The 60,948-nt window shown below is 59.2% G+C and overlaps 5 protein-coding genes across 7 annotated transcripts; 1 reads left to right on the top strand and 4 right to left on the bottom strand.

Moving 5' to 3' along the window:
* Positions 1-4,005: 4,005 nt before the first annotated feature.
* RNF26 (ring finger protein 26) lies at positions 4,006-7,564 on the top strand. The gene has a single exon (XM_062508678.1). The coding sequence runs from the start codon at positions 4,006-4,008 to the stop codon at positions 5,368-5,370; it is 1,365 nt and encodes a 454-aa protein (XP_062364662.1). The 3' UTR covers positions 5,371-7,564.
* A 4,335-nt stretch (positions 7,565-11,899) lies between these two features.
* On the bottom strand, positions 11,900-13,163 carry C1QTNF5 (C1q and TNF related 5). The gene is made up of 2 exons (XM_062508774.1): positions 12,944-13,163; positions 11,900-12,417 (listed from the first exon to the last, which is right to left on the bottom strand). Exons 1-2 carry the CDS (start codon positions 13,155-13,157, stop codon positions 11,900-11,902), a joined length of 732 nt encoding a protein of 243 aa, XP_062364758.1. The 5' UTR covers positions 13,158-13,163.
* A 2,718-nt stretch (positions 13,164-15,881) lies between these two features.
* MFRP (membrane frizzled-related protein) lies at positions 15,882-19,534 on the bottom strand. The gene is made up of 13 exons (XM_062508784.1): positions 19,481-19,534; positions 19,299-19,404; positions 18,977-19,105; positions 18,488-18,652; positions 18,167-18,410; positions 17,954-18,084; positions 17,700-17,825; positions 17,503-17,579; positions 17,219-17,367; positions 16,918-17,048; positions 16,431-16,565; positions 16,188-16,315; positions 15,882-16,106 (listed from the first exon to the last, which is right to left on the bottom strand). Exons 1-13 carry the CDS (start codon positions 19,532-19,534, stop codon positions 15,882-15,884), a joined length of 1,800 nt encoding a protein of 599 aa, XP_062364768.1.
* Positions 19,535-21,552: 2,018 nt separating this feature from the next.
* Positions 21,553-31,581, bottom strand: USP2 (ubiquitin specific peptidase 2). 2 transcript variants are annotated; one of them, XM_062508701.1, is made up of 12 exons: positions 30,883-31,581; positions 24,088-24,138; positions 23,698-23,821; positions 23,347-23,458; positions 23,157-23,267; positions 22,941-23,005; positions 22,746-22,849; positions 22,586-22,666; positions 22,393-22,471; positions 22,180-22,287; positions 21,853-21,973; positions 21,553-21,760 (listed from the first exon to the last, which is right to left on the bottom strand). In XM_062508701.1, the coding sequence occupies exons 1-12, from the start codon at positions 31,579-31,581 to the stop codon at positions 21,673-21,675; spliced, it is 1,743 nt and encodes a 580-aa protein (XP_062364685.1). In that variant the 3' UTR covers positions 21,553-21,672. The 2 variants fall into 2 exon arrangements, with proteins under 2 accessions (XP_062364685.1, XP_062364686.1); XM_062508702.1 differs by lacking the exon at positions 30,883-31,581 and adding an exon at positions 26,639-26,779.
* Positions 31,582-38,602: 7,021 nt separating this feature from the next.
* THY1 (Thy-1 cell surface antigen) lies at positions 38,603-39,750 on the bottom strand. 2 transcript variants are annotated; one of them, XM_062508777.1, is made up of 3 exons: positions 39,699-39,750; positions 39,259-39,594; positions 38,603-38,715 (listed from the first exon to the last, which is right to left on the bottom strand). In XM_062508777.1, exons 1-3 carry the CDS (start codon positions 39,733-39,735, stop codon positions 38,603-38,605), a joined length of 486 nt encoding a protein of 161 aa, XP_062364761.1. In that variant the 5' UTR covers positions 39,736-39,750. The 2 variants fall into 2 exon arrangements, with proteins under 2 accessions (XP_062364761.1, XP_062364760.1); XM_062508776.1 differs by having other exon boundaries at positions 39,259-39,543; positions 39,699-39,735.
* Between the last annotated feature and the right edge of the window lie 21,198 nt (positions 39,751-60,948).

Raw genomic sequence — 60,948 nt, 5'->3', positions numbered from 1 at the left:
CCGGAAAAAGGCCCCATTGTGCTGGGACAGGGCTGGGCACTCACCCACACAATGGGGCATACAATGGGGCTGGCTCTGGGGACTGGTATGGGCTGCCCAGGGGACAGCAAGGGGTCCCGGCCACGCTCAGCCAGCACTTGCCAATGCCACAGTGCCCGGAGGAGCGGGCAGGAGGAACAGCCCTGCCCTGTGCTCCCTGTCACCCGGCTTTTCCGGCTCCCTGCTGCCAAGAAAGGGAGGAGAAGCCAGGGTGGGGACACAGCATCACTCCCTGGGCTTGCCTGCAGGGATCTCTTCCTCCTGGCTTTGTCTGCAGGGCTCCCCCAGGACGGCTCATTGCAATCATCTGTGAGAAAGCCTAATGAGAGATTAGCCCTGGGCAGGCCCAGCTTTGCGGGGAGCCCCTCTTGCAGGGGATGTCTTTGGAGGTCCTTGAGGAAGGTTCCCTGTGGAGAGGGTTGGTGGCAGCCAAGGCTGACTGGGATAAGGCAGCAAGCAGGGCACAGTCCCACAGCACTGGGGACACAACAGAGCACCAGGGCCCAGGGGAACGGTGGGGCTGGGCTGGCCAGGCCAAAGAGGAATTTCTTCTTGCAGGACGTTCCCATGGAAAAGCAGTTGCCTTTCCCAGGGCTGTCTGGCCATGCTCCAGGAGGAGATAGATATCCCAGCTCCCATCGTGGGGAGACACAGAGCCCTCCAGAAACGCAGCCAGCAGCCCTCGTGCTCCTGCTCTATGCCCAGGGCTGCAGGGTGAGCAAAGGCTGGGAAGGTCATGGCTGTTGGGGACACCGGGCTGGGCTCCCTGCAGCTCCACATCCTTCCTGAGGGCTCTCCCCAGCAGCCTCGGGCTGTCCCCTGCCTGCAGGGTACGTGCTGTGGGGACTCCATCGCCTGCCCCTCCAGGACCAGAAGAAGAACGAGCCACAGCATCCTGGAGCAGAGCCCGAGAGGGGCCGGGGGATTTTCTGGAACGGATGCAGCGAAATGAGCCATTGTTCCATTGTGGGCTGCGAGCACGGGGCTGCAGGCGCCCGCCTCGGGCTGCCCCGCGCTGGGCAGGGCTGTCCTCAGGGGACCCAGGTAAGGCTGCTGGCAGTGCCCAGCAGGACCGTGCTGCTGGCCTTGGCCTGGCTGTCGGGGCTGCCACACGCCCTGGATGAGCAGGGGAGGGCACCCCGGGGATGGTCCCTGCTGCTCAGGCAGCTGGGAGCACACAGGGAGTGCTGGAGCGATGCCGGCAGCACCCACACTCCAGCAATTCCCTCGGGATGTGCCCATGGAACAAGGGAGGCAAGGCAAGATGCTGAGGCTGGGGAATCCCTCCAGGCTCGCCAGGCTCCAGAGAATCCCTCAAGCACTGGGATACGCAGCCCTGGAGTTGTTCCCTGTCTCCCTCTGCTTCCAGATCAATCCAGAAGGACTCAGCATCGGTGACGGCTGTGGCAGCCCTGGAGCTGGCATCCTCTGGCTGCTGTTTTTCTGGAATGCGGGGTGAGCTCAGCAGTGGGAAGGCAGCTCGAAGCCGTGATACAGCAGCCCCGTGGCCAGGCTCGGTGCCAGCACAGTCGGTGCTGCCCAGCCCCGGGTCTCCAGGCAGGGTGGAGCTGCCGGGCTCTGCGCTCTGAGGGTCGGCTCTGGTGGTCCCAGATAGCAGCAGAGCTCTGCCTGCCCCGTGCCCAGTGAGGCTGATGAGGGGAGGAAGCTCACAAGCAGGGCACAGCCTGTCCTGCTGCCAGCAGATGCCACGGGCACAGCTGGGAGCACAGTGGCACCATCCCAGATCTCCAGCAAGTGCATGAACAGCTGGGGGGAACTGTCCATGGGAAGAGGGGTCCCACCCACAACCTGGCTGCCAGGCACCCTGGTGGGGAGCTCTGTGTCCCCACAGAACCCTGGGAAGGGTTTCCATCCCACTCTACTCCAGCCAAATCACTATCCCAACCTGAGCTGCTACCAGGTGTTCCCAGCCCCCTGCACCCCTCCTCGCCCCTGTGCCTCTGTCCTGCAGGTCTGTACACCCTGGAGCTGGACATCCTACCGGAATGAGAGTGGGCAGAGCTCCCCTCCATCCCACGGAGCACGGAGAAGCCCTGCTATGGAGCCACGACCTCTGAATGCTGCAGCCACTGCGCCCCCGGGCTGGCAGTGGGGAGCCCACCAGGGTTCCCCAGGCATGGCAGGGCATGGGCAGGCACCAGGAGCAGGGAGGGTGAGGCAGGTGCACTCCAGAGGCAGGGAATGAGTGCAGCACGCCCAGCCCTTGGCTCGGCTCTCTTTTCCCTTCTCTTGTTTGGGAAAACGACGAGAAATCCAAACATTACCATAAATGCTGAAAGCATCCTGACTCCGTCACTGGCGTGTGCTCCCTGGGGATCCAGGCGCCCGCTGCCTCAGAGCCACAGGGACAGCCTGGCGGGGGCCAGACAGCAGGACAGAGCCCAGGCAGGGACAGACAGACACCAGTGTGCCCCCCCAGCCCCTGCCCTGCTCAGGGAGGCACCTGCAGGAAGATTATTGCAGCTCCCTTTGGGGCTCCTGCCTCGCTGCCCGGGGCGTGGTTGGTCCCACACTTGGTCCAGGAGCCTCCTGGGCTGCACATGGCTTTCCTCTGGGTCATTATCCACTGCACTCACACTTTCCTTCCTTAAAAAGACTTGGGCATAAGGGTTGAATTTTCCGGGACTTGTCATCACCTTGAGGGCAGGAGGGCTAGACCGTCCCCTGGGGCAAGGCAGAGCCAAGGCTTTGGCAGCCCCACCCCCTGGCTGGGATCCAGCAGGGAGGGCAGGGCCTGCTCCCGGGCTGTAACCTTGATCTGGACCAAGGCCATGGCTTTATGTTCAAACGTCCTGCAGGAAACTGCTTGGCTGGGTGACCCTGGGCTGATTCTGTCTCAAATAGGCCCAGGGGATCCCACTGGCAAGTGCACACCTTCCCTGTGCCAGGGCTGAGGCTGGCACAAACTCATCTCGTGCATGGACGCTGCAGGTGATGGGTGCCCCCTGTGCTGTTTGAAACCAGGGTAGGGGGCTGATATCAAGCCCTGTCCATCCTGTGGCTGCTCTGTCCTGGCTCTTGAACCCCATCCCATCACTTTATCCCTTGTCCCAAATTCCTCCCCAACTCTCCCACAGCCCCTTTAGGCACTGGAAGGGGTTCCATGGTCTCCTCATCCTTCTCTTCTCCAAGCTGAACAGCCCCAGCTCTCCCAGCCTGGCTCCAGAGCAGAGCTGCTGCATCCCCTGAGCATCCCTGTGCCCTCCTCTGGGACTGAGGGCAGGGTTGGATGGGATAACAGGAAGAAATTCCTCTCTGTGAAGGTGCTGAGGCCCTGGAAGAGGGTTCCCAGAGAAGCTGTGGCTGCCCCTGGATCCCTGGAAGTGTCCAAGGACAGGTTGGATGGAGCGTGCATCAATCTGGGATATTGGAAGGTGTGTCTCCACCATGAGCTTTTCCTCTTACCGTAGTGGTCAGGCAGGTCCACTTCCACAAAGACATCAGGAATTAGCTCAATATTATAATATTGATCTATATGCATATTAATTTATTTGTCATTAGAATCTAACAGCATATAACTTAAATAAAAGCATATTCATTAATATAAGTAACACTAATTAATAAAATCTACATAAATACTACCATAGTGGTCATGCAGATCCACTTCCACAAAGCGATATGGAATTACCTCGATAGTCTTCATTCCGCAGTAAAAAAAACTGCAAAAACTGATGACGAGCGCGCTGAAGAGAACGGTCCGGACTAACGGGAGCTACTGGCCCTTTAAATCAACGGCAGTGGGCGTGCCCAAGCTCGCGCCCCTGCTGGAAGCCACGCCCCCGCCTCGCCCCCGTCGCGTCCTGCGAACCGACCAATGGGAGGCGAGCCCAGGCGGAGCCCCCGCCGCTGATTGGCCGCGCACCGCACGGCGGAGGCTGCCAAGATGGCTGCGCCCATAGCGGAGGGGCCCCGCGGCTGAGCTGCCGTACGGGCCCCGCGGCGAGCATGGACGTGTTGTTCGCGCTGCTCCGCGGGCTGCGCTTGCTGCTCGACCTGCTGCTGCTGGTGCTCGACCTCAACTTCTTCCTGGTCTCCTCGCTGGTGTCCGCGCTGCTGTGGCTGCTGGCCACGGCCTCCAGCCTCGCCGCGGCCGCTTCCGCCGCGGTGGTGGCGTGCTGGGATGCGCTGGTGCTGGTCCGCGGATGCTGCGGGGCCATGGAGGCCATGCGGGCGGCCGGGCACCTGGCGTCGCACCTGGCGCTGCGGGGCCGGGAGCTGGCGCAGCGCGGGCTGGGCGCCGTGCTGGGCTGCGGGCAGGCGCTGGGCCGGCAGCTGTGCGAGGCGGTGGCCATCGGCACCAGCCTGCTGATGTACCTGGTCAACAGCCTGGTGAACGTGTGTCTCATCGGCACGCAGAACTTCTTCACGCTGCTCGCCGCCCTCTGGGACTCGCTGGTCGGGCCCGTGGTTAGGGTCACTGACCTGCTGGCCGCGTTCCTGGCACACGTGTCCAGCGGTGCCATCGCAGTGTCCATCCTGCTGTGGTCGCCCTGCCAGATGGCCTTCGAGCTGCTCTGCTCCGCCACCGACCTCTTCATCAGCATCTTCTTCGTCAATGTTTACGGCCTGGGCTTGCTCGTGCTCATCGTGGTGGTCAGCGCCTTCGTGTTCAACCCCGGGCTGCTGTGGACGCTGACAGGATACCTGCTGGGCTACTTCCACACGCTGCCCTCCTTCCGCCGCCTGCAGCGGGACGTGTGGCGGCTCTACCAGGTGGCCGTGCTGACCCTGGGAGTGGCCATGACCTCGCAGCCCTGGCGCAGGCTGGTGGACTGGAGCCTGCAGGTGACCGACTGGAGCCTGCAGGTGACCGACTGGAGCCGGGGAGGCAGGATGGTGAACCAGGGCAGTGACCAGCGAAGGGCCGCGGCTGCCCCCAGAGCCCCGGCCGCCGGCAGGGCGACCCCGGGCCAGGTGCCGGCCGAGGAGGAGGAGCAGCCAGGTGCAGAGCAGGGGCCGCAACCCCGTCCTGCTCTGAGCCGTGCTGGGGCAGGACAGCGACCCCAGACATCCAGGGAGGAGCCGGGCGCGTCCTGGTGGAAAGTCCCAAGGAAGCAGCAGCTGAACGCGACAGCCGGAAGCCCTGAGGGAACCCCCGACAACGACCCCTGGGTGCTGCTGAAAGAACAAGAGGAGCGTAAGAAATGTGTCATCTGCCAGGACCAGACCAAGACAGTCCTGCTGCTGCCCTGCAGGCACCTGTGCCTGTGCCAGGAGTGCACAGAGGTGCTCCTGCAGCAGGACATCTACCAGCGCAACTGCCCCCTGTGCCGCCAGATGATCCTGCAGACCCTCAATGTCTACCTGTGAGCCCACGGGGGGCTTGGGCTGTTTTCCCAGGAGGTCAAGGGCACCCCTGTCTGCACTTCCCAGAGCTGCCAGGAGCAGCTTCCAAAGAACTGTGGATGGTGCTGGAAGGGCAGAACGCTGTGGGGTGTCTGCTAGTCACATTTGCTGCCTAACTAGGTTGTAGCTCTTGCTAGCAAGCACAATACTGATCTCTGCAGCAGGCTGGAAGAGTTACCTGTAGTTTTTTTGTTGACAACTTGCTGTTTCAGGGCCTGCTGCCTTAAGTCTGAGATCCAAAGCAGAGCGCAGAAAAATGCTGTGGTCCCTCCTAGCCAAAGCTGATTGAAAGGATAAAGGCTGTGCTCTCCCAGCAATCACAGGGGCTGGTGCAAGGCAGGGGAGGTTTTTTTTCCCAAGGTCTCACTAGAAAATTACCTGGTAGGCTGCATCCATGCCTGTTTCCTCCTCCCACCATCAAAGTGGAGGAGTTTCATGAGAAAAGGGAAGAGTGGCCTGTTTGCAAGGCCCAGGGAGAGCAAGGAGCACACTCGAGTATTTTAGTGTTTGCTGAACCTGGCTCTCTGCTGGAGAACAGGGTTTCTGGGGCTCTTCATCACCTCAGCGGCTTTGCTTTTAGAGGGATCTCACTTGCCAGGACAGCATGGAGCTGTGATGAACTCGGGCTCCCTGCAGTGTTGCTGCTGCTTCCACGCATCACCTATGCAAGACTAGCAAGCACAGGTCAGGTTACCTGCACGGGGAGGCTGGAGGGAGTCACTCCTTCTGCAGGGCTGCTGGTGCTGTTTGGGAAACCCGAGGAGTGGCCCCCCCAGCCAGTGCTCCCAGCCCTGGCAGCAACAGCAGCCCAGATTTGAGCCAAGGCTGGAGAATCCTCTCCAAAAATCATGCATTTGCAGGCTAAGAGTGCCATGGAACAGGGAGGGTCATTCCAGAGCTTGCTGGCTCCTTCCCAGGCTGGGCTGGCTAGAGGAAGAAACTCTTTGAGAGGAGAGGGAGCACCCCAAAGCTCCTGGGAGCTCACAGACATTCCAGCTCCAGGCACAGTTTCTGCACATCCATTCTGTGGATCTGCAGTTGTGTGCATGGAGCAGTACCAGGACCATGGATATCTTGGATTAGGGCAGGGCCGTACTATTCTTTTGTCTTGTTTTTTGTCACCAATGTAGCTCCTTTCATTCAGAAGTGTCCCCTGAAGTCCACCAAGTGCATCCCATCCTCCCTGAGGGAGGCCTGACATGGCTCATCCCAGCTTGGGCAACCAGCACCATTCCGAGAAATTGCTGGGCTGCAAGAGCCCCTTGCACTAAAAAGCTTTTCCTTTTCCAGCTGCTTGCCTGAGGTCAGCCACACGCCACAGCCAATTTTGGCTGGAACCAGACCGGGGAGAGTCTTGACTCTGGACTGCAAGCCAACAGCCTGAGGGCAGCTGGCATGGTTTTCCTTCTATTTTCCTTCTTGATTAGCAATTTAAGCCAAAACAGAAGGAGCAGAGAGGCCAGACTGCAGGGAGATGCCTCTGAGCTGTAAAACTGAGCTCTAGCAAGGAACTATCTTCTTGTTGAGTGGCTTTGCTCAACAGAAAGGCACTGCCAGGGCTGGTTGCTCCCACATTTCCTGGGAGCTGGAAGGATTCCCTGGGCCAAGGCAGCCTCCTGAGCACTAATGGCTGTTAGAAGGGCTCTCAGCTGCTTCCACTCCACTTTAAAGGCATGCAAAGCTCCCCATTGCTCAACCCCTTGTCTCTGTGCCTCCCCACACACCTCCCTTGGTCATGTTGGCTCTCTCCAGCCACCAGCACTTGGGAACAGCCAAACCCTCACCAGGGAAGGGAGTGTGAGCCAAGGCTCTGGCTTGTCCCAGGCACTTGCAGAGGAGTCAGGGAGCTGGGATTGTGACCTCAGGAGTGGGATTGTGGCCCTGCTTCTGGCCACAGGCAGCAGAATTCCCTTGGGACCAGCTCATGGATCAGGGGGTGCAACATTCCCTACATGAGTTACAGGCTGGGGGGGGGAAGGACACCTCCCCAAAACTGCAGTTCGTTCCCTTAACCCGTTGTTTTGGGGTTTTTTTTTATATTATTATAGCAGTCATGCTTGTTTGTTTAGGGCCTGTTTGCTGTTTATAAGAGAAGGCTTTGCCTTAAGTAACTCTTTGCACTATGTACTAGATACTGAGCAGATTAAAATCTCCTTTACCAAAAGCTGGGCCCTGCCTCATTCTTGGGAAGGTATTTTTGGGGAAATATATATCTCCTTTCTCCACCCCTGGACCCCAGGGAAAGCCCATCACTCCCCACAAAGGGTCGACATCACCTGTAGGCCCAGGGGTGTTTGCCCCCAGAAAAGCAGTGCTGTGGGATACCCCAGAATCAGGCTGCTGCACAGGGAAAATCCAGCACCCAGGAGATGAATTTACACCCAAACCCACTTTGGGTGGACTTGGCAGAGCTGTCAGCCCCCAACTCCTGCTCTGCCAACCCATGACAAGAGGAGAAGGTTGTGGATTTACCCCACCAGGGGACAGGGAGAAGGGGCTGGGGTTTCCCAGCATGGTCCAGGCTGGCAGGAACATGCTGACACATGTTCATTCCTGTTCCTGCATGTATCTGATCCCTCAACATCCTGTGCCAGACTGTTCCTGGGATGGAGGCAGCACAGGGATGGGTCTTGCCTTGCAGAAAGGCTGGGGCAGGCTCAGGGTTACCATGAGCAGATGCATTTGCTGCACAAGGAGCTATTCCCTGGCTGGGATCTGAGCTCCTGGCAGGTTGCTTAATGCTTTTAAGCACTCTCTGCTTCCCCAGCATCCTTATAAATTGTTTGGAAAAATGGCTCAGGACCCTGATGGGTAGAGACTCCAGGAGTCCTGGCTTGCCCTGCCCTGGCAGGACCATGCCAGTTAAGTGGCTCATTTTAATCAGGATGGAAAGCAAGAGAGGGGAGATGGGAGCTGCTGGGAGGCCAGAAAGAGGCAAATATCTGCTCAGGCACAGGGAGGAGGGCAGTGCTGGCAGATGGGCGATAACTGGGCGAACTGAGGCACTTCTCTTGCTCCCAGGGTGTGGCCCAAGGCTGGATGGGCACCTGGGGAGGCTGCAGAGGGGGCAGGAGGTTGGGATCAGCAGGGAAATATCTGCCATGCCCTGCACAGGCAGGATGCTCCCAGCCCAGCACCCCAAGCAGGGGATGGGAAGGGTGTTCAGCCACCTCAGGCCACTGAGGCCGAGCTTTCCCAGAGAGGACAGGATGTGCAGGACACAGCCCTCCCCCGGGAGCCATCCTGCACACCCTTGGCTCGATCTCTGCTCAAGCAGCCAGCAATTGCAGGATGAAAATGCAACCACCTCCCTGCTAATGGACAAGGTCCGGGAGCCCTGCCTGCCCTGGCACTTCGGTTTTTGGTGCAAGGCTGCACAGCCTGGGCAGCAGCAACGCTCACAGACCACTGCAGGCCAGAAGATTTGGACTCCTCGGGGTAGTCCCTGCTCCAGAACGTGCTCGGGAGGCTCCCACATGAGCCAAGCGGGCTGTTCTCAGCTCATCAAAGAGCCAAGAGCATTCCCCAAGGAGGGAGGAGCGTGATGCTGCCGGGTGACCCCAGTTTAGGAGCACTGGGGTGGTCGGCTCCGGCAGCCCGCTGAAAGCAGGAGCCCCCAGGCGCTGGGGGGAAAAAAAAAAAAATCCCATTGTCAGCCCAGCTGCAACTCCCCCGCCCTAATGAGCGGTTCATCAGAGCCTGGGGACAAGAGGCACGGTCTGCCTCCCTGCAGGGAGCGGGCGGGACAGCCGGGAGCGCAGATGTGGCACAGCAGGAGCGGAGAGCGATACCCGGCCGGGAGGGAGGGAGGGAGGGAGCAGGTGAGATCAGCAGCAGAACCACGGGGGGGCCTTTGGGATGCTGCCGGCACCAGCTTGGTCTCTCATTAGTGACCCAGCACAGGGAACCTCATCAGCGATCCCGGTGCCTCGCAGCCTCAGGGACACGGAGGGGCTGAGGCTGGCGGGGACATCGAGGTCACCCAGCCTAGAGCAGCTTGCACGGTGCTGGGGACGGAGGGGTTCCCAAAATCTCGGCGGGGCTCCCCTGCTCTACTCTACTGCCCCTCCGAGCAGCCATGCCAGGGTTTGATCAGCACAGAGACGCTGCCATCTCATCCTTGCTCGTTGGGATGGACCTGAGTTTGGAGGAGCTCATCCGTTATCCTCTTGGACACTTCTCCAGCATGTGGGATTCTCCCAAGGACATCCCTGAAGGAGCCAGTGTCTGCTCTCCTAAAATTCAGGCTTGTGGCCCTTTTTTTGCCCACCCCACCCCCCCCATGTGAGCAAGGACTGTCCCCTCCCCTGCCATTCCCAGGTTAAAGGTCTCCTTACCAGGTCAGTGGTCCTGAAGATGTCTGGGAGTGTTCCCTGCACCTCAACAGTGATGAGGCCTCTGAACCTGGGCGGCAAGCAAACTTTTGGGTGGAGCAGGAGCCCTCCTGCTGCTGCCAGGAGACACCAGGCCACCTTTCACCACCGGGGCCATTTCCACGCTCTGACACCATAAGCACTGGGCAGCTGTAGGGTCTCAGAGATGATCCATCTGATCCCTTAATCTCTGGTGCCTGCTGACCTCCTCGGGGGACCCTGGAGTGCCAAGGACATGAGTGCTGCTCTGAAAAGAGGTGCTGACATTTATTTTTGTTTCTAAAAGCCCACAGTGCAACCACAAAAACCTCAAAAGAAACAACAAAGCAACCCAACTGCTGCCTCTGTCAGCTGTATTGCAGCACCTGTGGGCTCAGCCTGGCTGTTTTATAGGCTTCTCTCTTGCCCTGGCTGCTGGCCCCTCCCTAACGTGGGCTCAGCTGGAACAGGGTCTCCAAGTTCTCCTAACTCGGGGGGAAGCTCGCAGAGCGCATCAAAAGCAGCATCAAAAGAGCTGGAGTGGCTCTCCTTCTCTTTTCCTTTTCCTTTCCTTGCCCTCTTCCTCATCGTCCCTAGGCAGCAGCAGACACCCTCACATTCTCACAGGGGGTGCCCCTGATCCCAGACAGTGTCCACACAACCAAGAGCATTCCAAAGGAAGCAGAGCCCAGGAACTGCTGTGCCAAGCACTGTGGCTGCCTGTGCTGACCGTGTTCCCCCACATTGGGACGGGGGAATGCTCCCAGGCCCCACACAGCTCGTCCAGAAAATTCCCTTTCCTCCTCCCAGAATAGCCATCGATCTGCTCTGCGGCATTGTTTGCCCCTTGAGCAGCTCTGCTTACAGAAAAAGCCATTTCCAACCCAAACAGAGGCTTCTGCTGTAACCCGACCCCGGCGCTGGCTGAGGAGCCTTTGGGGGTGGCTCCAGCAGAGCCCCTCTGCCCCTCAAAGGTGTCACCCCTGCTCCCAGCACCTTTACAGGTCCCCACGGGTTGGGAGCGGCCCAGGTAGGTTGCAGTGATGTGCAACCCGGAGTGGGGGTTCCCTTTGGGGGTGGCACGGGCACACGGGTGTCCCCACGGCCGCTGCCAGCCTGCCACAGCTCCCAGGTGAGCAGGGACACGGTGGGCGCAGCTGAAGTCCTGGGGATCCATCCGGCACAGATGGGGGGTAGTGGGGGACCCTGGCCGGGGAGGGGTGGCTGTGTACGGGGTTCCTGGGCTGGGGAGCGCTGTAAGGTCTCGCTGGCACGGCCAGGAGAGGAGCCGGTCCCAGCTGGCACCCTGCAGCCAGGCAGGGCAGCGTCCCAAGCCCATTAAGAGGTTCGGCCGCTGGCCAAGAGCCCCCTCCCCGGCTGGTCCCCTCAGGGACCTATTTTGGGAAAGGAATGAGGAAGCTCTTCATTCCCCCGCTAAAAATAGCGACCTTTCCCAGCGGCGGGTCACCGCTCTCACACTGGGGCGGGGGGCGGGCACGGGGGGGCTCCGCAAGCCCCGTTCGGCGACCGACGGACCCGAACCCCCCGGACCCCCGGCTCTGCTCCCCCCGGGCACTCCGCTCCCTCCGGGGGGACTCTGACAGCATCGGGACCCTCCCATCCGGCGAGACTCGGTGCTCGGGGGGACCCCGGGGGTGCTCCCGCCCCGCTCCCGAACCCTGGGGAGGTGCCGGGGGCTGTCGCAGCGCTGCGCTCACGGCTCAAGGATGCCGATGCCACCATCTAGTGGCTCTCGCTGGCCCTGCGGGGACATCCCGACACCGTGGCCCCCCAGGCGGGGCTGCGCAGCCCCCCCCGCCGTCGGGGGTCCCACGGCACGGGCAGGGGCGCACAGGCAGGGGGCACACGCGTAGCTGAGCAGCCCTTTATTGAGGGGAGGGATGGGACAGGACCCCCGGGACGGGGTCCTGGCCCCTCGGTCCGGCTTGCCCTGCCCCGGGACCGCGCACCGTGGGCTCTGACAGAGCGCTGCTCCGGGGGAGCTCCCCGGCACCCCTCGATGGCAGAGGGATCGTGTCCGTGCCCCGAGCAGCGCAGGGGTCCCGCTGCCCCGGCTCCCACCCCACCGCTGGCTGGGAAGGGGGCACCATTCCCGGCCCCACCCGCAGCCCAGGGGGGGCTCAGGCGAACACGGCGGAGTTTTGCCAGTAGGAGTAGACGAGGAAGCCGGTGAAGGTGCTGTCCGTCTTGACGCTGGCGTAGAAGCCGATGTAGTCCCCCACGCCCACCTGCACCCACACCTCATCCTCGGGCTCCAAGCGGACCAGGGTGCCCCCCGAGAGCGAGGTGGGCTTGGGCCAGTTGCCGTAGTACTGGAAGAAGGAGGCGATCGAGTGGCCGTTCTTCATGATGTCGAACTGCAGGCTGGTGCGGTACACGGTGGCGTGCACGGCGAAGTAATAGAGGCCGGGCACCTCGCAGGTGAACTTGCCCGTGGCCGGGTCGTAGTGGCCCTGCTCGTTGATGAGCACCACGTCGAAGAGGATGGGCTGGTCGGCCAGGGGAGGGCTGCGGGACTCGGAGCGCTTGGCACTGAAGGCGGAGCGGGGAGCCACTGCGCACTCGCCCTGAGCCCCTTTCTCACCGTGCAGCCCGTCCACGCCGGGGCTGCCCACCTCCCCGCGGGGACCGGGCACTCCTGGGGCAGGCAGGAGGGGACAGGGTCACCTCTAGGTCATCATCACAGCTCTTCCACCCCTCCTGCCCACTCCCAGTTCCAGCAGGGATTCCCTGCCACAGCCAGGGCACTGCGTGGGGAAGCAGCACAAGTGGATAGGGCTGGGTGTGTAATTTAGCACAACATCAACAAATCGTTGGACAAACCCTCACAGGCTGGGAAAAAGGCCAGCCCAGGAGCCAGGGCAGGGATGATGCAATTCTTGGTGGTCCCTCCTAAAGCCGGGCTGGAAGAGAGGGGTGGCATCATGGATAGGGGACAAACGGAGCTTTACCAATGCCAGGGAGCTGCTGCCTTTTGCAGGAACACAGGGGCACTACAGGCAGGGCCAAAGTGGGGGTGGTGGCATGGCAGAGGCGCTTCTGCAGCATTCATTTAGCTTGGCAATTTGTGCCAGTGCGCAGGGCTCACCCCCTGGCATGAGAGCGCTCCCCACAGGCAGGGAGTGACGAATCCCCCTCCCCAGCCGGGATCTCTCCTTCCTTACCAGGAGGGCCCATCTCGCCCTTCTCCCCTGGCATCCCCATGGCTCCATCCCGGCCATCTCGTCCGTCTCTGCCTGGCAAACCCTGGCCCCCGTGCAGGCCCGGGGTCCCAGGGATACCCGGCTGCCCTGAGCACAGCCCAGGGATCTTGTTGTCTTCGATCTGCGAGGACCTGCTGATGAGCCCGAGGAGGAAGAGCAGGAAGAGCTGCTTCATCTTGTCCTGGAGGGACTGGAAGGGGGCAGAGAAGGATCACAGCTCTAAGGAGCATGCTGAAGAGGGTTGTGAGTGCTTGGCAGGGAGTACAGGGGCTCAGCAGGGGACATCCTCCACCCCCCACCCCCCCATTTTCCCTTTATCTTTTGTGCTGTTCCCCTCGAGGGAGCGAGGCCCCAGTGCTGCCTGCACCTGCCACAGCATCCCCATGGCCCGTGTGCCATCACATCATCCTGCAGCCCGGGGGCAGCTGAGGACGTCTGTGGGGTGTGGATGTAGTGCCAGGGGCTGTGGCAGTGGCTTTGTGTGTGTGGCTGGGGGCTCTTTGGGGTGGGCACTGCCCCATCATACCCAGCTATGGGGGAACGGGCAGGGGGATTTAGGGCTGCCAGCTGGTGAGCGTGCCTGGGGTGGGGTTGTTGCCTCTGGTGGGGGTTGCGTGGTGGGGCAGCAGCTCGGAGAACGCGGGGCCGTGTCGTGGCCCTGCCCTTGGCAGCATCCCGGCTGCCGGCGGCTCCGCTCCACCCCCGGCCGGCTCCCCGGGGCACGGCTGGCGGCGGCTGCAGCATCCCCGGCCGTGCCGGACCACCCCGCTGCCGGGACCACCCCTCTGCCCGGGCTGCCCCCAGCCCTTCCCAACGACGGCTGAGCCCCAGGACCAGCGCTGGCCCCTTCCCTGTGGGCCTGACCCAGAAAAGCTGCTCTCTTCCCCACTTCGCGACGACAACAAAGAGGAAAAGGAGGAGAAAAAGTGTCTCTCCTCCGCCCAGGCGCTGGAGCCTTGAAGCCAGGGAGTCCCAGCTCCCCCCGGCTGGGTGTCCCCACTCACTGCGATCCCACGGCTCCCGTCCCGGGACCTCGCTGCTCGCCGCTGTGGCAGGGCTGAGGCTCTTCCTGGCCACTTGGCTCTGACGAAGGCCCTAAGAGAGGCAGCCTCTCCACCCCCCCCTCCTCCCCACGTCTCTCCTCCCAAACTCCAAAGGAAATCAACGGCCTTGGGAGCCAAAAGCTACAAGACAAGGGGAAAAAGAAAAATAATCCCATGATGTCGGAAGTGCTGTAAGCAGGGGGAAGGGAGAGCACTGCAAAGAGCCCGGCCGAGGGGGAGGAGGGTTGAATCACCTCAGCTGGACATGGCTGGGCACCGGGGCAGCAGGATGGAGGGGAAGAAAACGGGAAACAGGCACCAGAGGGCAAGGAAACAAGATAAAGGCTGAGAAAGGGAAATACAGCAAGGCAGAGAGAGATGGTGCAGCAGAAAGAAGAGGGAGCTCTCAGGGTGTGCGGGTGCCCTGACCGGCAGCAGAGTTGAGGCAAAGGGGATGGCAGAACACACCGTGCCTGGCAGTGCCAGCCCTGGGAGCATCCAGGGGAAGCCTCAGGATCCATCTGGGCGGTCCCAGCGCGTTGGGCTGAGCGTGCAGGGCAGGTGGAAGCGCAGGCAGAGCAGAGCTGTGCCCGTGCCAGGAGGCAGAGCTGGCCCCGGGCACCGGGAGCACGTGGCAGAGCTTTCGAGGCGCTCCCAGCTTGGCTTTAACTCATTCCAGCGCCGAGTGCGTCCAAGGGACACGGCCACACGGTCACACGCTGGCCAGCGGGGCGGGCCTGTGGCTGGAGGGTGTCCCTGTGCCTGGTAGCAGCTGGGACATGCAGGGAGTGAAGGAGCTGGGTGGGCTCAAACCCCCTGAGCTGGGTGAGAGCAGCAGTGCCGTGCTGGGTGCGGGGGCAGAGCGGTGCTGGCACGAGTGGGTCCTGATCCCAGGGACCCCAGCCAGGCTGGGATTTCCCTACACGCTCAGGGCAGTGGGAAACACGGTGGCACTGCTGGCTCGCTCCTGCCCATGCCAGAGCCTGCAGTGAAGCCAGTGACATTGCCAAATGTTCCTTCCAGACCTGGATACCCATGGCCAGCCTGGGTGGTGGCAGGGAGGCGCCTGTCTCCTCTCTCCCAAGGTGTGAAGGGACTGTTGTTTTTGGCCAGCTGGACACTGGTTTGTGGCCACGGGTGTTGTCAGGCCTGTGGCTACCAGGGTGGCCTTCAGCCAGCACAGCCAGCTCAGCCAGCAGGGCCACTGCTCTTGGTGGGCAGGATCCCTTCCCTGCACCATGGGGCCACCAACTGGACCCCCCCGACCGCCATCCATCTCCCTGGGACGCTGCAAGCCCCCAGGCCAGTGAGGGCACAGCCAGCTGCCCACTCTCCCTTGCAGTCTCCCCCCTGTGCCCCTCCATCCCTGCTCAGATCCCCCACCCCATCTCTGGCTTCCCTCCCTCCACCCATTCCTCTTTTCCCCTAGGATCTGGCAGCACCCGCACACAGACCCCAAAGGAGTCACCTGCTCCATTGTGTTTGTCAGCTGCTCTCACTGTTTATTCTGCTGGCTGTGGGACGCAGGCAGCCCTGGGCTCTTGTGCCTGCAGCCTTCTCACCTCTGCCCTGCCTTGCTCTGTTTGGGGAACATCAGGCCCTTCCCTCGTGCCCCGGCGCAGCCTCTCCAGCACAAGCCTTTCCCTGTGGGATATGTCACCTGCTCTCTAGGGAAATGGAGCTGTGGGCAAGCCTGTGGCATCCAGGCACCAAAGCCAAGCACTGAGCAGAGGGGCTGACCCCAGGGCAGGCAAGGAGCCACCCCAACAGCTGGGTCTTTACAATAGGAAGAGCACAGGAGGGACATTTCAGGTGGGGAGGGTGGCTTCAGCCTCTGCTGCTCTCCTCTTGCCGGCTCAGGGTTGGAAGCACTCTACGGGGTCATTGGAGTCAGGTAGGATGTTGCAGTTGATGGGCCAGAGGATACCGAGGAGGCCGAGGGACTGCTGGCAGCGCAGCTCTGCTGCCAGGCACACGGCCCGGCAGGGCTGCAGCACCCCCCCGTCCGGGGTGCACTTGGGCACGAAGAGGCTGCAGATGAGCAGGCGGAGGTGCTGGTAACACGCCAGCTCCATCAGCGTCTGCGGGACAGCAGGGACAGTGGCGTGAGCCCGGCAGGGTAGGCTGAGGGCAGCCCCCCGGGCAGCCCCCGGCCAGCTCACCTGGTAGTCCTGCAGCACCTCAGCGGCTCCCTCCTGGTCCGGGATGGCCAGCCAGATGTTGGGGAAGGAGGTGGCGTTGTAGCCCAGCCCCAGGCACATCTCCACTTCCACGGGCTCGCAGAGAGACCCTGCCAAAGGGAGAGGGGATTCACTTGTGCCAGCGGCAGTGCTGCCCACCGGCTGTGCCAGCGTGTGCCCCGGGGCCAGCTGGGCTCAGGGGGGGCACCCAGGGGTAGCACTGACCAAAGGCCGGGTAGGACACCCCGGTGCAGTTCAGCTCGTCAGTGCCATCGGGGCAGTCGTGCCAGCCGTCACACACAGACTCCAGCGCCCGGCACTCGCCATTGCCACAGGAAAACTCTGCGGGACTGCAGGTCTCTGGAACGGGAGGGGGCAGGGGATGGTCCCAGGCTGACCACCCCTGTCTGCTCTCCTTGGTCACTGGCCAGGGGATCTGGCAGATCCAGCTTACGGAGATCCCAAATTCCCTAGGCTCTCTTGGGGCAGCCCTCAGGTCATGGATCATGCCTCTGTGCAGGTGAGACCTTCCAGGTCACATCCTTATGGCTATAAGGTTATGGTAAATCAGGCGTGCAGGGAGCCTGGGAGCCTCTTGCTCCAAGAAGGGTCAGCTGTGGAACAAGAACTGTTTTCCCGGGTTTTTATCCTGGGATGGAGGTGGCACAACCCACCCTGGGCAGTCTGTGCCCTCTCTCTCTTGGCTACCTACTCTCCGTGGCATTGCGGGCTTGGTAGGTGGCAAAGAACCCATCATCTGCAACTCCCTCGTCCGCCACGAAGAGGACGGTCATGACGTGCCGTGAGGAGGTCAGGGTGGGTGGCAGCTGGTGGCCACAGAACCTGCCAGGTCATGGGACAAGGGAAGGGGTCAGGAGGGTGACCAGCATCTCCCCAAACCCTGCCTTCTGGTGGCTCCTCCCCACCGGCCAGCGCCGTGCCTCAGTTTCCCCAGGTGAGCCATGGCCCCCGTGTCACCAGGGTGGCGCAGCAGGCCTGGGGGTGCCGGGTACCTGCCCATGAGGCTGGCGGTCCCCGTGCCCGCGCTGTCGTGCACCTCCACGAAGTCGAAGCTGCAGTCCTCGTGCGACTCCAGGCTGAAGTTGTGGAAGTGCAGGTCGATGACGTGGCCCAGGGGCACCGAGATCTGCCAGAGGCACAGCTGCGGGGCGGGGGGGCAGCCGGCGACAGCCGTGAAGCTGGGCAGGGGCACCCCTAGCTCCCCCCGGGGTGGGGGTTGCCTTCCTCCCTGCCCACCCTCACCCTCACCGTGCTCCCACAGGACCCCTTCTCTCACCTGCTGGTGCGGGTATGGCTGCGGGTGGTTCGGGGTGGACAAGTGCCCCTCCAAGGCGGTCAGCGGCCCCCCACACTCTGCAGGGACACACAGACACACGCACATTTACCCCGTCCCTCTCCTTTTCCTCCGTCTCCACACTTCCCGCCCATCCCCGGGTGCCGTGGGGGCTGCACGTGGGGGTCTGCCGCGCCCACCTTTGTGTTTCAGGCTGCAGTTGGCCTCGTCGCTCCTGTCCGTGCAGTCGTGGAAGCCGTCACACACAAACCCCAGCTGGAGGCAGAGCCCCTGGTCACACAGGTGCTCGTCCCAGGCACAGCTCTCTGCGTGCAGCCAGACACCCAAGCTGGAGGGTGGGGGTTCCAGAGGGGAACCTCCCCTCCCTGCTGGCTGTCCCCACTGCCTGCCAGCCCTGAGGGACCCTGGTAGTGCCCTGGCCCGGGGGACTCACTCTCGGCGGGGGTCACGGCGCGGTAGCGGGCGCTGAAGCCCTGGGCACCCACGCTGCTGTCGGACACGAAGGTGACCCGCAAGCGATTGGAGTCGGTGTTGAAGGTCGGGGGGGGCACGTTGCCACAAAACCTGGGGGCACAGCAAGGGCTGGCATGGCTCGCTGCCCCCTCCCCGCTGCACGGCCACGCTCCTCAGGTGTGAGGAGCCCTACCTGGTCGGGCTCCCCCGAGCTGGGGCAGGGGCTGTGCCGCCGGTGCCTGGCTCTTCGTAGAGCTCCACGCGGTCGAAGAGGCAGGAGGCCGTGCCCTCCACGCTGAACGTCTCCATCCGCAGCTGGATGGCGAGGCCGGCGCCCACCTCGATGCGCCAGATGCAGAGGGCATTTGGGGGGTAGGGGCCGGGGTAATTGGGGGAACTGAAGGAGCCCTCGGGGCCCTGCAGGGTCCCTCCGCAGGCTGAACGAGGCAACAGTGTGGGCATGAGCTGGAGCAGGGTACCCTCATCCCAAAACACTGCCCCACTCAGGACTTACCCGGTGCGGCTGTGCGGGCCGTGGGCAACCAGCCCTCGGTTGGGCTGGCAGCTGTTTTGGGGGCCGGGCGGTCCCTTCGGATGGGTGTTGTGGTGGTGGTGGTGACGGTACCGCGGGCGGGCAGGGCCGTGGCCGGGGCTCCGGATGGATGTGGGGACGTCAGCTCTGTGCCCGGGGAAGAGCAGAGACTTCTCAGCCCCAGCGGGGAGGGATGGCGGCGATGCAGGGAAAGGGATCAGGAAGCCCACCCAGCCCTGTGCCCCCACCTTACCCACAGGTGTGCAGCTCCCAGGGGATTCCCAGCTCTCCCAGGGACAGGGATACTGCCCCATCCCACGGACATGGAAATACCCCTTGCTCCCGTGCAGGGGGTCACCCTCTCCCCAGAGCGGGCAGAGCCCGGGATGTCCTCTGGGTTCCCCTCTCCCACCCTGAGCCTGGTCTGGGCCCCCCACCCCAGCCACAGCCACCTCCCAGCTCGGCACTCACGGTGGATGATGATACCGAGCAGGAGGGCGATGAGGAAGAGCAGGATGGTGCTCATCAGAGCCACGCAGAGCCAGGTGAACTTGCAGTCGGCGCGGAACCTCCAGCCCACCTGTCCCCAGAGCTGCTGGCCTGGGGGCGAGGACAGAGGGCAGAGCCGGGGTGCTGCTAAGCCGTACTCTCACAATCCCTGCACGGCTGGCTCAGCCCTCGCTGGGCACGTCCCCGCAGGGCGCCAGTGTGTCCCCAAGGTGCCCCAGAGCCCACCACCCCGCTCCTGCAGCCCCACGGACAGGGGGGTGTGTACAAACCCCCAGGCTGGTACCGAGGCCGTGCCGGCGTGGTGCGGGGCCGGTCCCATCCTTGTCCGGCTCCACGCTCGGTGCCGCCCGGGGCTCCTCGCCCTCAAAAACGGGGTTGCAGAACTCGGTCTGTGGGACAGCGAGCGAGGGTGGTACCCTAGGGACCCGTGGGGACCACCAGCAGCACCCACACCCCCTGCCCTACCTTGCTGCCGTCCAGAGCCTCGGGGCAAAGCGTGATTTCGGTGAAGTCTTTCATGGCAGCAGGCGGCTCCCGGCGCAGCCTGGCTAAAATCCTGCCCAGTGCCCTGTGCCCCCCAGCCCCACCACCCGCTCCTCCCCAGCTGCCCCCATGGGTCCCGGGGTGGCGTGGGGACCCCTGCTCGCCGCTGCGGGGCGGGGGTGGTGGCAGTGCCAGCTCTACACGGGGCAGCCCAGCACCAGAACCCACCCGAGGGCCATGCCCGCCGTGCCGGGAGTGCGGGGAGCCCCGGGAGGCAGCAGCCCCAGTCCCCTGTGCAGGCCCCTTCCCCCTCGCCCCGTTAATCCAGCTCAGCTGAGGATGCCGAGGTCAGGCTCTGGCACGGAGAACCAGCGTCTTAAAGGGGAATGAGTGCTCTTGTCCATCGTGCTGGGACCCTGCTGGGGTGTCCCCACACGGGACCTTGGGTTTCCAGCTGCCTCCGGGCTCCTCAGCGCTCAGGGCAGCACTCAAGGGGCTGTTTTGGGGACCCCGGGATGAACGTGTCCCTCCTGCCCTCGCTGGGTGCCTGGGTCCTGCCACCCGCATTCCCGCTGCCCCTTAATGCCCGTCTCCGTCCCTAAGCAGGGGAGAAAGGGACCATTGTTCAGGGCTTTTGAGGGAAGAGTGTGGGAGCTCCGTTGCGGCTGGAAAGGCTCCTTCGGCCACCTGCACCCACAGCTCCCTTGCTCCAAGTGAGCCCCGAGTGGTCCTGGTCCATGGGTGCTCCTGGGTGCCCACCGGTGGCAGCTCCCCACCCTCTGCCAGACCACCCAGAGACAAAACACAGGCACCCAACGCCCTGTTCAAGCTTAAATTTATTCCTGCACGAGTCTCCCTTGTATGAGACACTTCCCACCCGTCTTGCTTACACAGTAAACAAGCCACCTGCCAAGCAGCATCGCTGCCCCAGCCCAGCCCCTGCCGCGGGCAGCCCCCCTTTCCCACCCTGTCCCCCCTGAGCCCCGCTGGGATGCCCCAGGCTGGGCAGGATGCTGGTGCCAGCGCTCGACCCGTGCCCGCAGGGCAGCGAAGGCGAAGCCGGCCGGGTGTGGGTTGGATGGAGCTGCCTCGAGGGCTGGGATGGTGCCCGTGTCTCCTCCCGATGCACCTCAGGCAAGGCAGGACGGGGAGGAGAATAAATTAAAGGCTAAAAAGGCCACTGGCATTTGCTAGCTGGAGGACAGAGCAGCAAGGCGGGTCCCCGGGCACCCAGGGGGCCTCCTGATCACAGGGAGAAAAAAAAAAAGCCCCGATTGCAGATGGTCCCGGAAAGCCACTGTCCTCCCCTCCCTCACCCGCACAGGTTCCTGTGCGACCCCCACGGCCCCCCGCTCCCCTAAGTGGTTTAAGGCACCGTCGTATGAGGAGGCAGGTAAAAATCTACCCGGAGCAGCCCCCGGCACAAGTCCCTGGAGAGGCAGGAGGCGGCGGGGGGCTCCAGGTTGAAGCGAAGTCCACTATAAATACATATAAATTCCACAAAGTATTTTCCTCCCTCCTGTCCGTGAGTCTGGGCCTGGGCTCAGGCTGCTTTGAGGAGTGTGTGTGGGGCAGCTGCAGGGGATGTGCTGCCTGAGATGGGCATGGAGGCCACCGGAGGGCTGGAGTCCTTTGCCAGGAGGTTTGGAAGTGCCGGGAGGAGGTCGGGAGCAGTTCACAAATCCTCTGGGATGGCCAAGCAGATACAGGAGTGACAAGAGGCCAGGAGGGATGTGTGAGGCTCTCCTGGGTCCCCAGCTCTGGGCGCTGTCCCAGGGGAGCAAAAGTTCTGGTTGAGCCAATGGGACAGGTGGCCCCATTCCTGTAGAGTCCCTCGCTCACGATTTTTATTACACACCAAAAAAAAAAAAAAAAAAAAAAAAAGGAAAAGAAAAGAAAAAAAAAAAAGAAACTAAAACCCCCAGGTGAAAACCAAATGCCAGCCTGAGCTGCCTGAGCTGCCTGAGCCCTGTCCTGTCACGAGTCCCTCCTCAGTTCGGAGCTGGGCTGTCCTTGCCCAGGCTCTGCTCCTGGCTGTCCCCAGCCTCCCTCTGCAGCCACCTCGGGGGTGTCTCCTCTTCGCCTCCCTCTTGCTCTGGGGGGGACGAATGCCCAAACCCCAGCGGAGCCAGCTCTGAGGGGTGGCACAGGGGTCCCCAGGGAGGCAGGGCTGGCTACATGCGGGAGGACGGGCTGGCCAGCTCGTAGAAGAGCAGGTAGGCATCACTGCTGCGCACGTGGCTCGAGGACATCGGGGTGACGCTGCAGAGAGGGGAAGAGGAGAGCTCTGAGCAGCGGGGACGGGAGGCCCTGGAGCAGGGGATGCCTGCTCGAGGTTCCCACCCCAGACTCACCGGGAGTCGTTGAAGCTGTGCCACTCGCTGGACACGGGGCTCTTGCAGTAGGCTGTGTAGTGTCCCCCCATGGTGGTGCCCGAGTGGTTGGAGATGGCGTAGAGGTTGTAAACGGCGTGGTCTGTGGGGAGCAGGGGTGCTGCTCAGCTCTGCTGCCCCACTAAGTGCCAGCTCAGAGTCCCCCACCATGCCAGCAGCTCCAGAAGCCTGCATTCTGTGCCTCCCACCCCTCACACCTCTGCCCCCCAGCAGCTGGGGACACGAGGAGCCCAGGAGGCACCGGGAGCTCAAGGCTGGGATTAGAGGCATGCAGGGGCTGGGACTCACTGCAGTTCTGTGAGGCCAATTCCCGGAGGTCCAGGTCCTTCAGCGGGAAGTTGACAAAGGTGGTGAGTTTGCTGCTTCGTATCCTGGCCTCAGAAAAGCGCTTCAGGTCTGGAGGGTCACATCAAGGAACCAAAGGGACAAAGGGGAGCCTGCAGTAACCCATCTCTCCCCTCCACAACAGCCCCTGTCCCCATCCCTCCGCCTGAAGGATACGAAGCACCAGGATCTTGGGGAACTTCTGGATGCTGAATTTTTTTGTGCACCTCGTCCTGGCTTTGCAGCGACAACACGTCTGCGGGAGGCAAACAGCACAAGCAGGAGGGTGAGGGCACTGCCCACGGTCCTGGCAACACAGGCACAGAGGGGAAGGGGCCCAGCCTGCCCCGGGGAGCCCCCTGCCCCGTACCGGTTTCTCATCCCCATCCAGCACATCCTCTTTGGTGAAGAGCCGGAGGCAATCCATGAGCGTCACCTCCCCGTAGCCTTTCTGTGGGAGCAGAGTGATGGTTAGGGACAGGGAGTGTGGGACAGGGAGTGTGGGACAGGGATCACTGGGGCTCCCTCACCTTGGGGATGGGCAGGGACAGGTCCCAGAAGGGGTCGAAGGCTGTGGAGCAGTACCCGCACTCACTGCAGGTCAGAGAACTCTTCAGCTGCCCAACAAAGAGGTCTGGTGGGGTGGGACAGAGCAGGGTGAGATCTCTGGTCCCCCACTCTGCTCCCAGCCCAGCCCTGTCCTCCCTTCCCCCAGCCCTGCTCACCGCTGATGCGGCTGTCCTCCCTCTCCTGGTACCTCCTCCACATCTGCCGGCTCTTCTCGTCGTCACTGCAAGGATGGGGACACAGCAGGGCACTTAGCATGGCCTGGAGGACACCAGCCCCGCCATCCAGTCCAGAGGAACCCATGTGGTCACTGCCCTTGGGCTGGCCTTGCGGGCAGTGAACTCTTCTGGGGTTTGCGCAGTGCCAGCACTTACGGGAGGTGATCCAGGGTGTCGGTGCTGGCCCGGGGTCGCACCAGCACACGGTTCACCTCGCTGTGCAGCCCGTCCAGCAGGAACCGCAGGAATTCCTGGGCATCCTGCTGGCTGCAAGACACGAGGCATGGCCAGTGAGAGGCTGCAGGGGGCTCAGCTCCCCCCACCACTCTGCGCCCACCCCCCTTACTTGTAGCCGACAAAGCGTGGGGCGTATCTCTGGATCTGCGTCTTGAACTCGGAGGGGCTCACGCTCTCATTGGGGGATGAGGTCCAGAGCAGCTGAATCAGCTTTGCAAACTCTGCAGGTAGAGAGGCAGGTCAGCAGCAGAGAGGGCACGGCCATGTCCCCAAGGGGACAGCTCAGGGCCACACTCTGGGCTCTCATGACCTGACCCTTCACTGGCGGGGCAGCCCAAGGAGGAGCATCAAGCTCTGAGTGGGAGTCCTGCAGGATGTGGGGATTTTCTGTGGGGATGTGCTGCAGGAATTGCTGCACGGAAGCCCCCGCAGCCACCAGGGGCCGGGGATGGGCAGTTACCTGACATGAGCGCCGTGCGCATGCGGCTGTTGTTGTTGAGGTCCCGCAGGTACTGGTTCTGCAGGCAGTAATCCCGCAGCTCCTTGGTGTTGCTCAGGCACTGCAGGATGGAGTTCATGAAGCACTGGGGGAGGCAGAAGAGAAAACCATGGCAACGGGAAGCAGAGGGAGGCAGGCCGTGGCAGGGGGACACCTGGGCCGGGCAGGCACAGGATGGGGATGAAGCCCTGAGGAGCAGGGGATGCTCTTGCTCAGGCAGCACCGTGGGGACAGGGGTGCAGGGATCTGCCAGGGTGAGGGTGTGGGTGCTGGGGGCGAGGTGAAGGGATAGGGCTCCCCCTGCCCCACAGATGTACCCGGGCTGAGCCAGAGGCATGGGGACACACTCACCGTGTTGCCGAGGTTCCTCAGGCCGGTCAGCCCCTGCACGGCCTTGGAGCTCTGCAGAGAGAGGGAACGGGGCTTGGAGGGTGGCAGGCTGGCCATACCTGTGGGCAGCCCAGCGAGGCCATGGTGCCACAGACCTGCCCGTGGAGCAGACCCTCAGGTGCATCAAGGTGCGAGACCCTCAGAGGCATCATCCCGCTGTGACATCATGGGCAGAGCCAGCACCCAGCAGCTCTCTGGTGACAAACTATGGCTGGCCTGCCCCATCCTGCTCGCCCAGGACAACGCACAGGGCTCAAAGTTCTCCCTGCCTGGCAACACTTTTGCCCATGGCCTGGATTGCAGATCAGGCCAGCAGCCCAGGCTGCCTCCCCTGGGACACTGGGGCATAGAAATGCCCTGTGCCTGCCCCACGCTGCAGAGGGAGCACAGTCCCCTGTCACTGCCTGTCTGGCTCGCTCCAGGTGTCCATCCCCTCCAGGACACCCTGCACAAGCGCAGCCCAGACTTTGGCACAGCTGTTTTGCAGGATAAAGTCCACCTGGGAAAGTGCAAGCCCAGCCCTGTGACAGCCAGCTCAGGGAACAGGATTTTGTGCCCAGTGGTCCTTCCCATCCACTCACTGCCCTGGCTATGCTGCATCTGTGCCATGGGGTGACAATTCCAGGTGCTCCAGGTGCTCCCAGAGCTGGGAAAAGCAAAGGTGGGCATGGGCAGCTGGACACTGGGGCTGGGAAGCATCATCACTCTTTGCTCTTTGAGAGCGTAGAGGGGTTTAGGGGTGCCACCAGCCCTCTCCCATTGTGCAGGACAGGATGCTGATGGCGGGCATTGGTGGGAGCCCAGGGGTCCTGCTCCCAGCCCTGCACAAGGGAGCAGCAGGATGAACCTCCCTGGAGCAGGCTGGGGGTCTGACAGGGCCTGCAGGGACAGACTGCTGATGGTACTCCCCCAGGATTTAAGGATCCTTAGGCAAACGCCCCAGCTGCCCACCTCAGGCTTGAGGAGGAGGAGAGGAGGTGAGAGGAGGGGAGGGGGCCCAGAATCTCCGAAATAGCAGCAGCTGGTGTGTGTGTGTGGGAGGTGCTGAGCACCCAGCCCTGACAGCAGCCCAAAATAACCCAGATCCAGTTACACGTGCTCCTTAGCGACGGCGCAGGCATCACCCACCGCGGCAGGGACCAGCGGGGACCTGGCCACCCTGTGTGGGCACACGTGGCTCTGCTGGACTGACCGTCTGCCCTCTGTGCCGTCGGCTGCCCCGCAGTGCCCAGAGCGCAGGGGTGCTCCCAGATGTGGCTGCCCATGGCCGACAGTGCTGGGGGGTTGCTGTCCTAAAGTGCCAGCAAGTCCCCGATGCCTTCTTGGGCTGGGGGCAGGCTCAGTTGGGCACAGGATGTGACAGGTCAGTGCCACGCCATGGCTAGAGGAGCTGGCCTGGCTCTGGTCCCTGAGCAGATGGTACCGGAGAGGTGGGCCTGCGTCCCAACAACCTACATCCATCCATCCCTTGGAGGATCTGAACTCCAAGGCCCTGCTCGTGTCCCCACCACTGCCCCAGGGAAGGTCATGGTGCCAGGGGTGAGCAGCAGCCTCTGAGAGCTGCCTCAGTGTGCCCCAGCCATCCCCGCCAGGACGTGCTTGTCCAGTTGTCCTGGTTGGGCAGCTCCTGCCGTGTGCCAGGAGGGACCGGCCAGTCCTGCACAAAGCTCCCCACAGATCCTGCATTCCCCCACAGCCAGGTCCCAGGCTGTCCTCCCAGAGCCTGGAACAACCCCAGGGGACGGCTGGAGCTGAGGAGGGGGTGTCAGGTGCTCCCCTAGCATAACACAAGCCCTGTGTGCACCGAGGTGTTATTTCCCCCTCTGGATTTCCCTCCCCTGGGTGACTCAACTCCAGCTAATCCCCCTCTCCTGTACAGGGCTTTATCTAGGACACGACATGCTCAGAGGCGATGAAGGAGAGCTGGCTCACGCGGCACGGCTGGGGACTCCCTGAGGCTGCACCGCAGGAGGGGACAAGGGACAGGCGATGGGGACAAGCGACAAGATCCTGACCCTCCTGCCCCATCCCAGTCCGCGTGCCAGGAGCCTGCTGGGGCAGCAGGAGAACCAGAGCAGCCAGACTTATATAAGTGCCCAGACCCTGCCCTCCTTGCCCCTTGCTCTGCCATCCCTGCAGGAGAGCTCTGTCCCGGCGCTGTGGCTCTGGGGACAGCCAAGTTCACTCCGACGACACTGCCAAGGGGCTCGGTGTGACCAGCAGACCCTTCCTTGTGGTGGGACACGGGGACTTGGCCAAGGTCACCGCAAGGGCAGGGCTGGGTGAGGAACCCAGGTGTCCTGACACGTGCAGTTCACCTGCTCCCTGCCATCCTGTGGGACACCGGGACACGCTGTCCCCACGGGCAGCCGGGAGGGCACCCACCCGCAGGCACCCCTTCCTCGGGCACGGGGGATGGCACAGGGCACTGCACACTCCCCAAGGAGGGCAGGGGGTGGTGCCCCCTTCTCTACCCCCAAGCCGGGGGATGGGGGCCGCGGGCATCTCCTACCTTGGTCTTGTTGAGGACGAGCCCGACGAATGTGGAGACCAGCAGGGAACCTGGCATAGAGGTGCGGGGCCGCAGGTCCTTGTGAAGGTCGGGGAGCGCGGGGGGCTCCTCGGGCAGCGTTACCGTGTAGGAATCCCTCATGGTGGCCCCGGCGGGCACCGCAGGACGGCGGGGAGCAGCCGAGGGCAGCGGACTGCCAGGGGACACCGGCCGGGCTGTCCTCGCCCAGGGCTGACTACAGCCGGGGGTGCGGGGTCAGGAGCGGAGCCCCCCGTGCTGGGCGTGCGGGGCCGGAGCCGGTGCCGGCGGCGGGGCTGACGGCACCTGAGCGGCTCTGACATCAAATGGGTGGAGAGGCGGCAGCCGGGCTCGGTGACGGCTCGGTGACGGCTCGGTGACGGCCAGCCCCCGCGCACCGCGTGGTACAGCGCGCCGGGAGCCAGGGGGGCCCGCGAGGGGCGGCTCTGCCCGGGGGACGCGCTCCGGAACTCCGGGGGGATGCGGAGATGCTCCCTCGGCATCTCTCTCAGAGGGGCTCCCAGCCCTCCTGGACCCCAAAACCGGCACCGCGGGGGCGACGGGCAATCGGGGAGAGGCGGCAGCCGGAGGAGCGCCTGCTCCCCCCGGTGCTCTCCCGTGCTCCCAGCTCGGTGTGCCTCGCTGCTGGCACCGGCTGTCCGGCCCCCGGCACGCTGTGCTCCGGACAGGCACTGGACGGGGAGCGGGGCGCCCCGCTGGGGGTTATTCGCCAAAATTGCCTTGGTAAAAGTGGGACAGTCCCACAGAATGTGGGTGCAGAGGGGTGCCTGTACCCAGAGAGGGGCTGCGGGCTGCCAGACAGGGTTGTGGGGCTCCCGGGCACGTGCCTTTCCTGCAGTGCCAGTGCCAGGTTCCCAGGCAGTAACATTTTGGGGAAGCCCCCTCTTTGGGGGATGCATTAGCGCTGAGCTCAGAGGATGTTTCAGCGCCTTGCCCTGGGGAAAAACTCCCCGCAATTCCTACTTGGAGCAAAGACCCCACCTGGTGTCTCCCCTCGGTAAACTGAGGCATGGCACGGGCTGGGCTCCAGCTCTTCTCCTGCAGCAAGGGCAGATGCGGAGACTGGCAGGGAGCCCGGCTGTCCTGCGTCTCCCGCTGCTTCACCCTTCTGACCGCGGCAGGACGAGCCGGAGCCCTGCGCCTGCTGTGCTTGCCCAGGTGTTCCTCTGCCTGCTCAGGGAAATTTCCACAGGCAACCAGGGCAGGGAGTGCGGTTGGGCTGCTCTGACAAAGCCACAGCCTCCAACCTCACCGACAGGGCTCTAAGCAGAGCCTCTTTTACCTCCTCTGGAGCCCCCAAAACACCCCCAGTCCAGAGGCAGGGGCTGCTGAATTCTGATGGCTGCAGATGCAGCCTCCCTGTGGAGTGGAGCTGGGCACAGCCAGTGGAGGGGCTGGCTGGGGATGAGAGGGAGGGAGGGAAGGAGACTATTTTTGGCACCAGCAAAAATATCTGAGGAGGCATCTTGCAGCATTATTCATCTGCAGCGCCAGGTTTCTTTTTGCATCACAACAGGAGGCCTGTCGTAATCGGGGCCTGCGCGTGCTCACATGTGTGTACATGTACACACCCCGCGCTGTGTACGGCGTACACACACGGGAACACGGTGTGCACGCCCGGGCACACGCCCCACTGCCATCCTGCAGCCTGCCTGGCTGCACTGCCATGCCCAGAGGCACAGCCCCCCAAAATCTGGAGCTACTTCCACCCTGCCCGGCAGCGCGGGTGGGTACCACGGGCACAGGGTGGGCACTGGTGCACTGCCAGCCCCGAGCACTGTGCAGGGAGTTGGGGCAGCTCTCCCCGTGGGGATGCACCGTGCTGGCCCAGCCGGTTCCATGGCAAGAGGGCGGTTCAGCCACATCCCGTGTTGAACCTCGTGCCCTGGTGACATCGAGCACCTCGGGCCAAGGACCGAATTGCCCTCCAGCCAGAGAGCGGCACGCAGGCTCTGAGGGTGAGGCTGGAGCGGGGGAGAGAAGACAGGGATGGCAGACACCCCACCGGGTGGGACGGCATCACCCAGAGCCAGGTGCCTGCCCTCAGCTGGCCCCTCTGCGGCGGTGACCTTCTGCCGCGGGCAGAGGTTGCCACAGGCCCGGTTGGCACCGCGGTGGCAGGCAGGGCCAGCCAGCACTGGCTGTGGGCCAGGGACGTCAGCTGCTCAGGATGGGACTGCGGAGAGCTGCTGGCAGTTTTGTGGGTGGCCCTGGCCTTCTGACCCTATGTACACCCAGAGTGGTTAATGGGCCGGCACAGCTCCTGTCCTGCCCCGCACCAGACTGCCCTTCCTGAGAGCCAGCACGGCTCTGCAGCTCCACAGGCTGAAACCACACCTTCACACAGCTCCCTTTGCCCACGGGGTGGTAAACTGAGGCACGAAGTGATGGTGAGAGTAGGGACACTTGGAGACACCCTCACTCCTGGCTGCAAACCACTCTGGATGGTGGTTTCTGTGGCGCAGAGGCAGGAGGTGGCAGTGGAAAAAAGGAAGGGAGGAGGCATGGGGTCAGCCCCGCTGTTGCCTGGCTGCGTCAGGAGCGGGTGCTGTGACACTGCCCTCGGGGCTGGGCAATGGGGCAGAACCGATGGCAGCTAAAGGGCTGCAACCTGCGCTTGTTTCCGGCACCTGGCACGACCACAGGCACTCAAGTCTGGTTCACGACTGGGACATTTGCTTCCCAGCTTGGTAAAGGGAGGGAATAAGCCGCAGCAGTGGAAAATAGCAGCTGTGCCCATCAAAGCACCAAGGAAATCTAAGCCAGTGTCACTGACCCTGCCTGCCCTGGCATGGTTGTCTGTCCCATGTGCCACCTTTGCCACACATCAGCCCGGGCTGTGATCACATGCAGACCATAGTGCTGTGGTTTGGGACTTGCACAGCCCCTGCTGCCCCACAGGCATCCCATGGGAGCAGGCTGGCACCCCACCACAGCAGTGTGTGGGCACATGGGTTGGGGACCCTGCAGTGGCAGTTTGAGCTTTTGTAAGAGCTGGTGGCAGCACCAAGGATGCCCCCCTTGGTCCCCCCCACCAGGGCCTGGCGTTGGGTGGGGGAGGCAGGAATTCCCTTCCACAGCACTGATCCTCCACTCCCCTGACTCCCCAGCCCACTCCCTCACCCCGGGACTTGGGGCCAGGCATGAGGCAGGTGGGCACAGGGCGTCCCACACCACGGCATGGCACCGCTGAAGGTGGTTCTGTGGGGGAAGACACTGGGGAAGGGGCACAGGGAGGGATATGGGGGCACTGCCTTCAAAGGGAAAAACTGCTGGGGGATTCTTTTCTGCTCCCCTGCAAGCAGGACTGCAATTCTCCTCGGGGTTCGGTGATGACAGTGGGACAGAGACGCAGGGAAGCAAAGGGCAGGTCAGACCATGGGTGAAAGGAGGGTGACTGGAAAGACAGCGGGAGACAATGCAGGCAGAGCCCGGCCAGATCTTGGAAAGAAACCCGAGTGGAAAATTACCAGGCTGCTCCCCTGCATGGGCTGCGCGTGCGGTGCCTGCTCCTGTCCTCGGCTGGGGCTCTGGGGATGCTGCAGCACTGATGGGGACTTGGGGCACTGAGTACCTGCCAACACGTGTGGTGCTGCCCAGAGCAGCTCTGCCATGGGGAAACCCCTGCTGCCACACAGGCTGGGGCACAGGGCCCCAAACTGGCAGCAGTGGATGGTGCTAGGAAACTGGCATGGCTGCACACCAGAAAATGGACTGGCAGCTGGGCATCGAGTCACTGTGGCAGAGCCAGCACCAGACAAACCAGCTGTCCCAGCAGGATGAGTGCCCAGCCTGATCATGTCACCTTCCCTATCTGGGATGAGGTAGCAGGAAACCCTCGTCAGCCCCACATGGGGTCGGAGCCATCACCTGCTGTCACATGCATGCAGAAGGTGCAGCGGGCACAATCTTGGGCACAATCCTGGGCACAGGCTGATCCTGCCTCCTCAGGGAGCATCCCCTGTGAGCACAGCCCCTCCGAGGACACCTGCCTGCCCGCACATGGCTGTCTCAGCAGCTCCAGCCGTGACTGCTGTGCCAGCAAGGACGTCTTGGAGGGTCACACGCAGAAACTGAGGCACGGAGCAGCACACTCAGGTTCCCAGGGAGAGTGTAGGTGCCTCGGGCTCCTCAGCTCACCACAAGCATGGCCCACATCCCCCCCCAGCACAGCTCTGTCCCCTACACCAACCAGCACCACGTACCGTGGGGTCCTGGGCGGACACGTCGCACTGGTCATCGCTCCCCTCGCAGGGCTGGCTGGCACAGCGGGTGCCTGAGGGTGGCAGAGTGGCCTGAGAGGGGCTGAGGTGGCCGGTGGAGAAGGTGGCATGGTGGCTTTTCCTCCCGTAGCTCTCCAGGTAGCCACGGACATACTCAGAGTGAGTGGCAGCCTGGTAGAGACCCTGCAGGTTGCCGCGGGCGCTGAGCGCACCGGCCGCGGGCAGGTAGGTGCTGTCTGAGGTGTGCAGCCCCGAGAACTCCCGCGCCAGGTCCGAGTGGCTGATGGATTTGTGGCGGCTGAGGGGCGCTGCGGAGGGCAGGTAGCCCGTGGGGCTGCTGGAGGTGCCACTGAAGGTGTAGCAGGCACCTCCGCTCAGCCCGGTGCCGGGCGGCCGTGGCTGCGTGCGGATGTACGAGGGGCTCAGGCGGATGCTGGGCTCGGGGTACAGCCGGCTACTGTCATAGCCGCTGGTGGGGGACAGCCCCCCAGCGTGGTGGTAGCGGGGAGAGGGCAGGTAGCTGGCTTTGAAGCCGATTTTGTCGCTGTCCGCGTAGGTGGTGGACAGGGTGGAGCCATAGGAGCTGTAGGAGCTGTAGCCGCTGGGCACTTTGCTGTAGGTGGTCTCGGCGTAGCGGGAGGAGTCCACGTATCGCTTCAGGGTGGAGGAGAGTTGGGACATGCTGGAGGCTGGGGCTCAGCAAGTTGTCCTGGAGGGATCGGCTGCAAGGGAAGAACCCAGGGATCAGCTTCTAGAGGCCCTGTACAGCACAGAGCACCCAGCAGCTCCCACCCAGCAGCTCCCACCCAGCAGCTCCCGCCTCCCCTGGAGATCCTGGGACACAGAGGGGACCCATGGTCACGGTGTGGCCATGACTCCTGCCACCTGCCAGCCTTCCCAGAGAGTCTGGGACAGCAGGACCCGGCTGGCACTGCCACCCCCGTGCCCCCAGGCACCTCATACCACAAAAGGGAGCCCCAGGGCACTGCCAGACATACCCAACATCCCCACAGACACCAAGGAACTGCAGCAGTCACCTCTGCCCCGCCCCTGACATCCCTGCCACACCATCCCATGGCTGTCCCACTTGGGGCATGTCCCCAGTGCCTACTCCAGGTGGGAGGCAGCGGTCTGGTCACAGGATGCTCAGGCCCAGCTCTGGCTGAGACAGGCAGGTGGGATGGACTGATCCAGCCAGCCCAGTCCCTTCCCCTGGTTCCTCACACAGGGAGCACCGGGGCTTGGCAAGGGGCTGGCATTTCAGTGAGGGGGAAACTGAGTCAAGGCCAGCATCTGAGCAGCTTTCCCGTCTCCCTGAGCCCCATGAGCTCCCATTAGTAATTCAAGCCAAGAACTGGCCCGAATGGTTCTCCTGGCGAGGTGGCAGCCGTGCCCCTGCCAGCCAGGCAGAGCCAGCACTCAGTCCCCACAGAGCTGGTGGCTCCTGCTCAGGACAGGAGAGGAGCACACAGAAACAGGGACAGAGGCCCCCAGAGCGCACACAGAGCCAGCCCGGAGCAGGGACAGGGCAGTGTGGCAGCCAGCAGTCCCCAAACACGGGCTGTCAGGAGCTGTAGGACAGTTTGCCCTCAGCACCCACGCTGGCAGGCTGACGGCCGGATCCCTACCTGTCCTGGGGCTGTGGGTGGCACTGGGGCACGCAGGACCCCAGCCGAGCTCCTCTGCTCCTCTGCCCGGGGTGACTGGTGTCCCTTCCCTGGCAGGACAGTGGCTCATGTGGCTCCGAGAGTCTCCAGTCACCCGGGAGATGACCCTGATTCAAAGGCTTTTCCCAGCCCAGCCGGGGCGGGCTCTGGCCCGGTTCCAAGCCAGGAGGTGCCGGAGCCTGTGCCTGACCCGTTCCTTGCACGGCCCCGGCAGCACCGAGGGAGCACCCGGGCTTGGGGACAGGTGCTGGATCCTGGCGAGAGGAGCCACTGCGGGTCACTGCCTGCCTGGCCCTGGGAGGACACAGCTCCTGCTCAGAGCCCCGCAGGCTCAGTGTGGAAACACCCCGGCAATGCTTTTAGGAGAGGCAGGTGAGAGACATCAGCCGGCCCCCGTGGGCTCCTGGCTGCCAGCCTGGCTTTGCCGCTGTTGTTACTGCCCAGGGAGCAGCATCCCACAGCCGAGAGGGAAATATTTACAAGCAGCAGCGAGGTGGAGCGCACAGACCAGTTTGGGGACGGAGGCTGAAGGGTGAATAATCTGCTCCCAAATGAAACACCCGGCTCTTCCCAGCCTGGCTGTGGCCGCCCTCACCAGGAGCCAGTCGGGATTTGACATGGACAGCAGGGAATTTCGCTCAGAGGGAGTGGGACCCCAGCCAAAGGACTGGCACTCGAGTGCCAGGATGGGAGTGACGGAGCCCCTGGGCTCCCAGGGAGCACATGCCTGGCTGCCTGCCCTGCTGGGGCACGGAGCAGCCTGGCACAGGGACTGCCCCTGCTCCCCATCTCCTCGCCAGCAGAGATGATCTTGGCTTGGGACAGTGCCAGGACAGCCCTGCGCCATCATCTCTGCCAGGTGCCCATGCTCTCTCCTGGTACAAGCAGCACCAGGAGAGCACCAGCTTGGGAACAGGAGGGCAGCAGGTGCTCCTAGCAGCAGGACAGGTTTTCACAAGGCAGCACCTGCCCTGGGGATGTGGAGGAGCCGATGGAGGGATGCAGGGTCAGGAGCAGACACGGGAGCTACCCCATTCCTTGGGAAGAGAGGCCTTACCATGGAGGAATGTCACATCTGCCAGGCTTGCCTGTTCTTCCAAGTCCCCATGTCACATCCGAGCGGACCTCAGGGCGGTGGGAGAGGAGAGCGTGCCAGGAGCCAGAGGAGCTGAGGGGGTGTGAGAAAACCCCGGTTCCTCCCAGCGCTTCCTGGGCTGCCTGGCCCCTCCCTAGCCGTCATTGTGCTGAGCTTTCCTGCTGCCTGGCAAAACCCTGGGGCCGGCACGGCTGAGTCAGGCCTCCTCCTGCACCCTCATCATCCTCCCGGGGTGTCAGGAGAAGCTGAGGCACAGGAATGTCCGGTCTGCGCTCACATGGCCAGACAGGAGCAGTGCCACGACATGGAACTGGGACACCATGGGGCTGCCAGGGTGCTGGGGAGTCCTGCCCTGACCCCCAGTTCCAGCAGCCTTCCCAGTGGGAAGCTCAACTCAAAGTGCGGAGGCAAAACCTTCACTCTGGAGGCAGAGAAGCAGAGCCCCTGCTCTGTCCCCAGCTGCTGTCCTGCCCGTGCCCAGTGGCAGGTGTCCCCTCTGTCCTGCCCGTGCCCGGTGGCAGCTGTCCCCCTGGGTGACCACGGAGCCCCAGAGCGGCCTCAGCTCAGCTTACACAGCACTGGCTCCATCCAAGGTGTCACAGCACAGCTGCTTCTCGCTTACGCAGGCTCGGAGCTGTGTCCCCTGTCCCCTGAGACGCAATGTCCCAGCCTGGAGGTTACGTGGGAGCTCCCAGGACTCTGCAGTGGTGGAGGCACAGAAGGGACCCTGTGTGAGGCACTTCACCTGCTCCAGAGTACAAGTGGTTTGGGGTTGAGGGGCTCTGTGTCCAGCCGAGCGTGCCAGAGAGGTGGGACAGCCTCCTGCCCATTCCCCAAGGGAAACAAGGCACAGAATCCCCCCAGGTATCCATTCCCCCCTAAGGAAGGGTGACCCCGAGCAGCAGCCCTGGGCAGAATATGCCACAAGATGTTTGCTCCCTCGAAGGGACTTGGAGTCACCCTTGTTGACTGACACATGGGGACTGCAGTGCCTCTGTCACAGCCTGGCTCCTGCATTGTCCCCCACCACTCCCACCCCACAAAGTGGCCAGCCCTGCCCAAGGTGACTCATCCAGCCTGGCCAGGGCCCTTCCCCTGCTAGTCCTGGGCTGAGAACCCTCCAAGCTCACAGCACACGGCCGGGACTCATCGCCCTGGGCTCGCTCTGTGCTGCTGACACATCCCCACCCTGCTGCAGAACCTGCTGGTCGCTGCTCCCGGGCCACCCCCAGGCAGCAAAACCACAAACCCACGGGGGACCCTGACGTAAGACACAGGGCATGAGTTACTGCTTTGAGGTCTGTGGGTAGCAAGAAAAGAAGGGACCCTCGGGCAGGCGGCTGTGCCCATGCCGGGGGACGAGGAGGGAGGCTCAAAGCCAGGATTTTGTGTAAACTCAGAACCTTCTCCCTCTCCCCCGTGGTTTTATCCAGCTGAAGGAAGAGGGGGACAGTTCTGTTTGTCTCCGTGTCCCCCTCCCCGGGGCGGTGTCCCCACCGCACCCCCTGCACTCACCTGCATGTGGTGCGGGTGGCTGCTCAGGGCACGGCGAGGGGCGACCAGCCAGGCATTTGGCGATGCCCTTGGGGCTGATCCTGCCTCCCTGGGGAGCTTTCCCTGGCACCGGAGATGGGCGATGTGGAGATGGGCAGCAGCCGAGCCCTTCGCAGGGGACAGGACACCCCCGGCTCAGCCCCTCCACCCTGGGAAGGAGCGCAGTGGCCGGAGGGGGCCGAGCCCGAGGGCTGTGGGGCCACGTAAAAACACCACCGCAGAAATTCAGGGCTCAGGTTACCAGGCAGATAAATATAGTGTCTTTATCTGACCTCACGGGCGCTGAAATGCTCCTCTCGCATTCCAGCCTGGGGAGGCTTAAAGGGGACGTGAACCTGGGGGGGGGGGGGGGGGGGGTGGCCCAAGGAAGGGGGTACCGAGAGGGGAGGCTGCGGGGACAGCGGGGGCTGTGGGAATGGAGAAGAAGGACTTGACGGTAAGGTGAGGAAAAGAGAGATTTGGGGAGGTCCAGGAGGGAAAGGATATAGGGAGAGTTAAGGAAGGAGTACACAACTTGGTGTGTGGGGGGCAGGGAGGCACAAAAAAGGGGTGGTCGTGGCTGCCAGCAAGGACGGGAGTAGAGCATCAAGGTGAGGGGAGGAGTTGGACTGGGTTTTGCCCTCCTTGGGGTGAACTGCAGGGAGAAGAGCCCCCTAAACCTTCAGCAAATGTGGACACGGGGCAGCTGGCGTGGCGTGGCCACCCCTCGTGGATCCATGGGGACACCGGGGCACCGCTCCGGGACGCCCGGCCCGCCCCGGGTACGGCACCTGCGTGGCCGTGACTCAGCGAGCGCCTGCCGAGGATAACGCGGAGGGATGTAATTAGGATGGCATCTTGCTCCCTCCCTCCCGCCTGGCTTCCAGCCCTTAAACAGGGAGGGACGCGTCGGGGCGTCACTCTGGGAGGTGGCGCAGGGTCACCAATGGTGTTAGGGGGTGGTGGCAGGGTCCTGCCGGTGGCTCCTGGTGCTAGGGTGGCATCTTGACCCTGGGCAGGGCAGGGTATGGCTGCTCCAGAGGACACGGGAGCTGCCCCCAGGCAGCATGTGGGCACAGGGGCTCCAGCAGGACCCTGGGGTGACAGGCACAGCAGCCTGGGGACATGTGCAATGTGCACACCCGCTCCCATCCCTGGCAATTCCCTGCCCAGAGGATGGATGGGCCAGGACCGGACCTGGTCCCATGCTTTGCCCTCTCTGCCACCACCGTGGGCAGTAGGTGGCCTCTGGGATGGAGCTGGGGGTTTAGGGACAGGGATAGGGACAAATGGTCTGGGTGCAGGGGCCACACTCTAGGTGGGCAGGAGAGGGTTGCCCTGACCAGGAAAGTCAGGAAGGACTCTTGCCCTTCTGCCCACTACTCTCTCACAGGCAGTGGGGTGCTGGAGGCACAGGGGGCTGCTTGGGGGGCTGTACCCCTCAGCAGAGTCCTGGAGCCCAGCCCCACACAAACCCCTGTCCCCACTGCTACACACATGGGCACCCATGGCTCCAACACACAACCTAGGTAGGGTTTTATTGTGCAGACAGAGGAACACTCCTGGATGATAAGGTTGTTTTGTTGTTGTTGTTGCTTTTCATAGGGTTCTTTTTATCCTTTTTTTGTTTGTTTGTTTGTTTTTTCATTTTCCCTTAACAGAATTTCTTTGACGACAAGCTGTGGAAACAACTACAAATGTTCACAAAAAAATGAGACTCGAGCCGTGTCCGCGCTCTGCCACTGGGCTCTGCACCTGCCCTGGCGCTCACCAGCACGCCCAGGGAGCTGGGCACAACCAGGCCTCAGCTGGGCACGGCCTCAGCAGCACTAGACAGCAAGCAAGCAGGCAGGGATGGGCAGGGGATGGGCACGGGGTAGGAAGCAGCTCTGGAGAAGAGCAAGGATTGGGGAGCAGCTGCTGTGTATTGCTCTCAGCCGTGGTGACACAGCCTGGGCTGCATGGGTAGCACAGCTGGGGTTCACCCCATGCACCTGGATGCTCCTGCCTGCCTCTTCCTTTCCCTGTGTCCTCCCCTGGGTGAGGCTCCTCAGGGTCCCGTGGGCATCTGGGCAACCCTGGGCTGGCAGATCTGAGCTGTGCTGGCCATCCCTGTCCCTGCTCTTGCCAACCCCTGGCACCATCCTGGCCTCACCGAGGTTGTGGGCTGCCCTTAGGTCCTTTGCTGCTCTTAAAGAGAGACAAGGAAATGCTGAAAGGGAGGAGGAAGAAGGGACAGGGCACACGGGCTCCTCCCAGGAGCATAGTGGAATTTGAGGAAGACTGCTCTGCCTCTCTATGAGGAAAGACTGGGGTCCCCAGATGTTCCCTTAGGGATGACAAGGTGCCGGTGCAGAGGAGTCCTTGTGGAGACCCTGGGGTCACACTCCCAGAGGGGAACCCCCTCCCCACCAGCCAGCCTGGGTGCAGCTCTGAGGGCCCTGGAGTGGGCAGTGGGGCTGTGGCTAGCTCAGAGAGGCTCTGCTTGCCTCCACTGGTGCTGGCAGCAATTCTCTCGTCACAGCTAAGGGCTGGTCCCCAAGGAGAGCGAGTGGTGTCTCTGGCTCGGGCAGCCCAAAGGTACCAGATGGTGGCTGGAGGAGGCCTCACTTCCAGCTCTGCTGCAAGAAACAGATTAAGAAAAACTTGTTGCCGAAGCATGTTTGCACTGCGCCCGTTCCCAAGGCCCCCAGAGGAGCACTAAGGAGGTGGGGGGGATCATGGTGTCTCCTAGACCTGCTCCCCTCTCTCCTCCCAGCTGCCAGGCCCAGCAGCATGCCCTATTCACTGAGACAGGAGTCATTTTGTGCCCTCTCCCAGCTGCGGCAGCTCAGGGTGAGAGGAGAAGGGGAGGAATCAGTCACTTGGGTGGCAGGCAGGGCAGGTGGGGACACCAAGAGCCCTGTCACCTCCAGGGGCCACAGGCACAGCACCCACCACGGGCACCCTCCACATGCTCTCACATCACCCCTCTCTCTTACCTGCCAATCCAGCTGTCTTTCCCCAGCTGAGAACAGGCAAACCCCAAGAGTTAAAGGGATGGGACAAGCGAGGCTGAGGCCTCCAGTGCTCCCAGCACAAGCAAACCAGCCAGCCTACGGAGCGGGGAGGCGCGATGGGAGAAGCAACGCTGCCTAGCAGAGCCACCATGCTTCGGAGCGGGGCGTGTGTGCGTGGGATGGTGGGCCTCGGCACGGGACGGTGGTTTAGCGTTAGATATACGGCTAAATAGAGATAACACAGAGAGGTTTCACGGCTTCCAGACACTTCAGCTTCTCTTTCCAGGGGCTGCGAGGAAGGCGGGGTGCTGGGGTGCTCGGTGTGTGCGTGCGTGTGTATGTGTGAGCACTGTGTGTGTGTGTGTGTGTGTGTGTGTGTGTGTGTGTGTGTGTGTGTGTTTTGCCTTTCACAGGGACACAAAGTCCACGGCTTGCAGGAGAGGCAGGGAAAGGAGCAGCAGCAGGAGCCACGAGGTGTTCTGGATCAAGAGGCTGAAGCCGGCGCATTTCTCCAGTTTGTCTGTGAGGAGAAGGAATGGGGAGGGAGAGAAGAGAGACAATGAAATCCCTCAGGAAAAAGGCCCAGGCTGGGTGTTCTAATGGTACTGGAACACAGCTTCTTGCCTTTGCTCTGTCATGTCACATCCTGGCCTGTTTCCCTCCCAATGTGTAGAAGCAAAGATTTTTTGGGACCCTGATAAGCATAACCTTGCCTGTGCCTGACTGAGGTGACAAGTGGATGGGCACCAGGTCTCTGCATCTGGAATACTGCTCCTGTGGGATGTAGGTGTGGAGGATCCCCACTATCCTCTTTGTGGGAGGATATCTAGGCAATGTGCCTGAGGTGGGACTCAAGAGAGGCAGAAAAAGCAGTGTGAGATGGGGTACAGTGAGCCCATCTGTGGGATGAAGCCCACCTGAAGGGGGTGTAAGGGTCGGGACACATTTATGGAGCTCAGGGAGAATCTGGGGACTCACAGGGAGCTATGGTGTTCTCTGCTGGCCCTGCCAAACCAAGGAACAGGTGAGAAGGGCTGAGGCTAGGTGCCACTGCCTATCTCACCTTTGATAACAGTGATGTTCCTTATCTGGTTGCCGGTGTAGTCGTTGGTAGCCTTCAGCTCGCACATGTAGATGCCCTCATCGCTGGTGGTGAAGCTTTGCAGGTGGAGGCACACCAGGTTCTTGTGCATGGTGACGTTGGCTCGGCTCCGGTAGATGTTCTCGGAGACGCTGATGGTGCTGTGGATGACGTGCTTCCTGTTGTCCTTGGTGATGCTGAACTCATAAGTCAGGGGGTTGTCGGTTTTGTTCTCATAGCGACAGTCCACACGCAGGTTCTGGCCCAGCAGGCAGGCACTCAGGTCCTTGATCATCTGGCAGTGGGCAGCCTGGAGGACTGGGAGAGGCAGGAGGGGGTTGGACAGGGAACAGCGAGCTCTGGGAATGCCCATGCAGCCTCCAGGCTGCTCTAGGCCGAGCAGGGAGCAGGGAGGGATGTACCTGTCAGGATGACAGCGATGCTTACGGTGGGGTTCATCTCGCAACTGAGGTGCCCAGTGGGGGCTGTCTCTGAAAGGGGAACCTGGGCAGAGGGAGAGAGAGGCAGTTAGCCAGGCCACTGCCCCATGTGGGCACTCAGTGCTGCAGGCAGCCCTTCTTGCACAAAAGGTGCTCTAGAGTGTGCTCCTCCTCACCAGTGTGTGATTGACTGCACAAAGCCTGGCTGGCACTGCACCCAGCTGGGGAATCAGGCACTGTGTGTGTGCCCAGCATCACCTTTGCACATCCCCAGGCAATGCCCCATCTACACTTTGTACAGATGCCCCCAGCAGACATTTAATGAGCATGGCCAGACCCACAGCAAGGCCTACATGTCCTGCCTCCTCCCCCTTTTGCCCCATGGCCAGCCAAGATTTGGACAGGTGAAACCAGGCTGCACCCCACACCTTGACTAGAGGTCTGTGGCTCACGGCGAGGGGGCTGCCAGGTGAGGGACCCTCTTTTGGGGCTGGTGGGCGCCTGCCCTGCCAGTCCTGCCGCGGCTCCAGCGGGCGAGCTCAGCAAGGATGAGTCATTGCGATGCAGTGAGGGAAAGGGGCCAAGAGCAGCGAGGAAGAGGGACACAGCAGCTGGACAGGGAGCCAAGACCGCCGAAGGATGGCATGAAACCTCTAGGAGCTGAGCTCAGCCTGCCTGGCCACGGGGTGGAAGGGGTTTGGGAGGCAGCATCCACGCTCTGGGTTCCTGCCCGCTGCCTGCCTCTCTCCAGGCTGTGTGTGTGGGTGAGGGATCCATGATGTGCCATCCAAAAAACAGGGCTGCTGACTTCAGCTGGCCCAATGCAGCCACAAGGAATTAATTAAGAGTTTGCAGCCTGGCCAAGCAGCCGCATGGGGAATCCAGCCGCAGACATGCAGAATGGAAGGACAGGGTGGGGGAGCAGCGAGGCAGCCGCCGGGCTGAAGGACACACTGAGCACCCTGCAGTCAGCCCTCCAGGCTGGCCATGTGTGGCCAGGTCCAAGAGGGGGAGCTGATAAACCAGCCCTTGGTGACTCCAAGCTGGCAGAGGGGACAACAGACCCTCAGTTTGCTCCGTCTGGGCCTGGCAAAGAATCTAGGGAAGAGCTGGGAATTGCCTGTACCACAGCCAGCTGCATTTTTCTATTTAGCAATTTTTGGGTTTTTCATATAACGTTCTAAAAGGAAATACCAAACCCATTTGCTCACCCTGAAGCTCTGAAAAATCTCTTTATCCACAACCCTAAACCTTGGCCAGGAAGAAAAATTCCCTTCTGTTTATCTTGACAACCAAGAGGTTGCCAATGGGCTAAATGCTTGAATCTCTGGAAACTGTCCCCCTGTCCCTTGTCCATTGCTTTGTCATTCCCCAGCACCAACCTGCTCTTTATTTAATGTCCTGGGACACTATCTAGGTCATAGCCTGGCTTTCCTCCAGAAAATCAATGCAAAGAAGCTCCCAGAGAGGGGATCTTCTTCCACATCTATGTGCCCAACACTCAGATTTTCTAGGCTCTAGGTTGATAGCCCTTGGACCCCTCTTCTCCTGGCAGCTGTGCTGGGAGAAGAGCAAGCCAGGTAACTCTGACTCCTGCATGATCCTAGGGGCTTGGCATAGGGACAGGGCTCAGGGGGACGGTGGCATTCGAGGGGCTCCAGCTCTTACAGGGCAAAGTTCCCGGCGCGGTTCCCAGCTGCTCGGGGTCACACCATGGCGGTACCTACCCCCTGTGCCCACCGGTGTGACAAACGAGCCGTGGGGGGATGGGGACGGGGAAGCGCAGAGCCAGCCTGGTGGGCTGAGGGAAACGCAGAGCCGCAAGAGCCTGGCTGTGCCGGGGGGGGTGGCTGCCAGCAAAGGGGGTGCACGGGGACGCGGTGGACAGAGAAGAGCGATCGGCCGACCCTCGAGAGGGACAGGAGGGCTCGCGGTGGGCGAGCTCCCCCCTGCAGCAGCGCGGAGCGGGAGCGCGGCTGCGGCGCGGGCGTGCGCGCGGGCGCGCCCACCGGGAATGCCGCAGTCCCGAGCGGAGGGTGGGGGGCACCGGCACCGGGGTGAGAAGCTGAGCCCGTCCCCTCCTCCAGCGCGCTCCGTCCGGCCGAGCATCCCCCGGGCGAGGGGCGAGATGCTCCCGGTGCCACCGCCGCTCCCGGCGGCTGCGGACCCTCCCCGCGCCCGCAGCCCCGCGTTGTGCCCCGAGCTCAGCGGCTGCTCCCGGCCCGGCAGCGTGCGGGGCGCTGCGGGGCGGTCGGTGCCTACCTGCGGGCGCTGTCCGGTGCTGCCCGCTGCCTGCGGGGCTGCCGGCGCTGTCCGGGGCTGCCCGGCGGGCTGTGGGCGCGGCGCTCCCGCAGTCTGGGCAGGACTGGGCGGGCGGACCCAGCGAATGGGGACCGGGAGGCGTCACTGAGGCTCGGCCCCCGGCCCTGCGGCGGGGGGCGGTGCGGGGGGGCCCTGCCTCTGCGGGACTCGGACGCCCCCGCCCCGGACAAGGGGCGCGCAGTGATGCGGTAGGTGCCGTTCGCCCCCCTTATGTTCCCCAGGAAGGGCGACACATCCCCATTGCCATGGGAACATCATTTTGCGGAAGAGCTGCCAACCCGCATCCTCCCCGGCAGCGTGGGAGGTGTTTTGCTGGGAAAGGAGGATGGTTGGGAAGGGGAAAAGGAGCTTGGCGTGGGCTTTGCTGAGGAGGGGCAGGTATCATCCTCAGTCACCAAATGAGTTCAGCTCAGGTGCTTGAAGAGGCCACTTTGCACCAAGTCACCAAAGGACTGTGTGACACAAGTCTATTCCATGTGGGAAATCATTGTGGGAATGGCAGGACACCCAACTGAATCAAAGAATCACACAATCATTTAATTTGGGAAAGACCTTTAAGACCATTGAGTCCAACTGCTAACCCAGCCCTGCCAAATCCATCGCTAAGCCGTGGCCCCAAGTGTCACATCTACAGACCTGCAGTTTTAGGCCCAGGTCTGATGGCAATGAGGACACACCAAGGTTTTGCTCCCCACAGGGTCCCTTCAGCACATTTGGGAAGGGGAGAAGCAGAGCTGCTTCTGCACAGGCAAAATGGCTTTGGGTCCAGAAAGCAGCCTGGGACAAGACTTCTTCCCTGTTCTTTGGCAAGGTCATGACAGCAGCATCAGGGAGCTGTTTTCCCTAGGAGTTTGGGTCCAGAGGAATCCCAGGCAGGCACAGAGACTCACAGGATGGCCTGCCCTGCCCACAGCCCTGACTGGGTTCTGCTAAAAGGGCTGACACTGGGAAAGTTGATATAAATGTTGTGTTCTTCTCCAGCAGAACTCGATCCCAGGTGACACTCGAGTGCTGAGGTTTTGCAAGCTGGCTGTGTCATGGGGGTGGGGGGCGCTAATTCTACAGAAGCTTGGCTCTGGCTGCTTTCTCACTGCAGGTGTGCTGGCCCAAACAGGGACAACCCCCCGAGCTGGCTAGGGTGCCTGTGGTGCCCTGGGAGTGTTCAGCAGGGTCCCAGTGTGCTGCCATGAGAAGGGTAAGGGCCTGACCCTTGTGGGCATTGAAGGCACTGTGGCAGCACAATGACACACCACACTGCTGGCTCAGGACAGCTCAGGCTGGCAGGGCTGGCTATGGATGGGAGGAGAGGCATGGCAAAACAGCAGAGAAAGATACTGAGACTGAGAGCAGATGGATGCAAGGCAAAGAGACAGACACGAAGCATGCTGCAATGTTGTCAGGGGGGAAAAACTGCAAGCACAAGGTCTACATCCAAACACAGCTGTGATGTGGGGCAGCACATGTAGCCACACACATGGGTCCTTTTCACATTTAGCCTCACACCTCCACAAGCCGTGTCTCCTCCACATCCCCACCCTCAACCCCAGCTATCATACAGGCAACCAGGGAATTCAAGCTCCAACGACTGACTTTTAGAAGCATGCAGCAGCCCAAGTCCCACTGTGAGAGATTTGGGCTTCCTTTCAGTCTCTGGCTGCAGTGCTGAGGAGGCAGGTGTGAGTGTGCAGTTTCTGGGCAGTGCTGGCAGCCACTGTCCTGCCTAGGTGTTTGCAGGAGGCTTTCCCTCTGGATAGTCCTTTTGCTGCAGATTGCAGCCTGGCTGCTATCCATAAACCAGAGAAAAGGACCCAAGTCACACCTAATGCAGAGGCCTCTGGATAGCAGCCAGAGGAAAGGGGTGGGGAGGAGAAAACCTAATAGTGACACACCAATGGAGAGGGGGCAGGCAGTGTTTGCAGTGGCAGGTGTCAGTCAGGGAGACAGACAGCAAGAGGGACAAGGAGGCAGCCAAAGAGGCACAGTGCAGCCCAGCAGTGCAGACACCAGCAGGAGCGAGTGGATGCAGCAGGACAGAAGCACCAGCCAGCAGAGGTACAGCACACACAGCTCCTGGATCCTCTCTGGAGAAAAAGTCAGGGGGTGTGGGTGTCTCTGGGGGGAAATTCAGTGTTCCCAATATCTCAGTAGCTGCAGGAGGCAGGCTGGGAGCCGAGGCTCTGAGGGGCACCATGACTCGGGTGTCTGGTGATGCTGCAGCAATTAAAACCTGGCCTTGCCCAAGGACATCCTGCTGCAGGAGACGCCCTTCTAGGAGAAAGATGTTCCTTTCCAAGAGGAACATCTCTGCCCTGCCCTCAGCCTATCCCAAACACAGGAATTGGAGAGTCTCTCCCCTTCCCTCCTGCTCGTGAATCACAGCACAGCAGCACACCGTGCTCAAAACAATGCCCACACAGCAACCGTTCTTCACTCCTACACTGCCAGTGCTGGGGAGAGAGGATTTAAGGACATGGACAACAGGACCTGGGGCAGCTGTGCTCTGGAGAAACCCCTGACACCCTCCCCAAGACCCTTAGAGCTGGGGAGTTGCAACATGGAGTAAGGGAGGGCATCTGGGAATCAGTGGTGGAGCTGCAGAGATCACAAGGAGTGCCTGATGCTCATCTGCCTCACAGGTCAGCCCCTGCCTCAGAGACAGGAGGGCTGCAAAGGGTTTACTGCTCACTGCACTAAGCCAGAGCCAGGTCCTTCCCACCCCATCTTTGAGGGTCAAGGAAGGGAGGCTGCAGAAGAGCTGTGCCCTTGATTGGAGGGACGGAATGGCCCTTGGGAGCCCAGTGAGGCCCCACAGATGCTAAATGTAGCATGGCCCAGATATGAAGCCCCTGGGCTTTGTGGCAGTGTTGCACAGAGCAGGGGTGGAGGACACTGTGCTCCCCTGTTTCCTGCAGGCAGCACAGAGCCAGGGAAAACAGGGGCAGGCAGGGCTCCTGCTGCAGCACTGGCCTGGGGTCACATCAGCCTGGCAAAGGAGACGGCTGGCACAGAGCCCCAGCCTTGATAGCCTGTACCTGCTTCGTGCCTGTGTCCTGCATAACGAGGAGCCCCAGAGAGTGAAGATCTCTAACAGTGATCAGGGCTAGGAGTGCCTGTGAGCAATCAGCTCCAGCCCTGCACTGACACACTTGCCAGCAGGAACATCCCTCCCTTCCCTCCATTCCTCCCTGCTTGCTGCACACTGTATCCTGCAGCTGCCTTGTAGCTCCCAGCTCTGTGCTCACAACCAGGAGTGCCCCAAAGTGGGAATGTTGTCAAGGGGGCTTCTCTGGGAGGCTGCCAGCACTGAGCATTCACTACAGTGTAAATCCCTACTTCACCTGCACTGCTGCCTTCCCAGCCTACTGGGATCCACCAGACAAGAGCCCAGCAGTGGAGCTGTCCTGCCCAAGCAGAGCAGAGCCATTGTCCCTGCAGCCTGTCATCCATCTGGACGAGTGGGTCACTACGTCTGCCTCCAGCCCAAGGTCACTGAAATCTCTTTGCAAGTCTTGGGAAGCCTTGTGGGAGCCAGCCAGGACACCAGGAGCCAGCTCAGCCTGGAAGAGGAGGTTGACTGAGGTAGAGAGCTCTTAGTTTGCTCCATCTGCTCTCCAGACTGAGTGGGAAGGGTGCTTGGCTGCCTGCTCCAGCCTCCTCCTCACTGCCTCCCATCACATCCTGTTAGCTCTTGGCAGGGCCTGGGGTTTTTTTGGGAGAGCTGCTTTCTGCACTGTGCCCTGCAAACCTGATCTCTGCTGAGCTGCGAGGGAGACTCATCCCTGGGGGCAGGAGATGTATCTCTGCCAGCTGAGCTGGGCAGGTTTGGCAGGTAACTCCTGGTTCGGTTTGCAGACATGTTTCTTACCTTCCAGGTCAGTGGCCACAGGGCCTGCCTGTATTCCAAGCTCTTTGCAAGGTGCCACATCCCATGGGTTCTTTGGAGGGGATTGAACATGGACAGAGTTGGGAAAAGCTGCCACTTCAGATGGTGAAACTCCCCTCTGCCACCTGGACACCTGACACCACCAACCTCGCTCCCTTTAAAATGGGATTACCTGTGGGGGCCTATATAGGATGTGCAGCATTGGAAGTCCCAAGAGGGAACTGATTCTCAGATAAACCTCAAGCCCCTTTGTTTTAGGGAAACTTAAAGGAGAATCTGCTGGGGGCTTCTCAGGAGGTGCTGGACAAAAAAGGGATGTAGAGCACAGCATCATTTCTGCTGCCCATCCCCAGCCAAGCTTTTGCCTGTGTCTCAGGAGAGATGACTAATTCAAGTTACAGAAAGTAGAAATAGCTTCCTTGATTATTCTCTTCCTGTCTGCTGGGCCTTAAGGAATAGAGTGTTTATTAGCATTTCTTATTTATGAGGGAACCATTAGGCCAGAGTGGTTAACTTCACCACACAGGTTCCTAGGGATAGCACCAGAGAGAAAGCACAGGAAGCAGCTGCCTGCAGGGTCTCCCTATGCTCTGAGCCAGCTGGGGAGCCCCAGACTCTGGAGAGAGGCAGGTTTTAAATAAGTCTACAGTTAAATAGTCCACAAATTCCTCCTGAGGGGCAGCACCGGACTCTGCTCTTTGATGACCGTGGACAGGAAGTGAAGGAATGGCTAGAGCTATGCCAGGGGACATTTAGGTTGGATATTTGGAAAAGAGGGTGCTGGTCCCCAGGGAATGGTAATGGCCCCAAGGCTTCCAGAGCTCCAGGAGCGTTTGGACAATGCTCTCAGGGATGCACAGGGTGGGTTTGTTTTGGGGCTGTCCAAAAAATGACGCCATGATCCCAAATGATCCCAAAATTGACTCGATGACCCCTCCCAGCTCAGGATACTCCATGATTCCATGATAAATCAAGGCAGTTTTGCCACTTTCTAGCATGGCACAGGGCTCAGTCCCACCCTGAGGCTGTCAGGAGCCCTGGCTGGGACCCAGGCAGAGCTGGCAGGGCCGCGGCTGTGGCTGCACACACAGAGCTTCCCTTGAGCAGCCACCAGCTGCTCCTGCCCTGGGGTTTGTGTCATCAGCTCCAGCGCTCCCTCCTCTCCCCATTGTTAGCAGGCACAATGGCACATGTGCAGGGCTGAGGGAGAAAGGGCTTCCCCTGCTCTGAGGAGCCCTCCTGCCTCAGCCACAGCCGAGTGCCTGGAAGAGGAGGAGCAGTCCTGCCTGCCCACACCCCGGGCTGCGGCTCCTCCAGGCACTCGGCCAGCCCTGCTGCTTCCCATCTCAACATCACACCCCAAACGCCAGCAGCCCCCCAGCCACATCAACCTCCTCTGCTGTAATGGTCACTCAGGGATTCCTCCCAGTCCATAATGACAAATTTGGAGTAGAGGGGGATTTTCAGGTCCTTCCCAGGCAGCTCAAGCTCCATTTGTTGTCTACTCCTGCTTAGGCTGGAGAAGCCTGGAGAACCCACAAGTGTCTGACAGCAGAGCTGGGAGCCCAAGTCCCCCATCCCTTCTACTGTCACCTTCAGGGAAAACAAGTGGGTGACTTCAAATCCCTAGGAGCAGTGTGGCCACAGAAAAACACACCCTTAAGAAATCCCTTCCTCTTTTCTTAGTCCAGGCCAAAGACTCTGCTTTGAAATATTAGTGTAGGAGAGATTGTGGATGTAGACAGGCTGTCACAAAGAAGCGCTGAGCTTTAGAAAGGAGAATCCCAATGTCAGAAAAAAGTTAGAAATGAAAGGGGAAAAAATTCAGGATTGTAGCAGTGACAACTCACCCAGGTAGACAAAGAACTGTGCTGGTGAGTGCTCATCTCTCTGAGCTATTACTTGTTATCCATTATCATTAATTATTTATAATCTATTATTATTTTCAATTACTTAACTTTTTGTTACTTATTGTTATCTACAGCACCTACAACTCAGCAAGTAGAGGCCCTGCCACATGGAGAATTCTTTAAGTTTGGCCAAGAAGCACAACTGACATGAGTAAAAACAGGTTTTGCTGAGGTTGCTCTCCTATTGTTGAGGAATTCACAGCTGGGAACGCCAGGAATAAACAAGAGAAGGCAATACAAGCTTCATAAATCTCCCTTAAATGTTGAAATCCTCAGTGCAAAGAGCAAACATCTCCTGTCTGTATTTAATGGAAGAAATGTCTCGCTGTGGCTGAGGGAGCTCGAGCATGCTCCACAGCAGAAGCTACACAGCACCTGGTGTAACATTTATGCCTAAGGGGTTTGGGATCCTGCCAGTCAGCACCTGATTACATCTCACTCTCATATTCTTTTCAAATAATTCACAGAAATCTGCCCATAAGTTGTCAGCTGTAGCAGGGCAATGGAACCTACCTGGACACCAAAATATGACAACAAACCTGCATTTAGCAGAGCCAAGGATGGAAAATACCTCATGACAACACAGTGTGCAGCTGCAGGGGAAAATGTTTAAAAGCATTAGAGGAGAAGGTGCATGAAAACATGTAAAAGAGAGGCTGAAAAAGCATTTCATTGATGGAAAATAAAATGAAGGAAGAGAAAAAATGGATGTCAAGGCTGATGTTCCTGATGAGAAAAAAAGAACTAAGTGAATACTGAGATAAAGAGGTCTTCCCCCCAGTAAAACTGCTGTAAAAAACAATAAACAGGTTGAAAGACAGGTTCACCACAGCCTTTCTAAAGATGGGTGAACACACTAAAGGAGCAGGGCAAAAATACAGAAAACAATGAATCAGCCCCTGACACCCTACTGGATAGTCTAGTGCAGAAAGAAGTTAGAAGGGAAGTTCCAGTTGGAAATTCGTCTCTACCAACTATCCCCTCCCCCACCAAACTCCCCAAGCACAGGCTGTCTCACCCCGGTGTCACCGGTGGGAGTGAGGCCCTCTGGGCAAATGAAGCTGGGCATGGCAAGCAGTGGCCAAAGAGGCTGCAGCTCTGCTTACAGGGGCTGTACCTGCTGCCTGCTCTGAGTGCAGGCCAGGCACGCTGGCAGGTGCCAGCAGGACAGGCAGCCCTGCAGCACAGGGACACACGCAGGCCCTGGCTACAGGCGGGTCCTGGTGGCTACGCTGCCACTAAGTGGCTTTGCTCGGCCCTCGGGAGCAAGGGGCCAGGCTAGGCCCTGCCTCTGCCTGCGCTGGGACAGGGCACCCCTGGCTGAGTCACAGAGCTCCTCTTCCCCTCCTGGCATGTCTAACCTACTCTGCTCTATTTCTAAGGGACACACAAAGGGACACACGGACACAGCCTCACTCACACTGACATGACAAGGGAACACACAAGGGCAAGGTGCCAGAAGAGGGAGCAAGCTCGGTGCACACAGCGTGTGGGGCCCCTGCCTCTGCTGGGCAGGAGACTGAGAGCTTCAGGCCTGTCCCAGGGGGGCTGCAGGGAGGCCACAAGGGCCTAAACATGCTGAGGGGCTTCAGTGGTGGACAAGGCACTTTTGTGCCATGTCACCAGGCTGTGACATGGCCTGAGTACAGGGGGGTCACAAAGCCATCACCCATGAGGAAAAGGCCCTACCCTGCTTACAGGGTGTCCTGGGGGAGCTCCATTTCCCCTCTTGGCTGCAGAGACTGGGGCTCTCACCTTCCTTACAGGGTCACCCCTCTCTCCAGCCAGCCAAAGCAGCACAACGGCAAAAGGCCAAGGGCAGCAAAGCAAAGACCCAGCCCTGCTTACAGGGAGGTCGCCCAGCACACAAGGAGTCAGGGCTCCCTGAAGGTGCCCATCAGACTCTTAGGAGCAATCTATGCCCTATAAATGCCAGGGAAGCCATTTGCCCAGAGGGTTTAACGTGCCACCTCTTGACCTCAAAGCCGCTGCTCCTCTTGCTGTCTCTTGCCCTGCCGTCCCTCACGATGTCTCTTCTTTCTCTCCCCAAGGATTCTGCCAAGGAAGGAGGACACAGTTACACCGGAGAAGCTCCAGCATCTGATTGGAAATGGCACCCAAGAGCCCCAGAGGGAGTTCTGGGAGTTCGTCCCAGACCCCCCAGCTCCTCCAAAAGCCCCAAGCACAGATTGTCCCATCTCAGCGTTGTACACTGCAGGCCCTTCCAGTGGCACTCTTGGCCCAGCCCTGAAGACTGAAAGCTGCTGGGGATGGGGAAAAGGCCCTTCCCAGCTTAGAGGTGCCTTAGGGTGCTCCATTTCCCCCCACCGTGTTCCAGGGCTCTCACCCTTCTTACAGGACTGCACCTCTCTCTGGCCAGCCAAAGCAGCACAATGGCAAAAGTGTAAGGGCTGCAGAGCAAAGACCCAGCCCTGGTTACAGGGAGGTCACCCTGTGCAAAGTCAGCACCCGGAATGTGCCCACCAGACTCTAAGGAGGAATCTGTGCCCTGGAAATGACAGGGATGTCATTTGTGGAGTACAGCTGAGACATCAAAAAACTATTATATTATTGTTTATTGGTCCCTAACCAACACGAATTCTAGTTTTTGTTTTCTGCTTTTCTTTTTTTTTTTGCCTTTGTTTTCTCTTTTTCCAGCCTTCCAGCCTATTCATTGGTACAAAGTCATGGCACCTACCTCTGCCTCCTTGCCCCTCCTGGCCCTATGTATGAACAATTCACAGCACCTGCTTCTCCCTCAGTGAAGCACAGGATATCTCATATTGAATCCCACAAAAATCTGCACAGTAACTCAGCTTTCCCCTGTGAGAACTTCATTTTGTCCCTGACAGTTTACCTCAGATTTCGCCCCAAAATGTCCATTCCGACCACTACAGATTATCTCTCATTAACCCCGAAATTATCCTTCACTAAATAATTCACCTTTCCCCTGCGAAAACTTCATTCTGTCCCTCAGAATTTAATTCAGATTTTGCCCCAAAATGTCTACTCTGACCACTACAAATTATCTCTCATTAACCCCAAAAATATCCTTCATGAAATAATTCAGCTTTCTCTATGAGAACTTCACTCAGTCCCTCAGAATTCACCTCAGATTTCGCCCTAAAACGTCCAACCACTACAGATTATCTCTGATTTACCCCGAAAATATATTTCACGAAATAATTCAGCTTTGCCCTGCGAGAACTTCATTCTTCCCCTGACAATTTACCTCAGATTTTACCTTAAACATCCCCTCAGCTTTCCCCCTCAGAAGCTGTCCTGTCCCGGCTGAACTACTTTATCTTTTCCCTCAGAAAACTCCACGGAAACACTCTGCTGCCTTCTGACACCGCTGCCCAACACTCCCTCGTTCTGCAAGAGCTCCTAAATTGCTCCAGGGTCACTGTGACACCTCTTCTCGAGCCGCTCGCAGCGCCTTTGGCCGCGCTCCCCTCACGGACGGCTCTGAGGGCTCTGAGGGGAGCGGGGGCGCCCCCTTGCGGCGCGGGAAAATCTGCGCAGCAGAGGCAAAGCCCCGCCCGCCCCGTCTCCCTCAGGGCACCGCCATGGGCTCTCCCTGGCGCTCTCGGCACCTTCCTCTCCCTCAGCGACCCTCGGGACAGACACCTTCCCTCTCCGTCTCCCTCAGGGCACCGCCATGGGCTCTCCCTGGCGCTCTCGGCACCTTCCTCTCCCTCAGCGACACTCGGGATAGACACCTTCCCTCTCCGTCTCCCTCAGGGCACCGCCATGGGCTCTCCCTGGCGCTCTCGGCACCTTCCTCTCCCTCAGCGACACTCGGGACAGACACCTTCCCTCTCCGTGTTCCTCAGGGCACCCGTGCCACACTCGCGGCACCTGTCTCTGCCTCAGTGTCCCTCCCGGCCTTCAGCGAAACTCGCAGCACCTGCTTCTCCCTCAGTGACACTCAGGACACCCACTTCATGGCACCCAGTGACACTCGGGACACTCATTTTCCTTCATGGACCCCAGTGACACTCGGGACACTCATTTTCCTTCATGGACCCCAGTGACACTCGGGACACTCATTTTCCTTCATGGCACCCCAGGAACACTCGGGACACTCATTTTCCTTCATGGACCCCAGTGACACTCGGGACACTCATTTTCCTTCATGGACCCCAGTGACACTCGGGACACTCATTTTCCTTCATGGACCCCAGTGACACTCGGGACACTCATTTTCCTTCATGGACCCCAGTGACACTCGGGACACTCATTTTCCTTCATGGACCCCAGTGACACTCGGGACACTCATTTTCCTTCATGGACCCCAGTGACACTCGGGACACTCATTTTCCTTCATGGACCCCAGTGACACTCGGGACACTCATTTTCCTTCATGGACCCCAGTGACACTCGGGACACCTGCCTCTGCCTCTCTGTCCTTTGTGGCCCCTCAGCCTCGCACGGGCACCCACATTCTCCATCAGTGACCCTTGAAGCCCCTCAGTGACAGTCAGGGATCCCAATACCCTGCAGTGACCCCCATGGACCCCTCATCCATTCTGATTCTCCGTTCAGTGGCAATATTCTCCTGCACTGCTAAATCTGAGGCCTCTCAGATAAAGTCCTGAAACAAACTTCTCAGATTATATAAAAACAAAACAAAACAAAACAAAACACGAAAAAAACAAACCCCAAAAATGCCTTTTGTACTTCATATGCGGTTTTAAAACCCTTTGGAACAAGTATGTTTCTCAGCTTTTTGTCTGAAGGATTCAGGATTCCTTATTTACTATGTTTATTTACACATGAACAAAAACTATATTTATGTAGTTCTTTACTGTCAGTAGAGTGGAAGGTGTTTGTGTGAGTCAGTTACGTCATGATTTGTCATTTTACTCTTTCCATGGAATAGAATTTTTATTACTTTTTTTTTTATGTAGTGAATCTGTTTTGAAGAGATTCAGATTTCAGTTTAAAAATGTTGGGCAAGGTACTCCAAAAAGCAGTGTGTTTTTAACTTGAAGGACGTACTGATAATACTTACTGATTTCTGAGACTACACATTAGTAAATTAAAAAAAAAAAAACCAAACCTGAAAGCAAGTTTTTGTAACCAAAGGAAAACCAGAAAATTCTGTTTGTGTGAATCAGAGGTAGGGATAAAAAGATGGGCAAAATAAGAAAGGTGGGGAATGAATTAGATGAAAACCAGAGGAAAATTTTGCTGTTATAATTAGGCTACACACTCACACTGGGGAAGGATCTTCTGGCAAACACACGCTTCACAAAGCGGGGATTTACTAAGCACCACAAACAACATAACCTGCTGTTTACTACAAGAAGAGTAAACAAACACTAGGAACCAACCCACAGCTTCTTTTCATGCAATTCCTCTCTGTGCTGGCAGGCCAGGGCTGCATTTTTGAAAATATATTGGAAATAAATCACAAGAAGCTCCATTCAGATGAAGCAAAGCGTTGTAAATATGAATTAATCAAGTGTGAAGGGCCAACAAAGACAACCCATGTCTCCTCCTCACGCAAAGCAATGATTTAATAGAGCCAGCCTCTTCCTCCTAATAATACATGGATTGCTTTTGCTTGGCAGAGACACGAGGGAATCAGAATCCTAGAATGGGTTGAGTTGGAAGGGACATTCCGCTAGTCCGCGTTGCTCCATCCTCTGGAACTTAGAGAGCAGCAAAAGGGTGATGATGGAGGGAAGCAAAGCCAAGGTGTTGATCCTGCCAGGAACCAGGAGAGAGCAGCATTGCCCTTCGCTGGGCTGGTGCGGAGCTGTAGGAGGCACGAGGGAACGCAAATTCCTTGTAGGTGAGCGCTAATTACACAGTCCACGAGTCCTGTGCTTTCTTGACGGACTATAGGCCGTTGGTAGGGCGGGTTTTGATATTTTTTTTGGATCATTTTTGATCATGCTTGTTGTTTTTCAGAGCTTAGCCTGGTGTTCCCTGGTGGGATAGATAGTGAACTTTGTGAGCTGCACAGGTCTGTTTTGTGATCATACTTTTAGGCCTGACTTACTGAAGTGGGGCTTTAGTGGAGATTTCAGGGGGGAATCTACTTTCCCAGCTGTATGGAAAGTAGAGAGGAATAAAAAAAAAAAATCTGCTGATCTCCCAGCAGCTGAGTAGATGAAATGATGAAAACAACTTCTGAACTCTGTCAGTAACGTGCATGCAGTGTGCAATGGGCTCCTCCAAGTTTTATGGTTGCATCAAAGGGATAAGGGAGACTCTAGTGGGGAGTGCTGGCAGGAAAAGAGTAGAATCACTGGAAAGCCAGACTGATAGAGTCATTAAGTAACATACAAGCCTTCCTTCTCTGTCCCAGGCTTTTCAGAACCAGCAATATTGCTGGCACATCTGTGTGTGGTGGTGAAGGAGTGAGTAGCTTAGACCTGGGAGCTCTCCTGCATTGTTTTTCCAGGCCTCATATATCTATCTTCTTTAGGTGTGGACATCTGAGCCTGTCTGGATGGCTGTAGGCCTCACTGTTGTGTTTCCTCAGTGCTTCCTTGGAGCTCAAGCTGCCTTGACCTCCAAAATAATTTCCAGCCCCTTGCTAAACACAACAAGGAGCTCTCCACTGATCACTTAAATGTTTTCCAGTCCCCCATCTAGCCAAGCTCTGTCTCTTTGGCACCACTTACCACTCAGAAAACCTCAGCCAGCAGAAAAAAACCTGTTTCCCTGTTTACAAAATAAAAAGAAAATAATGATTCACTGCTTCAGAAGCCTGGGGACTTTGTTTACCCTCCAGCCTGAAGTGAGTTTTTATGGGCAGGTTTATAAACCCCTGCACAGCCAGCTCTGTAGTGCTGACAGACCTTTCAGTGTAGCTGCTTCAACACCTCTGCTCTGACAGGAGCACAAGTGTGGATCTCAGGGATAGCAGCAGAACAGACAGACGTTTTTGGCTATTGGCAGGCTTGTGAGCACTGCAGAAACTTTGTCTTGCTAAGGGAATGGAGCCCTTTTAATATCTTGATGGGGAGGGGCAGGAATTCAACATGAACAAGGCAACCCCATTCCAGTCCTGCCAAAACTGCTGTTTTGATCTGAGTTTTTGAGCAAGAAACTTGGTACAGTGTGTAAGGGAAAAGTGCTGGGATGAGCCTTGTTCTAGAGCTGCCACCAGCAGTGTTCTGTCACCAGTGTCACAGCACTGAGGACCTGCAAATCCCTCCATGTTCCCTATGCCCCTTCTGGCATGTTTTCTTCTGCAGCCATTGGTTCTTCCTTATCATAAATCCTGTAGGATTTAACTTCTAGCTATGGATCCTTTTGACAGTAATGGACCATTAACTAACTAGACATAAAATTGGAAGTGTAAATCCCTCTGCCTTGGGGAATTAGAAAGCAGGTTTAGGATGCAGGCCATGAAAGCAGGAGTTCATTGTAATTGCAGACAAGGCCTGATTAACTCTGCCTGCCTGGCACGCTGGTCTGTGCCAGTTGATGAACCCAAGACCAGAGGCTGAGGCTGGTGCTACAGGACATTTATAAGTGCCAGGGGAAAGCCTTTAGTCTTGGTTCTTGAGCTTCTTTATCCCATTGCCAGGACCTTCCCTGTAAGACAGTAAGGGAGTCTGGGCTGCTGAGGAATTACCTCCAGACACTGCTCTGATTGGAAATTTGGTGTGTTTTCCTTTGTTGGGATAAGGAGAGAAGGGAAGGCCAGAGGCGAAGGTGCCTCTGGCCCTGGGGAGCTTCACAGGGAGAAGGATGAGGTGATAGAGCAGCTCTGCAGGTTGGTGTGTACCAAGTCCAGTTCCCAGCCCTTCCTGGGGCCTCCAGTGATGTCACAGGGCTCTGCTTTGAATCTGTGGGAGTGAGTTTCCTTCTCTCTCTCTTCACTAGACCTTGAGATCAGTGCCCACTGATTAAAAAAGTTAATTACCTTCCTCTTGCAGAAATGACTCTGCTTTCAAGGTCTCCCGGGCCCTTAATTGAGCATCTTTCTTTGACAGAACTTTTGATTGAATTGCAGTGAGTCACCATTAGAGCCAGGATGGCCAGGTCAAACAGGGATGTCTTCAGGGAGCCAACTGGGCTGTGCATGTGGTGAATGGAGTGGTCCCAAACTCCTTAGGAGTAAGTGATGCATCAGAGAGAAGAGAGGGAATCGGGTTCAAAAGCAGGGCTGGATGGAATCTGCATTTCTGTGACCTCCTGGGAAGTGAAGTGCCTGGTGGCCAGTGGTCCCTGCACACCTGAGCCAGCCCCATCACCTGTGTGTGCTCCAGCAATTCCTTCCTTATGCCGGATCCTGTGGCCACACTCCTGAGCTGAGTGTCTGTGCCATTCATCATGCCAGCAGCACAAGAGCAACTGGAAAAAGTGTCTGGAATTTATCACTGATGGCAGGAGCTTTTGTCTGTAATAAAAAACATTTTCCCCCTCCTCTCTTCTAGTGCTTTTCTCCTTCCCTTCTCTCAGTATTATTATTATTATTATTAAGAAGCTTAATGCCATATGTCTTGCTGTTTCATAAATAACCCTTGTAATCAAACAGCACTGGGTAAATGGGCAGTCCAGCTTGTGCAATTTGTTTGACAAAATGAATCCAGAAGAATATGAGTCTGTGGAGGAAAGACAAATAGAGCAGCTTGGATGAATGTGTTAACCAGGAGAAAAAAACGGCTTGGCAGAGCAGCTGATGCTATTTTTATCCATGCAAATGAAGTTTGGGGCTAATTTATTAAAAATACAGTACAGAACTTGCCTGAATGGTCAGTGTCTCCTGGGATGGAGAGCAAGAAGTGTTCTCTGCCTCCTGAAGGCACAAGAGGTGCAGCTGAGGAGGGAGTGAGGCACAGCTGGCCTGGAGTGTGCTTAAGCTACCAGGGCTGGGCCTGGAGCATCACACAGGTGGCAGGAAGGGAAGAGAAACTGCCCTAGGCTGGCAGTCCTGGCATCCATCCATCCATCCATCCATCCATCCATCCATCCATCCATCCATCCATCCATCCATCCTCAGATCACAGGTTGATCCCAGAGCTACCTGAGGTTCAGGATAGCCAGCTCTGGGCTGGGTGTGACTGTGACGAATCCCAGATAGCCAGGATTAGATCTGTGCCTTCCTGAACAACTGGGCTGCTGCTCCCTGTGCCCTGCTCAAGATGTACCTGAGTATCCAAGTGAATTTCCTTGCACAGGAAAAGCTGAAGGAAGCATTTATCGCCTCCTGTAAGGCTGTCTCTGCAGTCTCTTCCATGGGAAATCCATCCCAGAAGACAGTGAGAGTCTGCCTCAGCTTGGGAGGTGCTGCAACCTAGAGGAGAAATCCCTTCATTCTGCAGCGGGGCCGTGCCTCTTCCTCACCATCAGGCGGCAATACAGGCTCTGGTGCCTGGCCGGGCTGGGATGTGCAGATGAAGGGGAACATTTTTCATTGATGAGAAATATGTCGGCTACTGCTCCCTGCAACTCACCTTTTGTGGATCTGCCCCGTGGCCATGGCAGCTGAAAAGTTGAATTTTTAATCAAAGCAATGAATTTGTTTCTAGGGAAGTGGGGATTGTGTAGAGGGGGCTGTTTCCCTGTCTCTTCACCTCCTTCCTTCCCTCAGAGTACTTGATATATTTTTGCTCTGACTTTTCAAGCACAGCATTGTCCTGTGGGCTCGAAGGGAAGCCTGTGGGGTGGATGTGCACATGGGGATGCAGGGAGCAAAAGCAGAGGCTGGGCCTGAGCTGTGTGCTGGAGGTAGAGGCAGGCAAAGCTGCAGTGCAGGTGGTTCACATGTTGGACTGCACATCCACAACCAGGGATGCTGGCTCATTAGTCGAGGAAACACCTCTCCCCTGGCTGATTCCCTCCCCCTCCTCCAAGTGGGAATGCAGCCCCCATCCTTTTTCCCCATTCCTGGTGTGTATGAGTATTCTTTTTTAAGTGGCAAGCTGAATATTTTAAACAAACACTGCTTAAAATCTATAATTTATGGGCAAGGCTTCAGAAGAGGAGATCAGTCATCTCTTGGTGCTGAGGGTGTCTCTCCATCTGCAGCAGCCCCCACTATTCTGTTCCCAGTATGGTGCAGCATAAGGGATTAGGTTTGGGCATGGCAGCACTTAGCAGCACCCAGAAAATTCCCATCTCTGAAAGAAAGAAAACTGGACTGTTTTCTCTTGCAAGCAGGAACAGCTCCAAGCCCTTCACCAGTGTGAGAGCCCTCCTGCTAGCCTGCCTGGAGGCAGCTAGCTGGGCCCCACGTTTGACCCAGAGCTGGGCTACCTGGTGCAGCTCTTGGAATGGGGGTTAGGAACCTGCAGCCCCCATTCGGCTCCCACCTCACCCCTTACTTAAAACCTGAAGGAGCCAGGGCACAGGTGGGCAGTCTGAGCTGGCAGAATCTGAACTCCCAAAGCTGGCAGGTTAGACATGATTAGAAGCTGAATCAGGATCTGAACTTGAGCTTACAGGCACTGCTGGGCAGTGGGGGACCCCAAGTCACTAGGAAAAGACCCTGCCTCTGCTGTCCTTCTCCTCTCTGTTCCCCTGCATGTTCCCCAAGCTGAGCTGCCTGTGGGAGGATTCCAAGCTTGTTCGTTAATGGGAGTGGAGAGACTTTTGCTTCGATTAATTAATTTGCTGCTCTTCCCCATTTTCAGGACCATCTTTTATTCATGGCCAAGTAGCTCAGACACTGCTGCATGCTGCCTGTTCAGGATGCTGGCATTAATATTTCATCCCAGAGCCTGCTCGTGCTGAACAGAGCTCATGTCCCACGTTCTTGCCTCTTCCCAATGATCTCCTGCCCTGGTCCAGCTCACATTCTCCTCTTGCAGCCCTAGGCTGGGTCTCCCTGTCTCTTCACCAGTTTCATGGCTTCTCCAGGGATCATATTCCATGGGAATTAAATGTGGCACACTTGAAGCTGGGGTTTGGAGCTCACTGCCTTTATCTCCTGTGGCTCTGGGCAATCAGCCCTGCACAGAGGGTGTCATGCTCACTGTGGGAATAATGGGTTCTGGGAGCAACTTGTGATATCAAGCAGCAGGGAGAGGGGAGTAACTCTCATCCTGCTATCCCCTCCCAGAAAAGCAGGATATATATTTCAGTTGCCAGAGGAGCAGTGTGGTGCTGTGGCTGCAACCTGGGAGAAAAGAAGGCTGTTGAAGGAGAAAACCCCAACTGTACCTTTCAGGGCAGCAGCAGAAATGAGGAAATTACATTCTTCTGCTTCTTCACCTCTCTCCTGGCTCCTGTGCATGCAGTCTTCAGCATTCCTTAGTTCTGCAGAGCTCCAAGGCCAGGAGCAGCCTTTGCCTGCAGCTCTGCAGCCCAGCAAGGCACTGTGTGTGAACAAGGGCAGGCCACAGTGCAGCTGTTTGGAGTGGCACTTCATTTACTGAATGGCAGCTCCATAATCCTCTTCAAATAAAAAGACTGTGGAGTCTGTACTGGGAGCTGATGGAAGGCTTTGCTCTCAGGCAGGTGCCACAAAGGGAGTATCTCCTTGCTGCGTGTAGGAGTTCCTGGGTTTTGCTTGGGCTTTGTTATTTGATTATTTGTTCTCTCATTTGTCGCTGGGGCTAGTGGATGTGATTCGTTCTCCCTGATCAAGGTACTTGTTTTGGCAGGGAAAACATTTCCCAGGTCTCACGGGATGGGATGGGATGGGATGGGATGGGATGGGATGGGATGGGATGGGATGGGATGGGATGGGATGGGAGGCCTTGCAAGGCACAATCTGTGTCTTTCCCTCTTCATCCCAGAGATGCCAGAGCCAATTCCTGGTACATTTTCCATCTCTTCAAAAACAAAACAGCAGAGTAGCTCATGAAATGTCTGGCCCAGTCCTCTGGCTCAGAGACTGCAGAGCCACTAAACCAAATATCACCTTAAAAGAGGTCTCTAGATTGGATTGCAAAAAATGTGGAGCTGGGAGGAAAGGGTGGAATTTTGTTGGAGAACATGTGCACATCCCTGTGCATCCAGACATGTCGTGGGGACATGTTCAATTAAGGGAACGTAACTGCAGGTTGCAGGATGTGGAGGCTGCAAGTGGCAGAATCTCCACAGCCTCATTAAACTCTCATGTCCAAATTAAATGTCAGATTTGCATATTGGTTCTGTGTTTTCAGGCCTGTTATGCAGCAGCTGGGAGGAAGCTGATCATGGGCGGGTGCTTTGGGGATCCAAATTCCAACCTCACTCCTGAGAGCCATGCAAAATCAAACAAGTGAAATTTTAGAGGGAACTGGGGGTTAAACTTGGTTTTACAGGAATCAGGGCTCTGTGCCTCAATTCCTGCAGGCGGAAGAGAGAACTGCATGTAGTAGGAGGTGTTGTGTTGTCCAGATTCCCAAAGCAGCTTCTGTGGGTTTTTCACTACCCCCTTTCTTTCAGGAGACAGTGGAAGGGCACAGCACTGCCTGGGCTCTGGTTGTAGAGCTTCACCTCTGGGAAGCCCTTTACAATTTTCCCCAGGCTGAATTCCAGTCAGATCATGTTCTAATCCAGATTTAATTACCTGTGAGGACAGACAAGCCTCTTTCTTGCCTCTTGGGAAACCCAACTGGCAGGCTAGCATCAGGAACTGGGACAAAGCCAAACTGCAGCCCAGGTTGGTGAGCCCCTGATGTGCACAGGAATTTCCATTGTGGCTGGAGACAGATAAATGTGTCCAGGGACTGAACTAAGCATCACTAAGAATCAGTGATCCAGCACCTGAGAGAGGCCCATCTCTCCCTGCAGGTAGTGGGAAGTTTCCCTGGCTTTGTAGTGGAATGCTGATTATCCATGGAGACTCCTGCCAGTGGTTTGGCTGCAGAGCCATAGGTGGCAGCAGCAGGAAGGTGCTTCCCAACAGCATGCTGGAGGAGCTAAAAGTAGGAAAAGATTCCTGGTCACATGGGTACACCGTTGTGTTCTGCCCCAGTGTCCCTGCTGGGACCTGAAGGAGCCATGCAGCTCATCTGCTTCAGTCCCTGGAAGGAGATGGGAAACAAGGAGGAAAAATGAGGTCTCTGCTGCTCTGGGAAGCCTGTGCCTGCTGCCCTTCACAGCTGTGAAGCGTGTCACATCCCTGATGGGCCAGATGCTGAAAGATGCTGAACATCCTTAGAAGGTCAAAGTCAGAAGGCAGAAAACCCTCCTGGCTAATTCTGAGACACAGCAG

Source organism: Cinclus cinclus, chromosome 25 (genome assembly GCF_963662255.1).
Source record: "Cinclus cinclus chromosome 25, bCinCin1.1, whole genome shotgun sequence".
Taxonomy (NCBI): domain Eukaryota; kingdom Metazoa; phylum Chordata; class Aves; order Passeriformes; family Cinclidae; genus Cinclus; species Cinclus cinclus.
The sequence above is the reverse complement of the archived record's forward strand: the minus strand, read 5'-3'. Positions and strand labels throughout refer to the sequence as shown.

Excerpts from the sequence above, each read along its gene's own strand:
- RNF26 (XM_062508678.1), top strand. The coding sequence starts at position 4,006 with ATGGACGTGTTGTTCGCGCTGCTCCGCGGGCTGCGCTTGCTGCTCGAC.
- C1QTNF5 (XM_062508774.1), bottom strand. The coding sequence starts at position 13,157 with ATGAAGCAGCTCTTCCTGCTCTTCCTCCTCGGGCTCATCAGCAGGTCC. Across the intron at positions 12,418-12,943 it reads GGGCGAGATGGGCCCTCCTG|GAGTGCCCGGTCCCCGCGGG; the intron begins GTAAGGAAGGAG and ends TGCCTGCCCCAG.
- MFRP (XM_062508784.1), bottom strand. The coding sequence starts at position 19,534 with ATGAAAGACTTCACCGAAATCACGCTTTGCCCCGAGGCTCTGGACGGC. Across the intron at positions 17,826-17,953 it reads CGCCGTGACCCCCGCCGAGA|AGAGCTGTGCCTGGGACGAG; the intron begins GTGAGTCCCCCG and ends GGCTGCACGCAG. Across the intron at positions 17,049-17,218 it reads ACCGCCAGCCTCATGGGCAG|GTTCTGTGGCCACCAGCTGC; the intron begins GTACCCGGCACC and ends ATGACCTGGCAG.
- USP2 (XM_062508701.1), bottom strand. The coding sequence starts at position 31,581 with ATGTCCCAACTCTCCTCCACCCTGAAGCGATACGTGGACTCCTCCCGC. Across the intron at positions 24,139-30,882 it reads TGTCCGCCCAGGACCCCACG|AGCTCCAAGGCCGTGCAGGG; the intron begins GTACGTGGTGCT and ends CTCTCTCTGCAG. Across the intron at positions 23,006-23,156 it reads GACACCCTGGATCACCTCCC|TGACGACGAGAAGAGCCGGC; the intron begins GTAAGTGCTGGC and ends CCATCCTTGCAG.
- THY1 (XM_062508777.1), bottom strand. The coding sequence starts at position 39,735 with ATGAACCCCACCGTAAGCATCGCTGTCATCCTGACAG. Across the intron at positions 39,595-39,698 it reads CATCGCTGTCATCCTGACAG|TCCTCCAGGCTGCCCACTGC; the intron begins GTACATCCCTCC and ends TGCCTCTCCCAG. Across the intron at positions 38,716-39,258 it reads GAACATCACTGTTATCAAAG|ACAAACTGGAGAAATGCGCC; the intron begins GTGAGATAGGCA and ends TTCTCCTCACAG.